At 56.5% G+C, this 69,517-nt stretch overlaps 4 long non-coding RNA genes across 7 annotated transcripts; 1 reads left to right on the top strand and 3 right to left on the bottom strand.

Moving 5' to 3' along the window:
• Positions 1–9,247: 9,247 nt before the first annotated feature.
• On the bottom strand, positions 9,248–12,415 carry LOC144375765 (uncharacterized). The gene is made up of 2 exons (XR_013435653.1): positions 10,754–12,415; positions 9,248–10,154 (listed from the first exon to the last, which is right to left on the bottom strand). It is a non-coding gene; the product is annotated as an uncharacterized LOC144375765 (long non-coding RNA).
• A 21,664-nt stretch (positions 12,416–34,079) lies between these two features.
• LOC120884520 (uncharacterized) lies at positions 34,080–38,872 on the bottom strand. The gene is made up of 4 exons (XR_005726954.2): positions 38,720–38,872; positions 35,732–37,930; positions 35,484–35,592; positions 34,080–35,025 (listed from the first exon to the last, which is right to left on the bottom strand). It is a non-coding gene; the product is annotated as an uncharacterized LOC120884520 (long non-coding RNA).
• Positions 35,582–42,379, top strand: LOC144375950 (uncharacterized). 4 transcript variants are annotated; one of them, XR_013435867.1, is made up of 4 exons: positions 35,582–36,012; positions 36,102–39,248; positions 41,209–41,352; positions 42,112–42,379. It is a non-coding gene; the product is annotated as an uncharacterized LOC144375950 (long non-coding RNA). The 4 variants fall into 4 exon arrangements; XR_013435869.1 differs by lacking the exons at positions 41,209–41,352; positions 42,112–42,379 and having other exon boundaries at positions 36,102–38,890; positions 39,042–40,972; XR_013435868.1 differs by lacking the exons at positions 41,209–41,352; positions 42,112–42,379 and having other exon boundaries at positions 35,582–35,996; positions 36,102–40,972.
• Positions 42,380–42,843: 464 nt separating this feature from the next.
• Positions 42,844–49,810, bottom strand: LOC144375951 (uncharacterized). The gene is made up of 2 exons (XR_013435870.1): positions 49,333–49,810; positions 42,844–43,296 (listed from the first exon to the last, which is right to left on the bottom strand). It is a non-coding gene; the product is annotated as an uncharacterized LOC144375951 (long non-coding RNA).
• Positions 49,811–69,517: the final 19,707 nt, after the last annotated feature.

Genomic DNA, 69,517 nt, shown 5'->3' with positions numbered 1-69,517 from the left:
GACTTCCCCTCCTCGTGGTTGCACGTGATGTGGAGTTTCACACATGAACATAGGAGAGCGAGGTCCCGTTCACCCTGTTCCCTGTCTTTCCTGCTCCCACCCCACGCCCTCCCCTCATTCCCCTTTGTGTAATCCAAAGTACTTCTGTTCTTCCCTCCTCCCCTGGCCCCACACGGTGTGTTAGCATCTCCTATCAGAGAGGACGTTCAACTTTTCGTTTTTTAGGATTGGCTTGTTGCAGTTCCCCACTACATATTCTGTGGTGAGGCATCTGTCCCAAATTCTCACCCGTTTAAAGAAACCCAATGGCTGCATTCTGAGTGGTATATCCTGTACGTGTGCAAATGTTGCCTTTCGATCTGTGGCTATGGACTTTCCTTTCCCTAAGTGTCTTGAGGAGCCAAGCTTTCCATTTGGCAAAACCTAATTTGCCCATTTTTGTAGTTTCTGGGCAGTTTTAAAATTTGTTTTGTTCTGGCTAAGAAATATTTCCCTAATCTTTATCTTCTATGTTTTCTCCTGGATATTTTACTGCCTTCGCATTTATACTTGAGTCTGTGATTGATTCCAATCTAATTTTGTGTATGGAGTCAAAGACTGAGCTTTTCTTTTCCCCCGTGCATATTGGATTATTTCAGCACCACTGGTTGAAAATGCTGCCCTCTCTCCTGCTGAGTTACTGGGAGCTTCATTTAGAACTAACCCACCATATGTACACAGCTCCCTTCCTGGGCTCTGCCTCGAAGTCGATCCACATATTTATCCTGGTTTACATGGGTCGGGGGCAGTGCTGGGGCTGAAGCCCAGGGCCTGGCACAGGCTGGCAAAGTGCTCTCCCACTGGGTCACATCCCCAGTCCTTCTCCATGTCTATCTTGATACCTCTGCAGTTCTTAGCCCACAGGCCTAGAAACACCAAGGAGTTTCCGCCAATGATCCACTGTGTCTAGTAATACTTTCAGGGACAGAGAGGTGTCCTCTGGGGGTCCATGGACCTAAGGGACCTAGTTTGAGCTGGCATTGGCCAGGCCCTCCCTGTTCTCGGTCAACGTGGGCTCCTGTAACACACATGCCCGGGAGAGGTGAACAACCAACCCTGGCAGAGGGCAGAGAGAGAGGAAGCAGCTCTCAGGAGCAGGGTCTTGCAAGGACACTAGTCTCCTTCATGAGTTCCACCCTCATGACCCTGTGTCCTCCCAAAGGTCCCTCCTCCTAACTGTCCCACTGGGGACCAGGCTGCAATATGTGGACTTGGGGTAGGGGACGCCAAGAGTTTGTGGCCCTCCACGGGCCATCCCTCTAACAGGAGCTGTGATAACTTCTGTGGCTGTTTTTATTACTAAAAACAGCAGGCACTATGCCGGGAGTTGACCTGCACCACGTCCTCGACTCCTGGGGGCCCTTTGGAACAGGTATGATGTAGATACAGATAGGAGTCAAGGATCTGAGCCAGGGCTTCTTGCCGACCAGCCCTGTGCATCACAGCGACAATACTTGGACGCGATAGAAAATGCAGTGAGCAGACAGGAACAGGCCATGGATTCCCCCGTAGGGTCGGGCCCAGTCCAGGCCAGTGTCCCAGGCCACAGCAGAGGCGGGGGCTCACTCCATGCAGAATCGAGTCCTGGCCTCAGCATGGCCGTGTCCTGGCCACCTGCCTCAGGCCTTCATACTCTTCTACACACTCTGACCCTCTCATTCGGCCCTGAGAGCCAGCACTCTGAGACCTGCTGAGACCTCCGCTCCTCTCGTAGATAATTTAGACTAAATCCCATTTCCTACAGCCACTCTCTACCTCTCTGACCACAGCAGACATAGCACCCTGGTTCATGGAGCAGCGCCCCCAGCCCTCAAGATCTCTCTCAATAAAGGATTCCAGGAAGTCTCTGGCAATCAGGTGGAGTTGGTGTGAGGGATAAAATCTATTTTCCTTCCTGGTTTTGGTCTGTCCCTCTGGTTTGGCTGCTTGGGACTGCCCTGGGTCAATGTCCGGTCCAGTTCAACGCATCCCTTACAGTGTGTGTCCATCTGTGCCTGGAACATCCCTACTGGACGGAGCCCTGAGCAGAATGGGAGCACACCATCTTTGCTGCTGACCCACCCAGCCCGAGAGCACCTTGCCCTTGATGATACTCCAGATGCCAGGCCCGGCAGGCTTATTGGCCCAGTTAGCACCAACTTAGGGTTCTGAAATTTAGAAGTATGTGAGTAAGTTTCGGTATTTTTAATGCCTATTGAAAATGTTTGCAGGTCTGTCCTGAAACTTGAACTTGCCCCTCCCTTTCCCATTCCCCTGCCTTGGTCCTATGTCCTCAGAGGATTAATCATCATCCAACCCAACCTACAGAATGTGCAAACTTACTGTGTCTGTCACTGTCTCTGTCCCCTCCTGCTGTAACCTCAACTCTGGGTCTTTGACTCACTGGGGTACCCCAGGCACCTCCCACAGTCCCTGGCAAGTAGCAGGGTTCTCAAGATTCTGTGATGATGAACCTACTCAGTCAGAGCTCCCAGGCTTGGCTTCCGCCTGGGGCTGGAGGTTGCTCAAGAGCTGTGCGTGGCAGGTACGTCTGTCTTGATCAATAGGAAGGGAGAAGCACATACACACTTCATCCGTTCACTTTGTTGACAACAGATTTCACAATATGGAACCCAGGCTGGGGCCATGATGGGAAGGAAGAAAGTGATAAAGGGGTCCTCTACAGGAGACACATGCTCAGGGCCAGGAGAAGAGCCAGCCCCTGGCGGGAGGCTGGTGCTGCATTCCACTCGTGAACCACGGGGCCTTCCACAGGGGTCTTCCCCCCCTTGGTTCTAGTCCGTAAAGCAGAGAAGCCAGCCTCCGCCCTGGTATCTCACTGTGGTGTCATAAGCCAATGCCACGTACCACAAAACTATCACTTCACCACACGATTCACTGGGAGAAGAACATCAGGGGGAGATCTGAGACCATTCTGCAGTTGAGGTCAAATGTGAACCCCGATCAGCCATGGGACAACCCCAGGCCAGGGAGACTGATAGATAATATTGCACATGTCACCCATGTCATGCCCTACTGGACACACCATCGGGTGACACGCCTGACTCTTACAATAGGACCATGTCTCCTCCCAGAGTCCCTGGCACAGTACAGATGTCTGTGATTAATACACCCAGCCCACGTTGATTCTCAATCACGAGTGCTTTCTCCCCTCGGCCTGTGTGGGAGGAGTGGTCCTGTGGGCTGGGAAGCACAAGACTTGGGGACTCCAGACTAAGCAAAATACAGTCTACCCTAAATGTTCTCGTACCTGCAGCAAATGACCTCCACTGGGTGTCTGTTTCCTTCTCTGTTGGGCAAAAGGGCAGAGGTGGTTGTTGAGGATGATGATAACTGCAGCCCCTGACCCAGGACCAGGCTCCCAGTGGGTGTTCTGCAACCTAATGACAAACAGAATGTGGGAGAGACCATTGGTCCCCTGAGAGCATGGCCCACTGCCCTGCCCACCCGGCCCAGTGTCCTGGGGCTTGACATCTGTTTGCCATTTGCAAGTATAAGAACTAGCTACCCTCTGTCCCCCGAGGGCACGTCAATGGCTGGCCAGGGCGAGCTAATTGGGAAATAGCCCCTTACCAACTTGTCAAAAGCCTCGGCTGGCTGTTGCTGCCGTGGGCTCAAATAGCCCTGGCCCCAGGTCCCCTGCCGAGGAGGCAGCCCCTGGGCAGAAGGCACCTCTGTGCTCCCTCGGGGCTGAGCAGGCGGTTCTTTCTCCCTTTAGAGACTACACAGCGCCCCCCGGAACTCATGCCCCTTCTTCACCTCCAGGGCCCACCTGTCTCGGGAGCATTATAACCAACCATGAGAGAACTGAGCGGCCCTGGCTCGGGGCTGTTGTGGACGTTCTGCTGCTCTAACGAGCTCCTAAGGTAGTCAACGTGTAAAAAGCAAGGGTTGGTCTTGGCTGAGTTTGGGAGATTTCAGAGCACGGTCCCCGTTGTTTGGGGCAAGGCAGCCCATGGTGGCAGGTGGTGGAGGACATCCTTCATCTCATGGCCCGGAAGCAAGGGAGAGTGAGGAGGGGAAGGGTCCCCCGGCCCCTTCAGGCCCCACTTCTTAGATGTTCCACCACCTCCCAACAGAGCCACCCTGGGCACCAGCCTCTGCCACATGGACTTTTGGGGGACACTGGAGACACAAGCCATATTGAGGCCAGTGCTGGCCTGACGAGCCTGCCTGGGCTCTGGGTGCCTCTGGCAGGGCCAGCTCTGCACCGTCAATGGACTCTTATGCTGAAGGACAGGCCATTCACCCCATGGCCTTTCCCTCCTCCTCAGAGGCCCTGGCCCAACAGCATGGGTCCCCAAGGTCACCCACATCTCTCACTGGCCCAGCATCTCGACCTCTCGTGGCCTCTCCTTCTCACTGGCACCCTGGAGCCTGACGGCCCCCCGGATGCCAGGGTCTGCAGTCGTCCTTCGCGTCTCCAACTGAGTTGGTCGGGAGACTCTGCTGCATTCCCTTCTGCTCACTAGTCTAGGAGACAGAGGGAGCCCCCAGGGCCACGGGAGGGGCACAGGGTCCTGCCAGGGGTCCTTGGAGGTGGGATGGAGACAGGAGCACGCGTGGAGGAAGGGGAGGACCCAGGGGGAGCTCCGTGCTGTGGGGGAGGTGCTCCTGGCAGAGGCAGCGGGCCGGGGGGAGGGAGGCCGGAGGGAGGCCGCTGCACCTTGTTTTCTTAGCCATCAGGGAAGGGGGTGCCCCAGGCCTTCGCTCCCCTGACCCTCACCCCCGGACATCCCCTGCCCTGAGTGCTCGGGCCGCCTGCATCTCTCCCCCGTGAGTGGCTCTGGTGTCGGAGCTCTTTGCTCTTCCCGGGCTGCCTGGATGTGTGTGTGGGAGCAGAGGGACCTGGCCAGCTCCGCTCTGTACCTGCAGATGCGCACAAACACCGCAGAAGAACAGGAGCTGAGACCCAGTGGGACAGGAAGGAAGCCCTGTGAGCTGGGGGGCAGTCCTGGTGGCTGCTGAGGGACATGCAGTAGCAGTGGGTCCTGGGGAAGCACATTCTGTGTGGAGACTCTGAAGAGTGAGGGGCTTCCCTAGCGCCTCACGGCACCAGGCAGATGTCCCCCACCCTCTCCGGTGGAGCTGCCGCAACAACTTGCTGTCTGTCCACAGGCCTGAGCTCTCGCCCGGGAGCAGGTGGGACCAGAAGCCACCTAGACCTCTTCAAAGGCACACTTCCTCCCCCTCCCCCCTCATCCCATGGAATGTTCTGTGCACCTCAGAGGCAATGCCAGGTGCCAGGGCTCCATGTCCGTGAGCCACATGGATAGATGCAGGGGGCTGGTGCGCTGGCTCCCAGGGTGGGAAACTGGTGGGCTAAAGTGAGGACCTGGAAGGGGATGAGCGGCTGGGTCTGAGGGCTCCCGGGTGCAGACCTGGACCACTCCCCAGGTCAATGGGAGCAAGAGGTTTGTTGGAAGGTTTTGGCAGGGTGGGGTGCCCACAAAATTGGGGGGGTGTCTGAAGTCCATTTTCTGGTGCTACACTGAACATCTGAGCCTGGGCGGTTTATGTAGAAAATGTATTTCTTCCAGTTCCAGAGGTCGGGAGGCCCGAGGAGGTAGCATCAGCCAGGGGTTTCCTACTGTGAAGGGGCGGGCAGAGGATGAGGGCAGGAAGCACGTGCCGTTACCTGGACCACTAATGCCACCACGACCTCCTCCAACCCTAATCACCTCCCGCCAACCCATACCAGTAACATGTGACCTTGGGGACCTCCGGGGACGTGTTCAGACACAGCAGGGATGTGGGAAGCAGTCCTGCAGCTCGGGCCTCCCCTCCATGAATGCTCTTGGCCCAGTTCCTGTCCAGGGGCCAAAGACCCAGACCCAGGAGATTCCTGAGCTCAGGACCCATCCACTGCCAGTCCTAGGGTAGGGCAGGGAGAGCTGACTTCTGTGGCAGGGGCCACCTGGCATCACGTCCCTCAGCACCACACCACACAGTGGGGCAGGAGGTGGCCCGGAGGAAGGCACCAAGTGGAAGGCTTGCACTGCGGGTGCGCCGAGAGCCAGTGGGCACAGGATCCTGGGTGGAGAAGGGGGCAGGCCCGCTCCAGCCCAGGGCGCCAGTCGCTTCAGCAACACTGTGTTCTTGAAAACTTGGCAGCCAAGTTGACGCTCAGAGTTCTCCAAGAAAACTAGCACTGGCCCTGGCTCAGGGTGCAAAGCCTCTGGCAGAGCACACCACCGCTCCTTCCCCTGCTCGGAGCTGGCCGTGGGGCTCTGTGTGCAAAGAGCCTATTCACAGGGAGCGACTTGCTCTGGCTTTGATCAGCCTGGATTGGAAACCTCCAGGAAAGGGCAGGGTCCCCCCAAATTCTCCGTTCCACAGTCAGGCCTTATTTCCATCAAGAAGCCTCTTTTCAAGCGTTCATATTCTTGGAAGCTGTGGTTTTTCTTCTTAGAAATTGAGCTGTTTAGTCGCCTCTGTGTAGTCAGACCCCAGAAGGAGGCTGAGGCCCCAGGTCTGGAGTAGAGACTGGCCCAGGGGAGGCTGGGCCATGCCTGGACCTGGGTGCAGAGGGCTAATCAGCCATGTCTGTCCCAAAGGGGCAGTCCCCCAGCCAAGAGGGCCTTGGCCCTGTCTGGGGAGCCTCCCCCAAAGCCTGCTCTCTCCTGTCCCACCCCCCGCACCCCCTGCACCTGCCCATTGCAGAGGCTGAGTCTGGGCTGGAGGGTGAGCAGCCCCCTCACATTGCCTTGGCCACCCCCTGGGGGACCAGTCCCACAGCTGCCACAGGGTCCCGGTGTCTGCGCCTCCCTCTAGATTCTCAACGGGACCCTCCTCGCACCGTTCCTGGCCCCTCTGGTTCCATCCTGCGTTCTGTGGGTGCTGCGGGTGGAGGCACTTCCCGCGCCCCCCAACACCACCCTCCAGGCTGCCCTTCCCTGTCACCTCTCCTGTTGATTTGCATGCCATTTTGCTTGTGGTTGCCATGGCAACACCTACCAAATGGCCTAAGGATAATGGAGGAGCGCTGGGGGTGGGCGGGGGAGCCCAATGAGGGGTTTGACTTTAGAAAACAGGGATTCAGGCAGCGTGCCTGGTACAGGGTGCCCCCCACCCCTGCCCAGCCGTGCCCCTCACCCAAGGCCTCCCTCTTCCTTCTTAGGGAGGGGGGAGGCAGGTCCTGAAAGGAGCCCCATGCCTGGCTTCAGAACGATGGTAAGAGCAGGGGAGGCACAGGAGGCCCGGCAGGGGTGGGACTACCCCAGCCACCAGAACCTTCTGGAAAGGCCTCCATCTTATGGTAAAATCTCCAAATCCTCTTCTTTTCTCTGTCGTCCATCTTTTGTTCCTCGGCTCACCACCTCCCTCCACCCTCCCCAGCTTCGCTTCCACACAAAGAAACAGCGGCTCTACTTCCTGTCTTGGGGCCTGGCCTCTGGGTCCAGAATCCAGAGAGCTGATTGCTCGCAGGTGTCCAGTCCTGGCTGTTTACAGAGCACATTCTCGGCCGGAACTTGAGCCAGGAGAGGCAGGAGGGCCAGGCTGGGATTCTTCCCGGAAGCCTAGGGGTGCTGGGCCCCCCTCTGGGGCCCAGGCTGGGCCTAGCCCTGCGGGGGGTCTCCCCCAAGAACCAGAAAGCCTGTTCCCTATGGTGCACATTTGAGTCTTCCCCTGCTCTTTATTTCCAGAGCATTCCCCAGCTAGCCTCCCACTTCCTGTCCACACAGCTCTGCCCCCCTGTACCACCTGCCCCTGCTCTGAGCGGCCGGCCCTGGTGGAAGGGGAAAGATGGAGGTCCTAAAGGGTCTAGCTGGTGCCTGGGAGTCTGAAGGTGCAGGATTTGGAAAGACACAGGGTGCATTCTGTTCTGGACACTGGGAACATGAGGAGCTGTGGACCACGCGGGTGGAGACGAGCCTTCTGTCAGGCATTTGGTCAGAGGTGGAGAGCGGACACTCACACATGGCAGCTTGGGGTGCAAAGCTTGGGGTGCGAAGTTCTGGAAGGGAGGCCGAGGCACAGGAAGGGCCTGCTTCCATCGTCCTTTACATGTGGGGGAGGGGTGTCCCTGGTTACCCCGCCTTGTCCATGGGGGACCCATTCTAAGACTCCCCCAGTCGATACCCCAAACCGTGGGTAGTTCCAAACCTCCAAACCTTATACTTTTCCCCATTTATGCCTCTGATAAAATTTAACTTACAAATTCAGCACAGTAAGAGATTAACAAAATAACCTACCATAGATTTTAGCCACCTCAGCATACAATTTTTCTCTTTGCTTATTAAATGAAGACTTTATTTTTTCACTCAAAGGGAACCATTTTATGACTTTTTTGCTGGCATATGCTGACCTCACTTTGTACTTTGGGCCATTATTAAGTAAAATAGGGTTACTCAAATACAAGCACTGTTAGCCACACAGTTGATCTGATAACCAAGATAGCCACTGAGTGACCAACAGGTGGGTAGTGTATACAATGTGGATCCTCTAAAAAAGGGGATGATTCATGTCCCAGGCAGGACAGAGCTTGATGGTGCAGGATTTTATCATGCTACTCAGGACAGCGTGCAATTTAAAACTTACAAGTTGTTGATTTCTAGAATTTTCCACGTAATATTTTCAGACTGACCTTAGGTAATTGACATCAAGGAAAAGGAAATAGTAAATAGGAAGACTGCTATATCTCCTTTATGTTCTTTATACATTCATGACACAAATCCTTTATCAGACATGTTTTTGCAAATATCTTCTCCAAGTCTATGTTTAGTCTTTTCTTTTTCTTCTTTTTTTTTTTTTTTTTTTTTTTGTGTGTGTGTGTGTGTGGTGCTGGGGATCGAACTCAGGGCCTTGTGCATGCGTGTCAAGCACTCTACCAACTGAGCTGGATCCCCAGCCCCTGTCTTTTTATTTGCTTATCAGTGAATAGCAAAAGTTTTTAATTTTGATGAAGTCTAGTTTGAGGGCCTCTGTGTAAGCCAAAGTTGCTAAGGCTGAATATTTATGGTTTTATGTCTTATATTTAGACCTAACCCCCATTTGAAGTTGGTTTTCCTGTCTAGTGTAAGATAGGAGTTGATGCTCTCAGTGGTTGTCAGACTGCTCTAGCGCCATGGTTGAAAAGGCACCCTTCTCCGTGGATTGCTCTGACACATATGTAGAAACAAAATGCATCAATGTCACCAGAGTTAGGAGGAACTGGAAGTCACACTATGGTTGGAGAGAAGGAAGATTCACACAAACATGGACAATGTAAACTTTAAAGCAATGATTTTCTTTAAAGAGGTATAGTTAGTAAGCCACAAGAAGATAAAATGGAACCGTAAAAACACACTTCACCTATAAAAACAAGGTAGAAAAGAGGGGGAAAGTCCACACATGCCAGATGGAACAAACATGAGACAAGTAGCGAGATGGCAGATTGATACAGTCACCCTAAACACAGCACCACGTTCTACTGGCAGAGGGTGAAGGGGAGGGAGGGAGAGGCACAGAGAGGTGTGGCAGAGGCTGAGCTGGGGAGAGGGTTCTGCAGCCCCACTTGTGACCTAACTCAAACAGTATTCACAGTGATTTTTCTCAGTTATTATATCAGAAAAGCAACTACAGGGCCCAGCAGAGTAGGATCTTGAAACAAAATAAATAAAGATCTAGTCTTCACGGGTAGGATGGGTGGACGCAGATCTCCCAGGAGCCTGTCTTCGAACCCCAGGTTGGCCAGAGGGCCTTGTCTGAGCTTTCCACGTTCTCAGGGCCCACATCCAAGCGATTCTGACTTCATGGGTGCACATCTGTCCACCCAGCTCCCTGACAGTGGGGAGCAGTCTGCGCAACCCCAGGGCTTGGGACAGGGCCTGCTACATCATAGCAGGGACTGGCAAGTCTCTCTCCATTGACAGTCTCAGTGTAGGCTGTGTTTTTTCTTTTCCTGGGGCTGAATAAGAACAACATCGGTGGATTTAGGCTACAGTCAGCAGTCAGAGGAGAGCCCCAGGGTCATCATCACAGCAACAAGTCTGTTGGGAAGTGCTGGGCCAGTGGCTGAGGACCAGCGCCATCTCTGCCAGCAGGACCTTCCACAATGATGACAATCCTCCCATACCTGTGCAGTTCAGAGTGGTGACCCCTGGACGCCTGGTCTGCTGAGCACTTGAGAAGGTCTAGTGCAGAGGAGGAACTGATTTAAGTGCTAATTAATTCACTTACATTATTCGACATTCAAATAGCAGCCCGTGGCTGCAGGCAAGAGCAGCATGGCTTCCCAGGCTGCCCTCAGCCTTTACCAGCTGGGGGGCTGGGGTCGCCTTCCTCCTGGAGGTGCCTGGTAAATGCCGGTGTGAGGGGGCACCCCCATTTGTTGAATTGACAGGTGCAGGCAGGGCAGGGGTGAGCTGACCTCCCAACAGCGGGCCTGGCCCACCTCCCTCCCCTCCCCCAGGATGCGGCACGTGGCGCGGAGCTTGGCACATCCACCTCTCTGCTTGCCAACTCCCCGCCTGCCTCCCTCCCTCCCTAATTAACTCAGCAGCAGCGACTCTGTGTTCCTCTGCCAAGACCAGGAGCCGGCGTCCCGGCCTGCGCCAGCCCATGGGGTGGGAGTGGATGCCAGCGCAGGCTGGCCCCACCCCCTCCCTGGGCGGCCGGGAGCCTCCCCCGTCCCAGAACCCAGGTCCCTGGGGGGCCCTGCTGGCTGGGTGACAGGACAGGCCTGGGCTCCGGGATTGGCATGTTAGTTAAGATACACTGAGTAATTGCTGACCGGGTTCTGCTCCTCCCAGGAGCTGGCAGAGGCTGAGGGATGTCTCCATCCTGGGAGGGCTTGGCCCCCAGCCCAGGGGCAGGGACGTGTGGAGACAGGGAGGGAGAGGCTCCTAGCCCCTCTCTGCTCCCATTCCAATCTCTGAGGGCCCAGGAGCTCCCTGCAGAGAGAGATGGAAGTTCCTGGAGCAGGGAGGGTGACCGGTGACCGCCCCCGACATCAGGGTCTCTCACCTGCCTGGCTGAACCTGGCGGTGCCCCTCCATGCCAGTGAGGCCTGGTCTTCAGGACCAGCAGGGCTCCTCCGGATATTCCCAGGCACAAGCCCTGCTATTGCAACCCCAGGATCTGGAGTAGAGCCTGGGGATCTGCACACTTATAATCCCAAGGTCGTCCTGGGCTGGCCACCCTGACCCTTCCAGGCTGCAGGGGACCCTGCCTGACCATCTAGGCTCCCGCAGTAGAGGCGGGACCAAGGGCCCATGGCAGCCAGTTAGAAAGTAGCTCAGAGGAAGTGGGGCTTCTAAGTGTCCCTACATCTCACATCCAGATAGAGTCCTGAGGTAGCAGGAGGAGCCCTAGTCCCTCCTCTGCCCCTAAACATGGGAGGTGAGAGGCCTGCTGAGGAGGGGGACCTGCTCCACACCCTCAGTTACCTCACAGCTGGGGTTAGGTAACTCAAGCGGAAGCTCACCTCTCCTTCCAGCTGCAGATTCAGCCTGTTGACCCTTGCTGACCTCGGTCCTGGTCAGTCCTGCAGGTGACCAGGAGGCTCTGCTCCTTCTTGGACCAGGCCCTGCTCTCCTGGGCACAGGGAGTCTCACTCTGAAGAGGCACCCAGCCTGCCAAGCCACCATGGTGGCACGATCAGAGGCCTGTCTCCTCCCTCTCTGCTCCCCCTTGAGTGGCCCCTGGAGCAGGAAAGGCTCTCAGTGTTTGTGAAAAGGGAGAAATGGAGGAGGGAGGGAGGGAGGAAGGGAGAGCAGAGGGGAGAATGCAGAGAGGGAGAGGGGTCGTTCTTGAAGTCAGAAGCAGCAGGAAGAACACTGAAGTTAGGGGCCGGGTCTTACCTCTTGCCCCTGCTGGACGGCAGCGCACCTCTCCTCCAGCCCTCAGGTGCCCCTCTGCATAGGGAAGGGTGGGCACAGATGCCGACATTAGCTTTGACATTCCAGGGTCCCCTCCTCACTGCCACCCCAGAGCTGTGTCTGTGGCTTGTGGCAGGGGCTCTCCCAGGCCCCCCACGGGGGGCAGGGGAAGGCTGCAGGGGGCTCGTGGCCAGCCGCACAGGTGAGGCTCATGGACAATGGGAGGAAAGGGGCAGTGTCTAAAGCCACCAGGGCCCACAACCTGCCGCGTGCCTTGTCATAAACCATGTCGTCACCTGGGGAAGCATCATCACTGGTGAAATGTTTCAGGAGAGAAAAAACAAGGGGCACCTTGATTTTTCACAAGGTCAGACACCTCCTGGGCCACCTGGTGCAGCCGGCTACCACGGCCTCTCTCCCCGACACCCATGGGGCCTGGGATGGCCGCGGCCTCTGCCCCGGCTGAGCTCCCCTCCCCTTCACGGTCGCTCTTCCCGGAGTTCAGCATCCTCAGGGTCACTTCTCAGGCTCTGGCACCGTGGTGACTTGGCTGCAGGAAGACCTCTTCTCCAGACGTACCCCCCCCCGCCCCCCCCCCCCCCCCCCCCGCTCTGGAGAAGGTCTGCACAGGTGGATCCAGGAGGAAGCGCTAGTCACCCAAACACGGCCCTGGCCAGGTCACGAAGACACAGGACCCCCATCCAGACCCCAGAGCGGAGACAGCGCTCCCAGAAAGTGTGAGGCCTAGCGAGGACAAAAACAAAAAGAAAGTGTGTTACTCAGAGTCCCCGAGTTGAAAGGCAGTGCCACCCAACAGGTCCCTAGAGGGTGCAGCAGGGAGAAAGGAGACAAGTGGTCTCTGTGGGGCAGGGCGGGACTAGCAGGCTGAGGCTTGGCTAGTTTGACTAATTTCAGCTCATTGTGGGGGCGGAGGGAGCATCCAGTTGTCTGGTACCTGGCCCTGGGGAGGTGAGGGCCTAACAAAGGAATTCACAGGGGGCCGGCTACGTCTGCTGGTTTGTATTTGAAAAGCACACTCCCAGACAAGTTGTTTACTAGCTCTAGGAATTACCTACCCCTGAGAGGGGCTCTCTCCAGGGTCAGCAAAGCCCCAGAGGTCAAATCAGGACACAGAAAATCAAAGCCCTGGTGGGCAGGCAGCACTGAGTGGCGTCCACTCTATCTGCAGGTGGAGTGGCAGCTGTACAGTAGGACAGGCACTTAAGCAGAGATTCTAATCTTGTGCAGGTTGCCAAGGTCCCTTTTGGGAAAATGACAAAGGCCTTAGCTGTGAGCTGTCCAGTATGTTGGTCCCAATCTAATGTGGCTGGCTCCTAAGCATCTGGCATGCCACGGGAGCTGAGATGCACCTAGATCACCCTGGACCTCCCTGGATTCCAGAGACAGGAGGAGTGAAAGATTAGCTCATTACCCGTTTTTATATTCATTGTATGTTGAAAGGATAATATGTTGGATATGTGGGGTTAAATGAAATGCATAATTAAATTTGAGTCTCCTTGTTTCTTTCTCCCTTATCTGCTAAGAACTTGAAAATGACTTAAGTGGCTCACATTCTGTTCTGCAGCTCCTAGCCTCCCTGGGGGAATAGACCTGGTTTACGCGATAAGTCAACACATACGATTGAGAGCTATGATTCTAGGACCTGAGGGCCCACCAACCCCAAGATAACCTCACTGTCTCTTTCCAGAACTGTAGAGTTAAAAGGACCCTCGAGAAGGAGTTGACCCACCTCCCTGGCCTTGTCCCCAGACACATGAATAACCATCTAGTGAGAACTCATGATCCTGAGATCCAGATCTTTCCCAAAGCATCGTTTTCTGACGCAGCCTACTGCAAAGCTTTAAAAACCCAGGGTCCAATAAGGACAACAGACGTTGTTAGCCTTAACTAGAGGGTCTGGGAGAGGTGGGCTCCAGGGTGGTTTCTGCATGGGCTGATCAGTTCCTGTAATTGGCATGAGGCTTCATACACCTTTTTGTTTGGTTGGTTGGTTTTTTTTTTTTTAATATCACCTCCAAATTTTATTTCAGGATTACAAATAGGTATTATATCCAGATAGTATTTTGGGTCTGACATTTTTTTTTTTAACAATCTTCTATTTTTTTATTGGTTGTTCAAAACATTACAAAGCTCTTGACATATCATATTTCATACATTTGATTCAAGTGGGTTATGAACTCCCATTTTTACCTCGTGTACAGATTGCAGCATCACATCGGTTACACATCCACGTTTTTACATAGTGCCATACTAGTGACTGTTGTATTCTGCTACCTTCCCTATCCTCTAGGAAAAGACATACACAGGCTTCATACACCTTTGAATTGGCCCAGGCAGGACTGGTGTGGGGCAGGTGGAGGAGGTGGATTGAGGATAGTTCTAGCCTGGAACCAACTCGGCAGGGCAGACAATGACTTGTGCACTTCCATGGGCTCTTCATGGAGACAGGCTCCATGTCCTTTCACAAGCCAGGCAGGTACATCACCCCAGCATGAGACTGCCCCTGTAAGCAGGGACAGTCACCTGATGGAACTGAATTGCCCCCAGTGCAGGTGTGAGAGCTAAACACCCTTAGCATCCCGTGGCGGTTGCCCTGCAAGTGTTAGGGACTTGCCCAGAGCCACCTTGCAGAACCTGGGCTGGAGAAGGTCAACCAGACCAGGGTTTGACCAGGTCTGCTGCGCAGCCCTCTGGCTCCCGCCTCAGTCCTTCCTCTGTGTAAGCCTGAAGCTCACATCGACGCCCCAAAGACAGGGCTGAGGTGCTGGATCTCACTCTGCCTTCCCACGGTGGCCTAGTGACAGGTTCGTTTCCTGCTTTTCACATGACCTTTTCGGTTTGGTTATTGGGGCAAGTGGCTGGACTTGATTTGTTAACATCCCCAGAATTGAGTCTCTGGCTTAGGACTCCAGTAGCAGTGTTTAGGGTTGATTCCATGGAATGGGAGCCTGACAGGTCTGAGCTCTGGCTCCTTGTGTGCCACCAGCTGTCTGCAGGACCTGGAGCCACACCTGTTCTCTCCCAGGACACTCTTGATAAATGGCAATGATAACCCCCCTCTGAACATATCTGGTCTTTGCCCTGGTTCCTGGCATAGAGTCTGGGAATCCTTGGAACTTCCTGAATATGGGAGTGTCTTCAAGAGTCATGCTCTTGATGTGACAACCCCCCTCGATGGGGTTTGGTCACCAGAAAGACCTGACCTGTGATGAGAGGGTTGGAACTCGGGGCTCACCCGAGGTCCAGGGAGGGAAGAGGGGCTGGGGTAGAGTACACGGTGTGGCCGATGAGTCCACCAGTCATGCCTGTGCAGTGGAATCTACGTAGGGATTCTGGACACCAGACTCTCGAGTGGACTTCCATCCTTTATCAGATCTGTGGTTTGCAAGAGGTTCTTCCCGTCTGGGGGCTCGCCTTTTTACTCTGTCGATAGTTTCTTTTGATCTAGCCAAAATGTAATCCTCATGAAGTTCAAGTCGACTATGTTTTTGTGGTTGTTGTCAGTGCCTTTGGATAGCCAAGAAATAATCATCAGTCACACACCTGTAATCCCAGCTGCTAGGGAGGCTGAGGCAGGAGGATCTCGAGTTCAAAGCCAGCCTCAGGCGCTAAGCAGCTCAGTGAGACCCTGTCTCTAAATAAAATACAAAATAGGGCTGGGGGCCTGGAGTTGTAGCTCAGTGGTAGAGCACTTTCCTTGTACAAGTGAGGCACTGAATTGGAGTCCCAGCACCACATATAAATAAGCAAAATAAAATAAAGGATCATCAACAACTAAAACATTTTTTAAAAAAATTCTACAAAATAGGGCTGGGGATGTGCCTCAGTGGTCCGGTTCCCCCGAGTTCAATCCCTAGTAAAATCATTTTGTTACTGGAGTCCTGGACCAGAATGGCCAGTGAATTAGATCCAGCCGTCTGCCCCAGGAACCAGAAGGAAACGTCATGGTCAAAGGCAGGAAAGGACTGGATTCCGTGTAGCTGTGTCTGGAGGACAAGGGGACCCAGCATCCCCAGCTCTATCTCTGGGGAGCTGGCTTGGGCTCAGGCTGGACTAGGGGCGGGAATCACACACCCTTAAGCAGCGTTGGCCAGGCAGGGCTGGGGGAGTTTTGACCCTTGCACAATATTGATCCACGTCCCTTGTTCCTGGAATCCAAGGTGACTGCTGGAGAGAATGACTCTCAGCCAAGGAGACCAAGGCAAGGTGGAGGGAGAGACGTGGAGCCGTAGTCCTGCTTTTAGCCTCCACTGGGCATCTGCAGGCCCAAGGGCTTTTGGCAGAAGCAGCCTCTAGGCCCGTTATGATTTGACCGCATCTGTGAGGGTTCCCCCCCCCCCCCCCCCCCCCCCCCCGCTGGGCTCTCTATGCTAATCTTGGTCTGTCTGTCTGTCTGCCTTGAAGCTGGAACCACACTGGATTACCATAGCTTTGAAGTAAGTTTGGAAGCTCAGTTGAGCTTCCTGGTGAAACACTTGGGTGTGATCCTCATCCACATGATTCTGGGTGGTGCATCCTGACTCCACAGGGAGAGGACTTGGAAGTCACAGGTCAGGACCCCAGACCTGCTCTGTGTGTGTCCTTTATCATAAAACCATGATCACACATGTGACACTTTTCCAGGTTCTGTGGGTCCTTCTGCGGGCCTGCAAGGGTCATGAGAACCTCTGAATTTGTACCTGAGTGGTCCGAAGTGGGAGTAGCCTGGGGACCCCTGGCAGGCCCTCGTAAGCACCACCACCTCGGTGACATCAGAGTTCAAAGCACTTGGTCTGCAGTCTGAGTGAGCTCTCACCTGGACAGCAGTCTTGGTGTGGGGTCCCCTGTGGTGAAGTGCAGTCTTGTGAAGCACCTAATCCTAGACTTGAGGGGTCTGCTGCCCAGTGGGTGGTCAATGACAGATGGAACGCAGTCCACAGTTGGGGAAGAAATAGACGCTTTCACAGGATTGCTGTAAACACTGAACGAGGTGCTAAAGGTAAGAAGTCCCTGAATGTCCCTTCACCCCCAGACCCACTGAGGGGAGCGCTCAAGGGGATGGGTTTTGTGTCTCCTGCTTCTGCCAACTGAAGGCTGAACTCTGACGTCTGTCCAGGCCTCTCGCTGGCCACATGGGCTTGAAAGAACCGCCCAGCTCTCATTTCCCTGTCTGTAAAATGAAGAGACCAGACAAGGTGGCTTCAAAGGCAGCCCCTGGCTCTGAACCCCGTGCTTGGGTGAGGCGAATCATACCTACGAGAGTGCTTCCAGATCTTGAAAATAAAACACCCTGTGGTGCCCTGGACTTCCTCATCAGCAGAGCGCTCTAGTTCAAGGGAGAGATCCGTCTTCATGGAAGATCAGCGCCGAATGACAACGGCTCGTCTCCTCTGTACTGAGGGTGATGTCCCCACCACAAGGGACCCCAAAGCATGGCTGTCCTCCAGACAGGAGCTCACCCGAATTGCAGGCAGTGCTTTGAAACTCACACCATGGCCGAGGCCCTCCTGACCAGGGCCAGCGTCTGTTCCCGACACTTGAGATAACGGTCTGCCGAGGAGCAGGCCTAGGGCGGGACTCTGGCTGCCCGTATTCAATGTCCATGGAGCCCAGCCTGATTTCAAAAGGCCACGCAAATTGTCCAAGACCCAGTGGGCTCTGCTGAGTGCGCTAAGTGCATTTCACCGTATTCTGATCCCTTTAAGTCTGTGACCGCGTGCTCTCCAGATGCGGGAGGCCTACCTGCACCTGGGAAGCGCAGCCCCCCAGCTTCCCAGGATCCCCCCTCGCCCTCTCACTCCTGGGCCCCCTTCGCTGCCAGCCCTCCGCATCAGACCTGTTCCTTCCCCGATCTGGCTCCCTGGGCCGATGCCCCCAAATGTCCACTGCATCCAGCCCAGGCTCCTGTCTCCTGCGGGGTCCCTGTGCCGGCACCAGCCCAGCCCTGAGGTGCTTCCCTGGCCAAGTCCCGCCATTGCCCTGGGAGGATGGAGGAATGGACCTCGCTGGTTCTACTGGTGACCAACCTGACCGCTCCGCGGATACCGCCCAGAGTGTTTGTGCTGAAAGGACCTGAGGCTCCCCTTCCTTCACCACTGAGGAGGGGGCCTGAGGCCACGGAGGGCGCAGTCTGGCCCCAGGTAACATCTTCTCCTTCGGCAGTGCAAGTTCAGAGGTCCCCAAGGCCACCCTCATGTCTAATGATGCACTAGAAGGACTCACAGAGCTCACCATGGCCGTCACAGCCACAGCACAGCTGGTCACAGTGAAGGACACAGGTGCAATCTGCCAGGGGCAGAGGCCGGGGCAGGGCCCCAGGACCAGCAGGAGCATCCTTGTCCTCCCAGCAGAGTCGCATGGACAGGCTGACTCTCCCAGCACCCAGGGGTGACCACACCCACAGAGCAGAGCAGAGGGAGCCCCGGAGCCTCGATGTCCAGAGCTTTGCCTGGGGGTGGCCACATGGACAGGACCAGCACCTCCTTGGCCCTCCTTGGCCTGCAGCCCTGCAGAGGGTGAGCTGTTACCTGTAGCCTGAGGCCCCCCATGAGCCACATGGAAGCCCAGTCTACCTGGGGTGGCCCCAGGCCCCGGGGTATCAGGGAGGGTGCTCCAGAGGCTGAGAGCTTCCATGCCTGGAGCCAGGGGCTACAGCCCAACAGGACAGAAGGACCCTGCCGTCCTCCTTGGCAAATGCCTCCCGGGGGTCAATCAGGTTTCTCGGCCTCATCGGGTACCTCGAATCACGTGCTTGGTGAATCAAAGGCGCAGATTGGCAGCCTTTATTTTTCTAAGGACTAACCAAGTGTGACTCTTTTGACTTTCTTCATAGACTCTGCAGATTGGCATCTTTAGCAGCACGTGGCCCAGGAACCAGAAGAAAACTGTCCCTGAGCACCACACTGGTATCAGCGCCATGTCTTTCTGAGCCAGAAATGAGCCAACCACAACCTCCCCACTCTTCGCTGTCACCCAGTTTGAGTGCAAACAGGATTCACGACTCTCAGCACATTTTGTATAGCAAAGACGGGGCGGGGTCTTCACCATGTAGCCACTCGGGCATGACTATCACATGACCCAGGGAAGGAGGTCACCGAGGCATCATGCAGGAGAGGGCAGGTGGGATTCATCATTCAGGAAGGCCTGAAAGCTGGCCCTGCATCCCAGAAGGGTGACGGCCATTTGCAGCTGGTGAAGAATCTGACCCGGAGTAGCCCCTTCCTAGGTGCTGGTAAAGCCCGTCCGTGCCTGGCTCTGCTCTCTTAGAAGCTTCTGCCCCTCTCCCTTCTGCCTTGATGCTTTACTGAGAGTGGACACAGTGTCCCCAGCACTATGCCCACTTGTGCCTGCATCAGCATCAGGGTCTCGCGGGGCACGGGGCTAGTCTGTCTGTGCCCTGGATAATGGCTGTGAAAGGCATCTCTGGATTCTCATGACCTTCAGATGTCAGGGAAGTTGCTGGTGGTACAGTGCAGAGTGATTTAAAGAAGATAAACCAAAAGATTGGGGTTCACAGGGCCACAGAATGGGCAGGAACCCAAAGTGGGTGCTGTTCTCCATCCCCTTGACGGGTCCAATCCCCCCTTCTCACAGCTCCAGCTGGGGAGAGCCAGGCTGCCTTGCTGGGGCACCAGGCAGAAAACCCTCATTTTACTTTGAAACTCCAAGGCTTTGATTCTGTGAAATGGTCTCAGAGTTCTTAACGGTGACCCAGGCCTGAACCCGGACAGGGCCTGGGAGGAGAAAGAGTCCTACCCCCAAGACGGACTGCCATGGCGCTTTGCCTGGGAGGGCAGGAGGCTGTGGTCCTGATTTCTTGTCTCATCTCCAGCAGCACCTGGATCTCTTGCTACCCTCTTTTAAGCAGCCTCCCTTCCTCTCCACAGGCCCTGAATCTGCCCCGTCCCTCTGCTCCCCACCACTGCCCTGGCCTCACCTCTCCTCAGTCCCAGGCACCGGCCTCCCGCCTCCATCCACCTGTGCCCCGACACCCTGCCTGGTATGTGTCTTCCCCAACCTTCTCTTTGACAAACTCCTGCCCACATTCCCCTTCTTTCTCAACCTGGTTTAGATCACAGACCATGGTGGGAACCTGCTGTTCCAGCCACTGCCAGCATTTCACGTGCCTCTGACCTCTCCAGTGCCCGTCCAAACCTGGGGGTGTAGCCCAACTCAAGGCCAAGGCCCCTGAGTCCAGCTCAGTTCCTCTAGGGTGCCTCTCGGCTCACATGCTCACAACCAGCTCTTGTGAGGGCCTGCTGCGTGCAGGGCTGAGGATCCAGGTGAGCCCCTCCCACTCCCTGAGCCCTTTGTCCTGTCACCCATCATCTGTATCGTAGGTCATGTTGTAAAGGTAAAATTTCTAAGCTGATTCTAAGCCGCAAAGCCTGAGTTAAAGTGTAAGAGACCGGGCATTGTAAAGTTTCTAAACTACGGGGTCTGAGTTAAAAAGTAAAAGACTAGGTATTATTAAAATTCCTCTGCTACCCCCAGAACCTGTAATCCCTGTAGCTGTTAGGACAATACCCGAACTGCCCAGTAAATATTTCCACTGTTTCCACTGGTTGTTTAATAGCTAAGGGCTCTGAGTAGCTCGGCACGTAGGCATCCAGGCCCCAAAACCAATCAGTTTGAATGTGTACCCTGCTTAGGAGTGACCAATCACCCCTGCCCAGACTGTTCCCGCCAATGAAGGTACTAATCATGTCTCAGAGTTGTTGTTCAATTTTCCCGCGCCTCATGATGATTTGTTCTGATGTATGCAAAGCCCCCCGCCCTCTCCAGAAAGTGTACTTAAGCTCTGCCTGACCTCTGCTCTGGGCTCTGGGCTGCTCTCCTTTCTTGAGTAGGCACGGAGCCCCAGCATGCTGGTTCAATAAAACTACCCCCTGCTTATTGCATGAAGCTGGTCTCTTGTGGTCTCTTCCTCCGACGCTTCGCCGGACCCTTACAATGTGTTTATGTGACCAAATACACCACCAAGCTTCCTAGCGCATACAGTAGCATGTCCATGTTTTAACACCCACCAGAGTCCCCACAGGGTAAATGCTGAGTGAGTGAAAGAAGACACCCCAGTCACAGGACACGTTAGACCAGGACATCGCGTTCCCACGCAGGTCCACAGGGTCAGGCACTTCCGACTTAGAGCCAGGTGGGTCTGTCTCTGGTGGGCTGGCTTTTTTCTCACTTGTATGCAGAAGTGCTTCTGGACGTCTTGCTTTATCATTTAACAGTGGGTACAAACAACACGCTCTTCATGTGGCAGTGTGGCTGGGGAGGCGGGCAGACTTCTCAGCTGTGACTGTGACCATGCCCTTGCATACAAGGTGCTCCTAGACGCATGACCTCCTCCGAACCTCCCAACACCTTGATCGACAACTGGGCAGTGGCTCTTCTCCCCAAGCGGAGGCAGGGAACAGGGCTCCCTAAACTTGAATGTCTGGCCCCAGCGACTCCCCAGCCCTCCTGCTGCCCCCTTCAGGGTCCTCCCCTCAGCTCCCAGGCAGCTCTCTGTCCCTCACCCACAAAGCCCCTTGTTCCCTCTCTCCCCAAACCCGCCCTGGAGAACTTGCTCATCCCCCAGTCGGCCTCCCACCCCCAGGATCAGACCCCCCAGAGCCCGTTCTGCATGTCTTTCCAGCAATATCCGCTGGTGGTTTAAAGTGGTCCTTGCTGGAAGCATTTACACCATGGACATTGGCCAAGACCCAGGTCCACCCCTGGCTCTTCGTCCAATCCCCTGGGCTCCCTTTCCCCTCCCCCAGCTGGTTCTGATCAGAACCCCAGAGCTTGTCCTCTCTCCAAGAGAATGTCCCCTTCTAGAACACTAGGACTAAGCCCTGGACGCTTAGCAGTGCTGGGCTTTGTGGGGAGGGGAAGGGGGCGTCCTGAGGGGCGGGAGTCTGCAGGCATCGGAGGGGAGCAGTGATGAGCCCTCCGGCTCGTTTTCTCCTGCTAAAGCCCCCTTCAGAGGCTCCTTGTAAACGCCAGTCAAACCTTATGATGTTCGCCGTCATTACTCAGCGAGGAGCCGGCAGATTAAAAATACATGATGGCATTTTCCAGGTTGGGCTGCTGAGCATCGTGAGGCTGTTTACCCAGGGCCCTGGTTCCCCTCCAGAGCTCAGCCCCCTCCCACCTGCCCCAGCCCACAGCCCGCCCTCCCTTGCATTTCCTGGGAAATGCAAGTCATCTCCCACAAAGAGGCCTGGCCTTTGTGCTTTCTTGAAAGAGACAGGATTTATTTTCATTTCCCTTTTGCCTTCCATGCTTTGAGGTTCCCTAAAGCCAAGGGATTCAAGAATAAGCAAAAGAAATCAGATCTCCCCTAAGAGTGGCCTTCTGGAGCGTGGGCTCTGAGAGGATCAGTGTGAACCTCTCCTGCTTTGAAATCTGCCTTCTCATTAGGCCTATTGATGCGCAGGTAGCACAATTCCCAGCTCCCCTTTTGTTTTATGGAAACTTCTAGGAAACTCGCCCTGTCTTGTCTGGGACTCAGGGAAGCAGGAGGGGATGCTTCGGGACAGCCCAGCTATCCTGGCTCTGCTTACATCTTGAGCCTCACCTGTCCCCAGCCCTGGCCTCCCTGGCTAACAGACAAGGCCCTGCTTTTCCCAAAGGCACCAGGAGGAGGGGCAAAGGCCTCTGTGCATAGGCAGGGGGTGCCTGGAGAAGGCGAGGGGTCTTCTGAGCCAGGGGGTCAGGGTGGCTCTCCTGCCCCTACCCAGCACTGTGCTGGGGCTGCTCCTGCCCGTGTGCCAGAGCCAATCCTGCACATCTCTTTCAAACTCCAAGCAGTGACTTTGCTTGGCGACTTGAACCTGGGAACACTTACACAGTGGGAATTGGCAAGCGCCACCGTGAGGCCTTACTTTCCTGAGAGCCCGTTGTTCAGCATTTACCAGCACACCTCTTCACTTTTGTATGTTGCCCCTCCGACTCCCAAGGCCCTTCCTGCAGGGTGAGAAGGAGAAGCGGTGTGCGTGTTTCTCAGCATAGCAGCTGGACTTGGGCGCTTCTGACCAGGTTGCAGGTTCGCTACTTCCCCAAGTCAAGGGGAAGGGGGCCCTGCAGGGGTGAGAGAGGGGGAGGAGAGGAACATGGAGAGCACCCATCTCCTTCTCCAGCCCTGGGCTCTGCCTCAGTCTCTCTCCCAAGCTCAGAGCGTGTCTCTGGGCCCAGGGACTTGGGCAGTGGGGTCGGGATGTCCTCCCACTCTGGCTGGGAGCGGAGTGGGAAGGAGGAGGGAGGGGAGCTGGTGGGCTGGAAGGCCAGGTTCATCTGTCTCCTGTTTCCAATCCAGAAGCAGTCCCTGGACCCTGGTAATCAACCAGGCAATCTCTCAATGCTCTTGACTGCCCAGCTCCAGAGCTGAGCCAGACCGCCTCAGGCCTCTTCCCAGTGTCTCCCCAAAGTCTTGTTCTCGCAGCCTCTCACACTTCCCAGGAAAGAGCAGCCTCAGGGGGCTGCCGCCACCACGTCTGCCTCCTTCTGCTGTTGAAATTGGCTCCAAGAAGACTTTAGCATGGATTCCGGGGTGGGGGGTTCAGGCCAGATGAAGACCCCAGGGGCCTGGGGATACACCAGCCACCGTAAGGGAAAGCCGTTGAGACTGGCTCCATGCAGGGTGGACGGGCTTCCAGCCTCACCTGCCCCTTTTTCCAGGACCTCACGACCCGCGCCCTCTGCTGTGTCTGCTGGTGACGGGGCACCTCTGCCAGGCTCTGGGGACACAGGGAAGGGATAGGGACTTTAGCTCCAGCTTGGCCTTGCCCACCCCATGCACCTGTGAATGCTCAAGCAGGGAGCAGGCACTTCCAGAAATTGGACAGAGTGACCGACAGCTGCAGAACCACGGCCCAAGAAGGAGCAGGTACGCCTGGTGTTTTCTTCTCTCTGGCCACAGTGACCCCGCTAACAGCTGAGAAGTAAATCACCTGCCCCCTTCTGGGTACTGCTCCAATGCTGGCCCAGTTGAGGGACTGTCCCTGGTTCATTCTCCAGAGAGGAAGAGCCCAGCGAAGTGAAGAGGTCTCCAACCACCCTCGCCTGTCCTCCTTTCAAATCAAAGGGGCTCTAAAGTTCAATTATGGTAGGGGACACACGGCCTCTTTAAACCAGAGAACCTGGCTCTGCTCAAAGGATAGTTGCGATTGCCTCCAGCCGCCCCAAAGCGAAAAAATCATCCGCTTTTCTCTCTTTGCTAAATTACAACATCCTCAGACTGGTGCTGGGGCTAGAGGGAGTCCCCGCTGGAAAACACAAGTGTCACCTTCTTTGCAAACTCCAAGCCAATAATTGGTTTGGAAATACTGAGTGAACAGTTGAAAAGGCTTCAGGGGATTAATGTCAAGGAACATGTCCCCTTGATGGCACCGGAGCTGTGCCTGGGCAGAGGTGGCAGAAGGCAGGGTTTGCTTCAGCCCGTGGCACAGAAACAGCATTAGGAACCAGCCACACCTTCGTCCCTCCCCCCACGGGGCTGGGACAGACAAGGCTCAGGCCACACTGGCACCTGCCTCTGTGAGTTCCTGGGCCCTTGGGCAGGTCCGTGCATGCTGGGAAGAGGGATGTCCAGGTCAGAGGTGGAGCTGGTCCTGCCTCTGCTCTTCAGGAGCCCTGTGGCTCCAGGCAAGTCACGCTCTGTCCCAAGCCTCAGTCGCTCCCTGGTAGAGTAGGGAGAGGATCCAGAGGGTCATCATGGAGACGAGATACAGGGAAAATGCACTGGAGTCCAGGGCTGACTGGTGGGGGCCCGAGTACAGGTGACCTGTCACTGTTCAGATAAGGCCCACACTGTGCCAGGCACATAGCAGGTGGTCAGTGACTGGCTGCCTGAGGTACTGGCTGCCTGAGGCAGTGGTAGGGCCAGAGTGAGGCTGGGACACACAGCCTTCACCAGTGGGACTGTCATGCGGAAGCCACCTCATACAATGTCCTTGAGGGCAAGTGGTGGGAAGCCCTGCCCTGGGGCTCCAACAGCCAGCTCCTCCTGCATCCCGAGGCAACTCTGAGCCCCAGGACAGAGCAATTGAGCAAAAGGAGCCAGGTCTGTGGCTCAGCCATGGTCCCAGAAGGTCACTGCAGATGCCAGGGACAGAGAAGGAATCAGCGTTTCTCCCACATCCGAGCCCTGCAAGTAAGTCACAAGCCCCAGGAACCAAAGTCAGGCATAACCTGGAAACCTCCCCACTGTCTCTTCCAAGTATGGGATCTCTCTTTCATTACTTGCTTCATGATTAAAATTTTGGGGATGTAGCTCAGGGGTAGAGGCTTGTCTAGCAGACACAAGGCCCTGGATTCAATCCCCAGCACCACCAAGAGGGAAAAAAATAAAATAAAATTATATATATATACACATAGAAATTTTAAAATCATGAAAAATAATAAGAAAAAATCCCTTATGCTAAAACCAGAAAATTGCACTTCCTCCTAGCCTCCTTTTTATACACAGTTTTTTAAATCAATAGAGCTATCCAGTGACTAGCAGCAGCCCCCAAACCTGAAGTTACCAAAGAGTCCTCAGAGACCTTTGAAAATGTAAACATTCTTGTCCCCAAGAGTCTGCCTCTCTGTGTCTGAGGCGCAGGCTGGAAAACCATCCCTTTAAACGACCTTTTCAAAGTTCCCCAAATGACTCTTGTGTGCAGCCAAACTTAGGAAACAATGTACCACATTGTTTCTTGCTCTTAGAACTTGATATTAAAAGATGGCTTTCAGAGCACTACTTCCCCCCTTCCTTTTCAACCCTACCGTGTAATTTGTCAGAATGTAAAAGTTGACTCTTTTTTTCCTACAGAATTGCTGAAGATGATCACCCAGTATCTTCCCAGCCCCGTGCGTTCATAAAAACTGGAACCCTTAAAAAAAAAAAAAAAAAAAGAGCAAATGCAGTCCGTCCGCCATTGTGCTGCTGCCCACAGAATGCATGTGACACAGGGAGGTTTCCTTAATGGTGACAGTCGTGCAGCTCTGTCATGCTGTGCCTTTGAAGAGCCAGCTCCTCTGCTGGGCTCTGGGCACTAAGATGGTAGTGGCACTGGAAGCCCAGGGCCCCAACCCCTGCTCCCACACCACACCTGGGCTCCCACGCGGCACCCGCTCCCTCCTGCCCTTGTGCGGAAGCAGCTGCCCTGTGATTAGCACTAAGTGGCTCCATCAGGGTGTGCTGCAGAATTATGGCTCTATCGTGGAGAACACTCCTTGATGATAAAGTTGTCACCGCCTTTTGAAAATCTGCATTCATCACATCTATAGGGCTGGCAGCAGACAATAGCAGGAAAACTGCCGTTTGCCGGTTTCTTCCCAGATTGCCATTTTTATGAATGTGCGGGGCCAGGGGTGGACGATAATCTAAAGCAATTCCACGACAGATCATTTTATGCCATCTTTGGCTTGAACGGTCTCAGCTTGGAAGAAGAGCCGGGTAACTCTGGGACCCCCGACATGGGAACGTCCTGTTTCCTTGACTTGGCATAGCAGGGACAGTCTGTAGCCCTCCCCCCAGGCTGACTGGGGCAGAGGCCAAGGGCCACACCTCTTGGAGCTGTTTTCTCATTCCCGCGGAAGCAATCCCAATACTTACCATGGTTACTCAGAGCGATACTGGATAGGGGTCTACAAGATGGGACCAATGAGACTTGTCTTGAGGATTGACTGCGAAGTCACACAGGGTGTGCACCTGTCACCTCATCTAGTTTAATCTCCCTCTTCTTGAATGTGGGTTGAACTGAATGATTCATTTCTAATGAATGTGGCAGACATGATGACGTCACTTTCATTCTTTTTTCTTTTAATATTTGCTTTAGTTGTAGGTGTACACAATGACCTTTATTTTTATGTGGTGCTGAGAATCGAACCCAGAGCCTCCCGTGTGATAGGTGAGCGCTTTACCGCTGAGCCACCATGGTAGCCCGATGATGTCACTTTCAAAAAGGCACAACCTGGTATTCTCTTTTTGAATCCCATGAGCTGGAGGAAATCAGCAGCCATGTTGTGAGGATGCTCAAGCAGCTGAGTGGGGAGGTCTGCCTGCTGAGGCCTCCCACCACCAGCCACGGAAAGCCGTAAACCATGACCTCAGCCCACAGCTTGCCTGCAATCTCACATAAGATCTTGAGCCCAAAGCCAAAGGATGAACACATCCTGGGTGATATTTCTCTGAGTTTCTTTGGAGAATTATTCTGTAGAATTAATACCCCTAATATTATTTCAAACCAGAATCTCATGATCCTATAATTTAAGAGTTGGCCTTAACTTCCTTGAGGACCTATACATGGGACCTCTTGCCTGGGGTTACTGACCAGCCCTAATGTTGAAGAAGATTCAACAGGGTCTTGATGCTTTGTGATATGCATGTGAGATGATAGATGTTCATTAGACAATAAATATTTATCATCTCTCTGTGAGATACTACATGTCTGTTCTTTTAAGCCACTAAGTTTTGGGGTGATTTGTCACCCAGCAGTAGGTGACTAATACATACGTGTAGCTAGTGCTAGCTCCTCTGCCTGTGTCCATGGCCTTGGGCCCCAGGGAAAGAGTCTGCAGCTATGCAGTAGGGTCCATCTGATATCCTGCTTCTCACTGAGAAAGAAGAGATTGGCTTCTAATCTTGGATGTCCATCTGCAGGGGCCCAGCTGGGGAGTCTCTTGCCAGTCACAGAGGGCCCTTCCAACAGGACCATATGTCACCCTGTGTCCACACTTCAGCCTTGAGCCTGCCCAGAGGCCCCTGGGTAAATTGCAAAAAGCAGAGCCCAGAGGATGGAACGGGAGAGGGAAGACCTTTGTTCCCCGCTTTGGCCCAGCCCTTCCCTAGGCCTGTCCTCCCAGGATACCTGCCCCAGCCAGGCCTCAGGCTTTACTACCTAGGGGGCTCGTCCTACTTCCTGGGAGCAACACAATGCCCTGGGCAGAAGAGAACTGAGATCACCCCATCGCCACCACCTCCAACCCTCAGAACAAAAGTTCCCCGATGGCCACCCCTGCACGCTCTGGGCCAGAGCCTGAGAGAAGGAAAGGACACCCCACAGGCAAGAAGACAAGCACAGGGTCGGGGTGACTCAAGAGACCTGGTGTATACATTCCAGGATCAAAGATCATGTCCCTGGTTCCCCTCCAAGTCCCCAGACCAAGGGAGAGAGGGCGGGCGGGCCTGCCAGTAGGCCCTCCACAAATTAGCCTCAGGAGCCCAGCCCCGCTCTGGAACTCTGCTCAGATGCAGAGTCCAGAGCTCTCCCTGGGCCCCTCCTGCCGGTACCTCATGGCTGGGCAGAGCAGGGGACTCCCACTTCTGCGAGTCAGTGGGGTGAACCATGTGTATTTATGAGCTGTCTCCAGCTGCGTGGTATTGGCACACGTGTTTGCTAATGAAAGCTAACCTGGGGGTCAGGCTACTATGTAAATAACGCCGCTGGGGGTGCAGGTGAAGCCCCCGTAAGCAGTGGTCTCTCTGCAGCTTTCAGGAGGCGCTAATGAATATTGGCCCTGCTCGTTTGCTGGGTTCACTCTTGCTTTTCCAGGCTAGGGACGGAAAGGAGACGGCCATCTTCCACTTGAGCTCCAGCAGGCCTCCTGTTCCTTCATTTTCTCATGACCCGAGTGAATTTGAGTTCAGATTCCCCCACCTCCTCCCTCCCTAAGCACCTCTGTCAGGCATCCTGCAAGGCCCAGGGGAGACGGGACACTGGCTGTGGAATCCTGGCTGCCTGCAGCTCCCAGGGTGGAGATCACCACAGTCTCCACCTCCCAGGCTCTGCCTCGCCCCCTCCGTCTGGCCCAGCGTGAGCCTCCCGGAAAAACAAGAAAGAAAAAGGCTAGCCAGGGAGCCTCCCAGACGCCCCTGCAGGAAGTGTGACCACACGTGGGCGACAGAGGGGCAGGGAGCACTGCAGAAGCCCAGCCCTGGCCAGAAGCAGACCCCGGGGGTGTGGGGAGCTCCGGAGGCCCTCAGCACCTGAAGCCTTCCCCAGGAAGGGGCAGCCAGCCTCTTAGCAGGTGACACCTGCAACAGGGAGCAGCAGAGTGGGACCAGATAGTCGGATGTGGGCCACCTGTGCCAGTCAGGAAGGCGGGCCAGCGGACGTCCGCGAGATGCCCAGTACCTCCCTGCAGGCTGCAGGGTCCGGTTTGTGCTTTTCCAGTGTCCAAGCGGGAGGCTCCAGCCGCCTCCTTGCACGGGAGGCAGGAGCAGCTGGCTCCGCGGGCTGTTCCCCCTGACGGTGGAGGGAGCCTCCCTGCCCTCCTCTCCCCTCTCATTGACTGCGCAAAGTTCATTTAGGCTCCGAGTAATGGAGTGCCGCCACTGGGGATCTCCGAGGCTTCCCTGGGTAAATAAGAGCTAAATGTAAATAATGTGTCTGCCTCGAGCCCAGCTCGGCTTTTGACTAGAGGGAGCATGCTGGAATAGTCGACCACAGACAAGTGAAACTGGGCTCTTCCAGTGCCTGCAGATGTAAAGGCAGCCTCCTCCCCGTCCTGGCTAAGATAAGGCAGCCCAGCCTGGCCAGGGACCCTGGGGAGCAGTGGGTTCTGTGGTGGCCGTGTGATTTACACCCACTCCAAGGCAGGTAGCAGGCACATCTTAAGCCAGGAGCTGTCATGTACAAAGGGTCCCAAGTGTCTGGGACCAGAGGAGACTAGTGTAACAGGGTTTTCCAACAGGGGCAGGTTGTGGGAAGTAGATAATTGGGATTGGCTTACTGGGGCTACCCTAGGGGACCAGAGGCAGGGACAGAGATGAGCCCAGCCTGACCATCCCCTGCCCATCCTTGGAAATGGTGACCCTCACACAGTTCTTTCTCCCAGGGTTGGGCAGCACGAGGCAGGAGGGGTGGAGCTCACTGTGGCACGACAGCCTCAGGCCTGGGGGTTCCAGACTCACTGACAGGACAGAGATGTCCCAAGGAAGCAGCTGGGTTCCTACGTAACATAATGACAATGCCCCCACAAGGCGCTGCAGCACTGAGGACACCAGCCCCACCGGTCAGCCCTGCAGGTGCAGCCGCGTGAACCCCAGGGAGACCTGTGCTGGGGAGGTGGTCCCGCTGCCAGAGCGCGGGGAAGGGGTGGGTACTCACCCCACGGCTGTCTTAAACCCAGATCTGTGTCTAGAGCCAGCCAGGCAGGAAGCTCCAGGAAAAGAGGAATGGCACAGATGTGCCTTGTATTCAGCAAATGCTCCATAATTGCATGTTAAATGAGAAGTATTTAGCCTGCTTTCCATTTTCAGGAGACTCTGGGGCTGTCCTCTGATTTCACCTCCTCTGTTCCTGGGAAGGTCTGGCTGCTTCCCCACCACGAGCTGAGCTGGGACAAGTGGCTTCACACCACTGGGTCTCGGTGAGCCAAGCAAAGGGGTCGCGATGCTGAGTGACAGTGGCTGGTCTCGAAGACCCAGGATCATGGTGTGGCACTATCTATGGGAAGGGTCCAGAAGAGGGAAGTGCACTCAGACAGCAGCCAGAGGAGTGGGAGGGGTGGGGAGGGACCACTAATGGGGACAGGGCTTCCCTAGGAGGTGGCCGTCACACAGCATGGCAGGTGCTCTAGTGCCCCTGAAGTGCACACTGTCAAATGACGCACCTGGCGGGAATTTTACTTCCAGACCCTTCCAGGCCTCCTTTGCTGCCTCCCTCAGCCAGACAACCCCAGACAGCCCAAGGCCCCCCCTGGAATGCCTCTTCCTCATGCCCCGCTACTGGGGAGGAGAGGCCCCGACAGTGTAGGGGTCAGGAAGTTAAAGCCACACGGGAGGAGGGGGGTCAAGGAGGAGGGCGGATGGTGACATGCGTTGCCCTTAGGTGGCAGGGGGAGGAAGCCTAGGTCAGGCCGGGAGCCCAGGGGCGTGTGCCCAGTGGGGCAGGCAGTGGATCAAGGCTCTGAGGCAGGGTCAGGGATCAGGGAGGAGGCCACTGGAGAGGGCAGAGCCAGCAGGCGCAGCCATGGTGACTGAAACCCCGTTGACTCCCCCACACCCCAGCAGCCTGTTCCTTCCTTCACTCCGCGGTGCTCTGCGGGAGAGCACGACATTTCCCTGAAAAGAGGAGGGCTCTCTCCCGTGGCATCCCTGATTCCTCTCAAAGGCCCTTGGTGAACTAGGACATGCTTCTTGGGTCGACATCATGCGTTGCCGTGTGTCCAGAGACGTTCCTCGGGGACTCCTGGTCGTTTTCTGCTGTGATCAGGCCCTTCAGAGGCGGGGAACATGTCCCTCTCCACCCGATTTCTCCAGAAAACCATCCACTCAAGGTGGGGGCGAGGGGCCCCTGCTTCCCTCAGCCTCCACCCAGCACCTCCACAGCAGGGTGGTCAGCAAGCCCCCCGCAGGGAGGGGGCCCAGGGCGTCCTGGGAGGGCAGTGTCCAGGGTCCATTTGGGGGGACTCCTGGGCCCCCTTTGAGCCAAGAGGACTGGGGCACAGCGCCCTGCCGTGGGTCCGAACCCATTGGGGTCCTTGTGTTTCTCCCCTCCGTTCCCTCCGGGCCCCTCTGCAGATGCCTGCTGGCTTCTACTCACCAAGAGGAGCGAAGGCCGGAGTCTGAAAATAGAGTCTCCGTGGGCGAACCCACAGGGCAGGCAGTCCCTGCCAGGCCCTCCTGCCCCCCGGCCACAGGGGCTGCCCTGGGGTCCCCACTTGTGTTAAAACATGGCCTGTTCTTCTCTGACGGCGGCAAGGCGTACGATGGCAGAAAACGTACCTGCAGAAAGGCGAAGGAGAGAACTCAAGTCCCCTCATATGGCACCTGGAGGTGTCCTCCTTAGCGCTCTAGGGGACGTCTCCATGTAGATGTGGGCCACTGTGGGGGTGGGGATGTGGCTCAGGGCGGGCCCTAGCAGGGTCCTGCCCGAGGGTCGGATGCCCTGCTCTCTTGAAATGCTCAGTTCTGTTTGAACAAAGGACCCTGTGTTTTCGCTCCGTGCTCAGCAGATTATGCAGCCAATTCTGGATGGAAGTTTTTTCATTTTCTGATTAGAGCATTATAGCTACACGTGGTAGTTGGGTTCATTTTGACAAAATCAGGCATGCATGGGATTTGATTTACTCCTGAATAGAAGTTTCTAAAAGCAACGTTGAGATTGTGTGGCATTTATACTATTTTAATGAGTTATCTGTGTGTATTCAAAACAAAACTTCTTAGCATCACACTAAAAAAAAAGAAAAGAAAAGAAATTGTATAAAAAGTCCACTAGACCTGGTGCCCAAGGGCTGTGGCCCCCGAGGGTTCCCAGCTCTGCCTCTGACCCCATGCAGGTGAAACAGGTAAATGAAGAATCACTGACCGCCGCTGGACCGGGGAGACCAGGCACGCCTTCTCAACCTCTGTTCCAGGCATCCGTGCTGGGGCTGGGGTGGGGGTGGTGAAGGCTGCAGGAGCCACGGGGTCATGGTCAGGGAGGGTGTCAGGCTCCCCTGCTGCAGTGTGAGAAGCCTGGTCTTATCCAGTCTACGTGGTGGAATTTCAGGCAACATGCCATTGGATATGAGTGTTTTACTGCAAATAGGCACCTACGGCAATCTGGCCCACCATCTGCTTTTGTAAATAAAGATTTATTGGAACACCACGATACCCATTCATGTACAGATTGCCTCTGCCGCTTTCCTTGTGCAACAGCAGAGGTGGAAAGATGCCACAGAGACTTCCTGTCTGGCAAAGCCTGGGATGTTTTCCTGCTTTACAGATGAGCAAACTGAGGCCCAGAGATATAGTCAAGTCACAGGATAATGGGGTGAGGTGGGGGGGACTGGGAATAAATCCCCAGCCCAGGGAAATCGTGTGCACAGAGAATTCCAAAAGCCACCGCTCCACCCCATAGCTCAGCCCCAGGGAGCGGCCAGCCAGAAGAGCTGGTTTCTGCCCTTTTCCAAGAAAGTCTACAAAGGAATAGCGACAGAATGACACCTCAGGACGGCTTTCCCCTCTGTTCTTCAGCTCTGGCACCTCTCAGGATAGCCACCCTCCTCGGCTTTGAGGAAGGGGCAAAGGGAGTTGGTACACATCAGCCTGCCCTCGAGTGCTTCCCCTTCCCCCTTCCCTCCGGCCCTCCCCCTCCTCCTTTATTTGCCCTGAAAACAGCCCCAGTCCCTTGGGCTTGGAAACTGGATCGCTGGGCTCCTGCAGTAGGTAAGCCAGGTGCCAAGGCTCAGGCCCCAGAACTAAGGAGCAGAGAGGATTTGCTGACGGTGGAGAGAACTTTGGAGAAGCACCGTGGCCAAGGAGGTAGCCTGAGGATACTGACGAGCAGCCTAAGTGGAGTGGACACATCTCAACAGCAGCTGGGCACAGTAATGCCAGAGGGAGCTGGCGGCAGGGAGGTGCAGGGAGCACAGTGGGGACAAACAGCCCTGCCTTGGGCACAGAGACTGTTCACGGGCATTCCAAGGGGCCGTTAGAGCCTGCAACCAGAGGACGACATTGTCAGACCGTGGACTAGAGGGCCGACGGAGACCCTCCGCCGTACGTCATTTACAGCAGGCTCTGAAGACTGGAAGCTGCCAGGGGCATTTGGCTGGAAGGAAGGGAAGACCAGCCCCAGTTAAGAGGTGTCCGTCTCCAGGAAGTCCTTATGCAACTCTGTAGCCTGCTCTGAGGGGGCTCATCCTCCTGACGTCCACCCTCACTGGGTCCTCCCATTGCCAACTCGGCTTGCCACCTGCAGGGGACATTTTCTATGCCAAAGACAAAACACCCCAGGCCATCTCCTTGCCAGGCCACGGGGGAGGCAAGGGTGCCCCTCTGTGTGTTCACTTCTTTCTCTGCCCAGAGTCTGCAGGGCTGGGGAGGATCCTGTGTCTCTCATGCTACCCACCACCGGCCCCTGGAGATATCTTTCTTTCCCTCTGTCTAGCTCCAAACTGCACAAAACCAGGCTGATCGGGCATGACAGCACACGCCTGTAATCCCAGGGATTCAGGAGGCTGAGGCAGGAGGATCACAAGCCCAAAGCCAGCCTCTGCAACTTAATAAGGCCCTGTCTCAAAATGAAAAATTAAAAAAAAAAAAAGGGTTGGGAATGTGTCTCAGTGGCAGAGTGCCCCTGGGTTAAATCCCTAGTAACCCCCTTCCCCAACAAGAAAACAGCCTGTATGTCACCTGCCCTGTGAGGCCTTCATCACCTACCACCATGTCACCAGAACGGGGTCTGAGAAGGTGCCCCGGCAGGAAGACCCAGGCCCGCGCAGGGTCTTGACTTACACCACCAAAAGGAATTTTCAGATGCTCAAAAGAGGCACAAAGACTCATGAAAGCAAAGAGATTCATTCAGGAAAGCAAGGAACAGAGGGGGCTGCCTGCTTGGGGTGGGTGGGTGCTCTAGAGCGAGATGCCCTCTGGGGGTCTCAGGCTCTTCTTCTAAAGGAAAGTTCATAACCAGTAAAGGGGGGGGGGACCTGGCCTGAGGAACTCCATTCTCTTAACCACAGTGAGACGCACAGGGGCCACGGGGGTCTGGTCCTTTCAGGGTGTGTAGGCTGATGTCATGGAACCCACCCAATCATAGCTGTCTGACAATCTTTCCTCTCAGCCTTAGTTACTCTAAAGAAAAATATGTTGTGTAAACTAGCAATATGTGCAGGCCTTGGTCACCTGGACTCGGGGTACTCAAGATTCAAAGGCTCTTTAGGAATTGGGAGCTGGAGGAAATCAGGCCTGGGGTGCTCAGGAGCTTCGTGGGTATAAGATCACAGTCCCTTCTCCCTCCCCGAGAGTCTCCTCCCTGCCCACCCTTGGCTTCTATCCTATGTCACCCCCAGGCATGGGCTGGGCTCCGGAGCCTCATGCCCTCCCTCCAGCTGCAGAAGAGAGTGCCATCAGGGAGAAAGAGAGCCATCTCTGTGCAGGCAGGCAGGGGACACTGCCACCATGATCACTAGGCCCCAGCGTGGCCCTGACACTCCCGAGGGAAGCGTGGGCACCCACGCCTGCGCACGCGGGAGGCTGCGCGGGTGGAGGAGCCCTGCGAGAGCTCACTCCTGGCTTCCCGTCTAGCACTGGCAAACGTGAGCGGATCACTGCAGCCCCAGGAGGCCCTGGGAGCACCGGGGCCCTCTCCCTCCGCGGTCTCTGTCCGGTGCAGTGTTTTCCACGTCAGCCCTGGAGACCGTGGAAATTGACTTGACAACAGCCCAGAGGGAGCTCCCCTCTTCAGACTGCAGCTTTCAAAAATAATTCTCCCGTCATCAGAGGCTGCAAATAAAACAGTAACTGTGCCTGGCAACCGCGGAGGATCAAAGGCAACACAAGAAAAGCAAAATCAAATCACCCTGGATGGCGGCAGCCCTGGAAGAAACCCAGCTCAAGATACAGAAAGGAGAGAGCTGGATCTTTCCCTGGCCCGCCTGGCCCTCACCCGGTTAGAGCAGAGGCGGCTGAGCAGGACAGGAAGCCAGTCCACCACGAGATTTCGTGCAGAAGCCCACACCTGGCCCCTCCAGAAAAGCCAGCTGCTCCGCAGGCTCTGGTGCCCATGTGATAGCAGTCCCTGGGGCTGCTGGCCACTGTCCCTCTGGACTGAGGCACACTCTGGGCACACCCAGGCCCACCCACCTGTGCCCACCGACTCTGGAAGGAGGGTGAATGTGCCACATTCATGGGGACCTCATCCCACCCCAAATGCTCTGAAGTGTCCCTGGGGGAGGACTCACTCTGGCCTTCCACAGGTCAGGGCCAAGCCAACCCTGTCTTCCTTCCATCTTCCACACACGAGACTCCAGACCAGGATCAAATGCAAACCCCATGATCCCTTTGCTTCATCTAAAGAGAGGGGCGGGCACTGGCGGTCATCCCGGCCAGCCCTTACATTCAAACCCGGGACGGTGAGCCCAGGGTTACAGGGGCCAAGCTGGGCCGCCCTCTGGCTTAGAGAACTTAGGGAGCTCTGACCCGGCCTCACCTGGCCACCTCCTCCTCCAAAGGGTGGGCCCAAGTCCCCCTGTGCCCCATCTCCTGGGCTGTGTATTAGTCAGCATTCGCCATAGAAACGGGACACGTGGAGTGGCTAGATGGGGAGAGAGAGAGGCCAACGGACAGGCAGGTTTCCTGCGGGAGTTATTCATATGACTACGGAGTCCAGAGTCCGAGCCGGAGGACCTGGATGCTGGGGTAATCTGTGAAGGCCGGAGAACCAGGACTGCCCAGGTACAAGAGCGGATTGCAAGGTGCGCACCCACGTTGGTGAGGACGATCTTATTTGCTCAGTTTCCCTATCCCAAAGCTCATCTCCTCTGGAAACATGGATACACCTGGAAATCATGTCTTTCCAGGTATCTGGGCAGCCTGAGCCCCGTCAAGTGAACCTACAGGATTAACCCCCACGGGCCGCCTTGTCCAAGTTCACCATCCACCAGCTCTGGGCTCTGCTGTCTCAGAAGACTGGCTTCCAGGAGGGCAGGTGGAGAGCAGGCGGCAGCGGTGGTGGGGGGGGACTGTTTGCTCTGGCTGGCGCAGTGGGCTCTGGGGGGCGGGGGGCCCCTGCAAGGCTGTTTGCTCTGGGAATGGCTAACCCTTGTTCAAATTTATATCCTGAATTTTTAATGCAACTGTGTCAACGAAGAGTGGTGGCTGGGCCTGCTGCAGAGTCCCCCACTCTGGCTGGCAGAGTTCCCTCTCCACAGGGATCCCTGAGGCCCCCGCCTGCCAGGAGGGTTGGCTGGAGGAGAGGGCCAACCTTGGCACACGGTCACGCTGCCCAGGTCTCTCTCCCGTTTACCGTGCAAGGAAGCCACCTTTACCTCTGTGTGGGACCCTTGTTTCCCTCGCTTTACAAGTATTTATTTTTTGAAGTAAGGCCTGTGTTGGCGGGAGGCGAGTCCTCTTGAGCCAGCTTAAAGCCTGGCAGGCCCTGTCCCTGGTCACGGTCACGCACCAACAGACCAGGAGGGGGGAGCCCTGAGCAGAGGCGCAGACCAGGAGGCGCAGGCAACCTCGGGCGCCCTGTCAACACAGCCAGAGGCTCTTCTCTAAGCTGGGCAGGGACTCCAGAGGCCCAGGTTGCACTGGTCAATGGTTTAGCCACCACTGGGCTGCAGAGCCCGCTGGGCCCCATGGTGTCCGCATTCCCGCCATGTCTGATTTTGGCTGTGGATGTCACGTCCGGAATCCACAGGAGACCCCTGGAAAACTACTGGCTCCACCAGCGTGGCTGCTGCTCCGAGTCTTCTCTTTTCTGCTACAAGCACAGCAAGCAGGACACTGGGAAGGAAAAGCAGGGTCTTTCGCTAGAGAAATGACACACATAGCAATGACCTTTGCTGGCGGATGGCGAGAGGACCGACCTTCCACAGACTGGGCTCTCCGAGAGCCCCATTCACCCCCGCCCCAGGTGACAGGGCTGAGGGAGCCCAGCAGAGCCCAGCCACGGCCACCCCAGAGCCCTGGGCCAGGCCGTGGTGTGGCTGGCGTAGGAATTCACTCATTAGGGGGGACCTAAAGCAGTGGCCTGCCAGAAGAACGGCAGAAGCTTGTTTTCCTCATCTGCAAACTGGGGTGATGATCCCCGACTTCAGAAGGCCGTTGTGAGAACGAAGCAGCCAACGTCTTTAAGAGCCGAGCAGGCAATGTGGGTGCCAGGGGCACAGCCTGGGGGTGACAAGAGAGTGAGACCTGTCTGCAATACACACACCACCTGCCAGGCAGGGGGGACAGGCCACGGCCACCTGTGGACGGAGATGACCCCCAGCAAGGAGCGGGGAGGGAGTGCCCGGGTCTCCTTGGAGGGGGGAGTGTGCAGGGCTGGGTGTGAGGACTCACAGCAGGGACAGGAAGGGACATCGAGATCTAGGAGCCACAGAGTGAGGGCCAAGGCGGGGAGCAATGGGTCCCCACAGAGAGAGGCCCGGGGCAAAGCCAATGTCCCAGGAGTCCCCCGGGTCACACATCCTTCAGAAAGGCCTCCTGGCAAGCCTGCCCCGCCAGGGCCCGGCCCCTCGGAGTCTCAGCCAGGCCTCGGGGCTGCCTCCGTCTCTCCTTGTCACTGTGCTGAGGGTGCTGGGCCGGTGACCTCCTCAGTCCCCACTCCCACAGTTGAAACTGGGCCTCAGTGGCCTTGCCCAAAGGAATGGAGGCGGAGGGAGGGCGGAGCTCCGTGACAGACCTGTTTGGGGCAGAGTCTTCTCAGTCTCTGCAGATTGTAACACCCACGTGAGGAGGTGCCCATCAGGAGGCTGGCTGGCTGGCCTTTGTTTCTCCCCCCACCCCTCCCTCCCTCCCTCCCTCCCTCCCTCTTCTCTCCCACCCCTCCCTCCCTCCCTCCCTCCCTCTTCTCTCCCTCCCTCTTCTCTCCCCCCTCTCCTCCCCTTTCTGCAGCTCAGGCTTCCCTGGGGACAAGAGTCTGTGCAGAGGGTTGGATTCACCCAGTGGCTAAACAAGAGCGATGGAGCCGGGGCTGGAGGAGTCAAGGAGACTGCCAGGTCACTAGGTGGGAGATGACGGGCTGGTCACAAATGCTAGCACGGTGGGTCCCCAGATGCCCACTTCTTGCAGGGTGGGGGATGGGGCTGGGTCTCCTGTAGGCTGACCCTGGTTCTCCCAGGCTCCCGCGTTCTCAGTCCCCTGTGGCCTCTCCTGGCCTGGCTCTCTACTCACCAGCTTACTGGGGGCTCCAAGCAGAGGCCCAGGGCACCTTCCCTCTGACCTCGAATGTGGACCCTGAAGCACTGAGCCCAGCACCCTGCATGTCTTCAGGGGATCCAAAGAGATGGGGGCTGCCACCGGATCCCATGGCCCTGGCCTCCAGGTTGCCACCAGCCTGGAGATTTGTGCCCAGAGACTGGCCTGCAGAAGTGCAGATCAGCCTGCTCCTCACCTTAACTTCGTCCACTGCGAAATGAAGCCTGTCCCTGCTCAGCTGGAGGAGGGAGCCCCAGCAAGGAATTTGTTTTACCTCAAACTGGGTGTTTAACCCCCGGAAAAAAGATCCTCCCTCCTCCGATTCATTTCTCTTGCTGCATGTGAACGGGCTGAGTTGATGGGCCGTTTGCAGGGACAGATGGACGACGCAGCAGGGTTCTGTGACTGAAGAGAAATGATGTCCCTCATGGCCACTTAGGAGCAAGTGAGCCAGGAGCAAGGCGGGGTGGGGCCTCCCTGTGCTGAAGCTTCTCTGTGACCAGAAGCACCAGGTCATGGAGGGACCAGCCTGCCACGCCTGGGCCCCGTGGAGGCTGAGGGAAGGCGGAGCTCTGTGCAGACCTGTCTCTTCTCAGTCTCTGCAGATTGTAACACCAGCGTGAGGAGGTGCCCGCGCTTGTCAGGGAACACCTAAGTCGGTTGTGGTCCAAAAGCCGGCCTCCACAGACAGCCTCCACAGGACAGTGGAAGGAATCAGAATAACTTCCCGTGTTCACACAGGAATACTCGACAGTGTGACTCCACATCGTGTTCAGCCACGAGAACGGGAAGGTACACTCCAGGTGTGTATGTCAAAATTCATTCCACTGTCGCAGTAACTGAAAAGAACAGACCAACAAAAGTCAGCCTCTACGGATCCAGAGATGTGCACCAGGACACAGTGTTTGCTGGGAGTGGAAAGAGGGTACACTTAAGAGCAAGGAATTGGTCCTATGCTGTTGGGGGTTGGACTCTGTCTCTACTTTGTGTTGGTACTAGGGATCGAACCCAGGGGCACTCTGACACTGAGTTACATCCCCAGACCCTTTTTTTGTTTGTTTGTTTTATCTTTTTTTGAGGCAAGTTCTCACTAAGTCACCCAGTCTGTCCCTGAACTTTCGATCCTCCAGCCTCAGCCTCCTGAGTCACTGGGATTACAGACATCTGCCACTATTCCTGGCTCTGCCCTAATTTTTTAGCTGTGTAACCTTGGGCAAGTGACTTAATCTCTCTGAGGCTTCAAATCCTAGTCAGTAAAATGGGGCAAACAATACGTACCTCCTTACAGTATGATTTTGAGAATGGAATGACATACAAGCCTATCATAGAACCTAGCAGCCTGTGGGGACTCAGGGGACAAGAGAAGTCCTGGTGAAGGAGGTGGAGGAGAATTATCCTGTCTGTTCTCACTGTGACCCAGCCACTCAGACATGCCACATCAAGGGGACAGCTGCCTGCCCATGTAGAGCCAGGGGCATCGAGCAGAGCGTCTATAGCTGCATGGGTGCATGGTACCCCCCTTGTTCAGGAATGTGCTTTTCACAGTTTCAGTTACACAAATCAAATGTGGTCCAAAAATATTAAGTGGAAAATTCCAGAACAAACAATTCTTACATTTTAACTAACTTTTTATTACAGCATATTGTTATAATTACTCTATTTTATTGTTATTGTTAATCACTTTCTGAGCCTAAAGTGTGAATTAAACTCCATCAGGGATGTATTTGTGTAGGAAAAAAAAACACAAGGATCTGGGCTTGTAAGTCAGCACAGGCAAGGTCCTGGGTCCTACCGCAGCACCACAAAACAATCTGCTGAAGTGTGGAAAATGTGGAACACAGAGGGCTTGACATTGCCGTGGTCTAAGGCATGGGGCGGTGGGGGGAGCATCTTGGACGGTGTCCCCAGGGATAAGGAGAGACCACTGTCATTGCAAAGCACGAGTGGGGGGGGATTCAACTCTCCGTCAGTAACAGGGTGGGTGGATTGCCCCAGTCTAACCAGTGGGCAGATGGCTGGACAACTTGAACAACCTGGGGACTCTTGCTGTACGGTAGCCTGGATGATTCCTTTGACAGAAAATGTTAAATCGGAAAAAAAAAAAAGTTGTGCAGTTAAATTACTTAAAAAGTTTGAAATACCAGGCACAGCGGCACCTCCCGTAATCCCAGCAGCCCAGGAGGCTGAGGCAGGAGGACCACAAGTCAAAGCCAGCCTCAGCAAAGTGAGTCCCTGCCTCTAAATAAAATACAAAATCGGGTTGGGGCTGTGGCTCTGTGTTAAAATGCCCCTGAGTTCAATCCCTGGTCCCCCCAAAAAAAAGCTTTTACAAATGAACACCATCATGTAGGCCAGGGTACGTCTGGATGGTAAGTGCAGAAGCCAGCCTGGGAGGGCGGGAAGAGGACAGCCGTCCTTGCTCTGCAGGTGCCCACCTGAAGGCTACCTTTGCCCCTTTCATGCGTGTTACACAGTTTATGTTCTGCATAGCAAAAGTGTCTTTATAGAATAAAAAAATTTTAATGCACTAGTTTGGAAATAACTTCTTCCTTAGAAGAGTGGGGTGGGGGCAAGTCTGGAAAACAGCCCAGTGGTTTCTGACAAGGTAGACCCCCACTCACCACATGACCCAGCAGCCCCACTCCTCGCCATTTACCCCAGAGAAAAGACAACTTGTTCATGCAAAGACCCATGGGCACATGTTCTCAGCAGCTTAAGTCATCACAGGCAGAAAATGGAACCTACTCAACTGTCCATCAACAGAGAATTGAGGTCCATCCACACAATTGGATACCACAGAGCAATACAAAGACACAACTCCTGACCGTGACAGAGCAGACGGAAAGAAGCCAGACTCCACGGCTGCACTGCCCACCTAGGAGCCATCTATGGGAAACCGTAGAAAAGGTAAAGCTATCAGCTGCCAGGGCTAGGGATGGGCAGACTTCCCCAGGACAGGAAAGGAAGCTCAGTCCATCTCATCTGGCTCCTGGGTCCCAGGATGATGCCAGCTGAGATCTGTGCCCACCCTGCCCTGTCCAAGGTCTCCAGGGCTTGTTCCACCAGGAGGCGGAGGGGCCTTCGGGCTGGAGGGTTCTGCCTACCTGCCCCACACGCCGTTCCCAGGCCTTCCAGCAGAGGCCGCTGTGTGTCCCCGCGGATCCAGCCGCTGGCCTCTCCTGGCAGGCATTGGCAGTGCTGGGTCAGTAGGACCCCAAGCCTGTTGGGATCTCAGACGGTGCTCCCCAAGTCCCCAGGCCCCCTGGCCCTTCCCTGAGGCTGCCCTTGCCCCACCTTGTGTCTTGGACTCTCGGGCACAGCAAACTCATCCTGGAGGGGCAGCCTTCTGGCTGGCCCTGCCCCCAGGGACCACCCCAATCCCACCTCCTGGCCAGAGGCCAGCCTTCCCTGTCACCTCCTGCCAGGACGTCCTGATCACCCCACCCAGCCCAGCACCTAGCCCACCCTGACCCACCCCAGCTTCAGCTCTCCACCCCTCGCCCCTCCTCCAGCAAGGCTGTCCTCTCTTGCCTGGCCCTCCCAGCCCTCCTGAGGCCTGTTTGCCCAGCTCTGGCCGTCCCCTTGGTGACGGGCCCTGGAGAACCCAGGGACCTCGGGGAGAGGCACCCTCCCTCTTGCAGACCGATTTCCAAACCTGTGGAACAGGTGACTGCCCACCTCCGGGACTGCTCTGAGACCTCAGGCTGCGGTACAGCCACGCCCTCCTGGTCACCTCGTCCACTACGCGGGGTCAACAAGCAAAAGGGGCGAGCAGAAGGCCTGATATTTTTCAAGAGAGATATCACATTCACATAATCTGTTGCGCTGTTATAATTGGCCTATTAACAGTTATTATTGTTAATCTCCTACCATGCCTAATTCATAAATTAAACTTTATCTTAGGCTTGCTCCCTGTAGGAAAAAGCACACTGTATGTGGGGTCTGGCACTACCTGTGGTTCTAGGCCTTCTCTGGGGACCTTGGGACCTACGCTTCTCCAGGGCAGGGTGCTGCTGGGCACCAAGGGCCTGTGGGTAGACTCACGACTCCCTGGGGCAGAGGCAGCCCCCGCCCCAGCTCACAAGTGCACCTTCCCCATGGCTTTCCCCGAGACTCGCAGCTGCCTCAGTGCCCAGTCCCCCTCTCTTCCTCAGATCAGTCTGACCAGCTCTCCCTGGTACCTGGGGCAACGCATTTGTGCCTCTGGGCAGAGGAGGGTGTCCGGAGGAGCGTGGATGACTTGAGGGGTGCAGGAGGAGATGGGGTGTTGGTGGGTGGTTGAGGGAGCTGCCAGCCTCCCCAGGAGCAGGCTCAGGGGTGACCATATACACCGCCTCTCGCTCTGGATGCTGCTGCGTCCCCCTGCCCACCCGCCGCCTTGCTTCAGGGAGCAGCCCGTCAGTGATGGATGAGACTTTAATTAAAGTAATGAGACGTTCATGACGGCGGTTATCTCCAAAATTAGGCCTTTTAGCCATTATTCCTGGGGAGTGTTCCCGGACAGATAGTTCCCTCTTTAGAACAACAGTGGGGAGGGGGAGGGACTTGTGCACCTGAGGGGCGTTCTCCCAGCGTCTCCCAGGCCGTCATGGACCACCATGGAGCACAGTCTTCCTGGAAGACAGGACCTAGATTCTGCCTGAGGTTTCTCCTCAGCGGAGCAAAAAAGTTCCATGACCCTGGGTCCAGTCTGGTGACGGGATGTTCAAAGGCCCCCAAGAGGATGCCTCTGGGCTCAGACCGAAGAGCCTGTGGAAGTCCTGCCTTTATGCACTTGCTGGCTCCGGGAGTTTGGTCACGGTCATCACATCCGGTCCTCAGAGCACCTTCAAGGGGACAGGTCACTGGCTCCTGTCAACAGGAGAGAAGCAGAGGGTGAGGATTCCCAAGCTCACACCACCAGCTGGGCCCAGGCTGTGTCCTTGCAAACCTGTGCTCTAGCCATTACACTACCCGACCCCAACCCTACCTATTCCCATAGACTCTCTGATGTCCTGGGCCTGGCCTCTGATGGAGGGCCATCTGGGTCTCTGTTGAACTGCCTTTCCAGACTGCTGCCCTCACCCCTGTCCCCACCCCACCCCACTCCACCAGGCCTCACAGCTGTTTCCCACTAGCACCTGCTCTGCTTTTTTGCCCAACACAAACAAACCAGTTCACCCCAGTGTCTGCCCTTTCCTCTTCCAGGGTCCAGGGGTCGGGCTTCTGTCCTCACGGGAAGTGCACAAACAGGCATTTCTGGCTGTGGAGAGGCGGGATCCTCATCCCCCATCAGCCCCTCTCTGTGGGCCAGGCCCTGTACTGGTGCTGGGTGTGCAGCCGGGGACAGTCCAGGCAGGTCCCGCCCCCGGGAGCTCACTTTCCTGAAGGATGCCCAGGTCCCTGCAGCCACCACGTCCCACCCACCAGGAGACAGGATAGCGGGAAAGCCGGGGCAGCAGGCCGGCCTGCTCCACCAGCAAGAGCCAGGGGAGGGCGAGTCCTGGGCAGAGAGAGCGCGTCCACCAAGCGGACAGTGGGCGGGAAGGGACTCCTCGGCTGCCACACCACCACGGCGCAGCAGCTGCAGCTGCTCCCTGCCCAGTCCTGCCAGGGCTGGCCCCGAGGGGCTGTCTCCACTGGGCAGCCTGGGTGATGGGGTGGGTCAGCCCTCCCCACTGCCGGCATCACCCCGGCTCTGCCAGGAAGAGGGAGAAGGACCAATGGCCGAGGTGACAGTCGATGCTTACCCAGCAACAACAGCCCAGAAGCTGCTCCTCCCACCTCCTCCCAGGGCCCTGGCTTTGCAGACAGGAATCCTCCAGCCCTACTCGATCCCCTCCGGGGCAAGTCCTGCAAGAAGCTGTGGCCTGCCTTGGATAGGCAGTTAGGCCAGCTTGGGGCACGCTGTCCTTAGTGAAGCTCCACATAAATGCAGCCAGGAGATGCCCCTGACCAGTGCCCACAGGGGAAAGTCCAGAAACTGGGCATAACCCCTGGGAGTCAGGCTTCAGGGTGCAATGGAGCCACCGCCCAGTGCCCAGGAAGGTGGGCAGCAGCTCCATTGTCCCCACGTGACAGGACGCCATCCCTAGGTCTCTGCTGCAGAGTCAGACCCCTCCTCTGCAGGCAGAGCAGGGGCCAGGAGCCAATGGGAGGGGACCTGCCCTAATCGCCCTCCTCCAGGCCCAGAGCCTGGTTTTCCAGCAATCCCCACAGGAGCTGAGTCCCCTTGGAGGGCCAGCGGAACACAGAGCTTCCCTCCTGTCCCTCCTTTTTCTCCCAGAAAAATTGCTCAAAGACATGCATTCCAGCCAGATGCCAGAGAGACTGGAAGAGACACAGCAAGGGCCAGACATGCAGCCCTCCAAGATACGGGTCCGGGCAGCAGAGCTGGAGGGTGCGCGTGAGCCTGGGCACACTTGCTCCCCACGTGGGGATGCTGAGGCCTTGGGCCTTGCCTCTGGGGTGGTGGTGGTCTAGATCCAGGGCTGCAGACCCTCAAATTCATACCCTCCAGAGCCCGAGTTGATGAATGACCAGCCATGGTCAGATTCTGGGGGACTGCTTTGCCCCCATAATTTGGAGGTTTAAAGACAAACCAGAAAGCCAGCCCATCCCTTCAATCTGGCCTCCCACAGAAGAGTTCAGAAGACGATCCCTCTTTAGGAACACCCAGCCAGAGGACCCCCTGGGAGCTCGGGATTGGTCGCAGGGAACAAGATGCTGTCACCTCCAGGTGCTGGCACACCTGTTTTCCAAACCCCAAAGTGGGCTCGTTGGTGGTCATAGGTTTGCTGGGATGCGAAAGCACTTTGGGGGCACTCCAACTGGACCGCCATGGTGGCATGCAGTGACACCAGCCATCCAGTGACACAGGAGCCGCATGCACCGCAGCTGCTGCCTCCTAGGCACCCAGGGAGGGGACCGCCACATGGCTTGATGAGTGACAAGGAACAGGACACAGGGCCACTGGGGCTGCAGGAGACACACCCAGCAAGGCTGCCCTTCCCTCCCTCTGCACCTGCCTTTGTCCCCAAGCCTCTGCATCCCCCGTGCCCCGCTTCTGTGGCTCCGCATTGTGGGGGCATGCACCTTGTCCTGGTGAGATGACTGTCACCCCCCAGGAGGGTTTTAGTGGCCTTGATTTCAGACAGGACTGAGGCCCTGGCTGGGTGGTTCCTTTAGCTCTTGTGAACCTGGACAGTGCTAGGGCACTGAGATGTCCCTCAAGCCATCCAGTGGAGGTCCACAGTGCCCAGCTAGGACGGCTCACCTTGGAAACAGAAAGGGCTGGCCTGTCTGTAATCCAGGAGGTTCTTAGCCTGGTGGCAGGTGGGCCAGAGAGAGCCATGGGGGAGGGGGCAGGTGGGCCAGAGTGAGCTGTGGGGGAGGGGGCAAGAGCAGCTACCCCACTGCCCGGCATCTCCTCCACCTCCTCTCCTCCGCTGCCCTCTCTTTCCTCCTTCCCCCCCTACCCTGGGCTTTCTCCCTCTCTTCCCTCCCCCCTTCTCTGTCCTTCCTGCCCCTCCTCAGGATGAGAAGGACTGACTGATCCCGGTGGGGGGTCCTGTAGGAGGAACAGATGCTCCCCCTTTGGGGAAGGAGGCTCCACACGCTGACCCTCTGTGTGTCCAGGATCCCCACAGACCTCGCATACCCAGCCAGGTGGGTGTGGCCCAGGCCTTGGGCACAAGGGAGGTGACACTGCCCCTCTTTCATCATTAGCATCCTGGGGAGGTCTCCCCACAGCTGGCCCACCTCCCCCAGTGCCCACGGAAGCTCTGAATCCTAGTGGACAGGAGGAAGGGACCTGCAGAGTCCCTGGGGGTCTTACCACGCCCTTACCCCCCCACCCCTACCCCCCACTCTTCTCACCCTGCAGAGGGTCTTCAAGGCCATCTTGCTGTAGACCTCTGTCCCCACCCCCTCACTCCGGGCCCCTCGCCCCCTCCCCCAGCCCTCTGCCTCTCTCACTTAGAATGGTAATAGCAGAAGCAGGGTTTTTTCTCTTTTTGTCAAAATCAATGACAATGACGGAGTTGTAAGGCAAGCTGTGGTGGGGAGGAAGAACTGGTGTCAGAACTGAGGCCCGGGCGGGGAGAGGAACCCATTAGGATTTCAGTTGCCTTAGGCTGTGCCTCTGAGTGGGCGCCATGTCAGCGGAGCGCCTGGCAGGCGGGCAGCCTGCGTCCGCACACGCCCGTCATTAAGGTGGGAGGCAGAACATCGCAGCTATTAGGCCGGGGCAGGGTGCGTGGCAGAGATGTCTCAGTCACACGAGGGACAGAGAGCACCACTGGGAAAGACGGGAGCCTGAGGAGCGGGCGAGGTGCTGGGAGCTCCAAGCTGGTGGTTCGGGGGCTTTGGTTTGGGGGATTGGACTGGGGTGGGCAAGTGGCCTACAGGCAGAGGAGCTTGAGCCAGTGCAGGTGGAGCTCAGCCCAGGTGAGAGACTGTCCTCCTGCTGTCCTCAAGGCTGAGTCCAGAATGGCTCCTCCAGGCAGCCCAGGGCCACCTGCTCCTCCCCAGGCTACGCCGCCGGCTCCTGGGCACCCTGGGGCAGAAACCAGTCAGGCACAGTGAGGCTGCTGAGCCCGGGCCGTCCATTGCCACGCTTCCAGAGGTCCCTGTCGATTTCCAGTCTGAAGACAGGCTGGGGTGTGGCAGCACTCTGCCCCACACCCATCCCTGGAGAGAGGGAACAGGGAGTAGGTCTCCCATGGGATCAATCAGCTGATGATGGGGGCGGGGCTCAGACGTCTGGGGTCTTCCCAGCTCTGGGCCTCTGTCGTCCTTACCTGTAAAGCCGGGTGCTAGTGACCATTTCCTGGGGCTGCTGGAGGCTGAGTGCCGGGCTGCCCACCTCACCTGCGGGCCTGCAAACTGGCACAGGCCTCTCGTTAACCCAGAGCTCGGGGCTGTGATCTCCAGAGCCTGCAGCAGGGGCCTGGGGGCTGATCACCACTGGTGCCGGAGAACGGCCCTCATAAGGGCTTTGCTGGGACCCAGGACAGATGCCAGTACATGACGGCGGGGTGGCTGGTGGTGGCACCATGGCAGTGAAGTGTTTGGAGGTAAGAATGCAGTTTCTCCCTCCTGCCTCCACACCCTCTTGAGGCCAGTCCTGGGCTGTGGATGAGCTGACCCCAGGGCCCTACTTTGTCTGAATTGCCCTCCTGCTTGAGAAGCTGGCTCCTTTCGGCTGACCCCGAGCCCCTCACTGAGCCACGGGAAGGGAGAACCCTTGGGGTCCGTGGCTGTCCCCACCTCCCGGGTAAGAGCCAGGAGGCCTGCGTGGTTGGGCCCTTGGGCAGGGCGTGCAGCCTCCGAGGAAGAAGGCACAAAAGCCAGAGGAGAGGTGACACCATGACTTGGAGGCTCCGAGGAGGAGCTGGGACCACGGTCCACTGGGGTCCTGGGGATTGCTCAGCCTCTCTCTCCTCCCCCTGGAACACCCGGCCGATCCCACGTGCCCCTCCCATTGGAGCTGGAACCCCACGTCTGGCCCGCGCTCTTCCTCACCCCCAAACACAGGCCACCACCCAGTGATCTCTCAAAGCTTCCCATGGTCATGAAGTCCTTTCCCAAGGGACACACACCCCCCACCCGGCACGGGGGGCTGGGACAGGACTTGGTGCAGTGGCATGTGGCTAATATTCCCATTAAATAGATACATTTTGCTAATTGGATTACTCAGACAGTGTAATATACTACTGGATTTCCAACACGATGCTAATAGATTGTGTGAAGGACTTAATCATGTTAGCATCCTGAGAGCTGGTAGGAGACGAGATGAGAAAATCAGGCCGTTGACAGCCAGGGCTTCCGGAAGGTTGGGAGGGGGGGTTGGCCAGGGAGGGGAGGCAAGGACAGAATGGGGGTGCTCAGCCCACAGTCACTGTGTCCCGCAGTCCACCTCCATCAGCCCAAGGTTCACCTGGTGCAGGTCGGCCTGTGGCTCCCTGCAGGGTCCCTTCAATAGCGCTGGATCCCACACACTGGCTCCTCCCCTCAGCGAGCCCCTCCCTCCTGCTGGCACCTGCTGAGACGGGCATTTCCACCTCCACACCTCCCTCACAGAGCAGAGCCGTGCCTGGGTGCCTGGGCCGAGCAGGTTCAAGGCAGCCCAGAGGGCAAGGGCTGGGCAGGTGGTGAGACCCAAGGCCCTCTCCTCGCCACCCGTGCACTTCCCGGGAGCTCAGAGAGCGACGGCTTTCCCTTCCTTCCTTCCCAGCATGGAAACCAGGACACCAGGTGGTCAGGGTTTAACGTTGGTGAAGACCCTAGTGTAAGGGCGAGCTCTTCTGCCTTCTCGTCCAGGCACCCAGGAGGGGATGAAGGATGGGGAGGACTTACGCTGGAGAGGCCATGAACCCGCCTTCTCACCAAGCACAGAGCTTCACGGGAGGCCCCTCCCCTCCACAAGCCAGCTCGCACACCTGAAGTCAGCCCCCCAGCGGCAGCGGCCCTTCCCACCAGAGCCTCATTAAAATAATGACTGCTTCTGGGGCAGCTTCCCAGGTATCAACACAAACGTTTTTCTAACTCTGCAGGTTCAAGAGCAGCCGCTTACAAATTCTAATTAGTGTAACAAAATCCAGCAAGAAGGAGAAGAAGGCTCTTGTTTGCTGCTTCCCGGTAATTAGTCAGAACAATTATTGCAGCATCAGAAACTGCCAGACTCTGAGAAGCTGGGCCACACTCAAGCACACTGGGAGTCAATTTAGAGAAGCCAAAATAAAGCCATGACAAGAGATGCCTGCCCCTGTTTGCAAGCAAAAGCCACACACCTGGCCGTCTCCCGTGGCCACACTGCAGCCCCCACACCAGTGCAGCCCGCCCACCCTCTAAGGCACACCCGCACGGGCACATGTCCACCCTCTCCCTGCCCAGGGACTCACTCACCAGCGGAGCCCGCCATGACCCAGGCCCTCTGCTTTGTTCAGGAGCAAGGCTCCCGCCCCAGAAGGTCTTGTTCCATCTGTTCAACGTGCGAGCCTGTGCCGAGTGACAAAGACGGGAAGATGAGGACAAGAGGGAACGTTCCAGGCACCAAGGGGGCCTTGGCTCAGAGGATGCAGGCAGGAGGGGTTCTTATCAGAGGCAGGCGAGGGGGAGCCGCTGGCAGCAGCCAGGCTGGGTCTGTGGCTGAAAAGGAACTGGCATCACAGGTGGACCTAGGTCAGGACAGTAGAGCACTTGTGGAGGCCCCGTGAGGACCGTGAGGCCCCGTGAGGCCAGCTCCCACCCATTCCCAAGATCTGAGTGGGAGATGTTCTGAAAATTTATGATCTGGGGCTAGGGTGTAGCTCCGTGGTAGAGCGCTTGCCTAGCATGCACAAGGCCCTGGTTTGACGCCCAGTGCTAAGAAAAGAAAAAGATGTTTTCAGAACTGGCGGTTAAACACACTTAAAGAAATTCATCTCTACCGCCAGGTACTCAGGAGGCCGAGGCAGGAAGATGGCAAATTCAAGGCCACTCTCAGCAACTTAACGTGACCCTGTCTCAAAATAAAAAATAAAAAAGATTGAGGATGTAGCTCAGGAGTAGAGCACCCCTGGGTTCAATCCCCAGTACCAAAATTAATTTTTTTTAAAATTTATATTAACTTAAAATGAAATATATCTTGCTCAAAACAATGGTAATTTAAAAACTCAAAACTTCACTTTTTAAGAATTTTTGCCGCATTTTGTTACTGGCCATGCCCTCGGGGTCCCTTCTGTTTCTGGAGTCAGTGAGATGAGAGTGTTTGTAACATGGCTCCTGCTGTTTTCTTCCCGACTCCTCGACTCCTCGTTCAGAGACGTCCATCTGAAGTCGGCTGAGATCTCTGTATTTGCACCCCGGAAACAGGCGAGCTATGAATCAGGCTGGATGTATACAGTTGTGTCGAACGTGTGGACTTAAGAGAATGAGGATGAAAACGTGAACAATTCCGAGTCACCTTAAAACAGGTCATTGCCACAGGGAGAAAGTCCACCGATTGTCAGATGATGGCTGGAAGCTGCGGAGGTAGGGAGAAGAAACAAGTAGTAGGTGGAAAGGAGATGTCAAGGAAGGAACAGGGAATACGGTTTTAACCTGAGTTTCCACACGTTTCTCTAGGTCCGTTGCTTCCCAAACCAGCCTCTCTCCCAGACTTGCCGCTCACCTTCCTGGGAAACCTGTGAATCTTAAAGGTCACCATGAATTCACTCACGAAAATCACCTTGAACATTTTTTAATCAGCCACCCCCATAAGTGGATTAAGCCAAGAGACGTAGGATATTTTGCAAAACTTATACTTTAGGGGACTTTCCTATGCCTCCTACAAATCAGACAGTGGAGCTCACCTCCACCTAAGGCTCCTGAGATGAGCCACCTCTATAAACCCTCACCAGACGATGGCACCCTGTGTCCCTCTCATACCCACCCTCTCATCGAGTTCCCTTTGAAAGAGGAGCCAGAGTTCAAGGCCAGCCCGGGCAAGTTAGTAAGACCCTGTCTCAAATGGAAAATAAAAATGGCCGGGGAGGTGGCTCAGTGTAGCGCGCCCATGGGTCCAATCCCCAGTACCAAAAAAAACAAAGAGGAGCCAGAAACCCCGGAACGTGGCTCCCCGTCTCCAGAGGCCCACGTTCTCCTTGAGTGGTATCCCTGACTGTCCTACAGGTCACTCTGTGCCTCTACTGACACAGGCTGAAATTCGTTTCCAGCACGTATGTCAAGGACCCTGCTGTCCTGAGTCCTGGAAAACGCCGCAGAACCCTCTTCAGAGCCGTCTCTTCTCCCCTGACACTACCATGGGTTGGCCACAGACACAGGTGCTGAGCAAAAATCCATGGAAGCATTCTGAGAGTAACAGCTGGTGGCGTGGACTTTGCAATAAGAAATATTGGGTGTCTTATGATCACTTGTAAAGTTGTGCCATACATCTTTATTTTTTTTTTTCTTTCTTTCTTTTTCGAAAGAAAGGGATTGAGGGCTGGGGATGTGGCTCAAGCGGTAGCGCGCTCGCCTGGCATGCGTGTGGCCCCGGTTCCATCCTCAGCACCACATACAGACAAAGATGTTGTGTCCGCCAAGAACTAAAAAAAAAAAAAAAAAAAAAAAATTTAAAAAAAAGAAAGAAAGGGATTGAACTCAGGGCACTCAGGGAGACCAGCGAGAGGCCTGGGAAGATGCCCAGTGCGGCTTGTGTGTGGTGTGATGGGAGAAGGGAGGGCACTGGAGCGAGCGGAGGGCAGAACACTGCTCAGAAGCCAGGAGGCAAGTCGGCTGCCAGGCTCACTGCCCGGGTGCGTGGCCTGCGGTGTAAAGGCCAGGAGCTCCCTCGCTCAGGTGAGTGTGGGGCCAGTCTCCCTGTGCCAGACTGATCAGATTCGTGCCATGAATCCTCGGGGGTGACCTCGAGTGGACCTTATTTTGCAGGAACCCTCCCAGCCTCCACTCTGGGCATGGACACAAGCTGTCCAGTCATCTGCCTTGGGCATCCTCAAAGTCACACTTTCACACCCACCTTTCCCAGGCAAACCGAAGCCGCTTTGAAGGCCGCAGGTCGGAGGGCCATGCACTAGAGCAGGCGGCCAAGGCTAGAGACAAACGCGCTCCTCCCTTCCAGGCCCCAGCCTGACCCGGGAGGCCCTCCAGACTTCCAGAGGACTTGGAGCTGGCCAGGGCCCAGCGACGCTCAGCAGTCTCTCCCAGCAGCTTCTCACAGGCTGTAGGGCCTGTGCCCTCTGCCCTCACGCAGCGGGGGGCCAGCAGCCCATGCACACATTGTCTAAAGCGCAGCTTGGGGCCAATGCCATGGCCTTTCATCCTTATTGGCAAAGAATCCTCACCCTCGGGCCCTCGGAGGTGCAGGAGGTGGAGGGCTGATCTGCGGGGAACGAACGTGCTGTACGAGGTTAAGTGTGTTTGCCCGAGAAATGTGGATGGCACTCTTATCATGTATGACCTTTAGGATATGGGGGACACTGTCGGTGACACAAATGCCGTGTTTGACATGGTTTTCACACCAGGGTACCCAGTCATGAATCTGATGCACGCAGGTGCCTGTGGGCGCTGTCTGTGGACTCCTGGAGCCCCTCCTTAGATCCCAGCCGACTGCTGGCTGCGGGTCTGGGCTGTGCAGCGATGGGCGGGCCGACAGCTTCCCACAGGACCCGGGGACCAGCCTGCCTTCTCAGCAGCCTCGACAGGAATGTCAATAGGCTCCTTGTTCTAAGGTGCCTCTGTGTCCCCAGAGCTGATAAATAACTCGTTGGCAATGCCTCTGCTGAGTCTGCATAAGTTAGTGTCCACCAACCACCTCTGGGATGTGGGAGCGGCACCGCCCTCTCCTCCAGCCCCCGAGGCTGCCCTGGGTATTGTCTGGTGGGGGCTGGCTGGAGCTGCCCGGTCCACCTCCTGCTGCAAGCCCAATTAGAGGAATGGCCAGCGACAGAACTCAGGATAGGTGCTCTACGGGGGCATTTCCCAATGTCACCCAGCCAACACCTACACTGTCCCAATTAGGAGCCACCAGCCACACACAGCTCCAGAGCCCTTGAAGTGAGGCTCATCAAATTGATACATTGCTTGTGCAAAATACCTGCCAGGTTTTAAAAGCTTGGCACGAAAAATACGAAATATCTCAATGATTTTTATATTGATTGCATATTGAAATGATATTCTGGATACATCGGGTTAAGACATCTATCTTTTTTCCCATTTGACAACTAGAGTCTTCCTATTTCAGCTGCGGCCTGCATCCCACTCCCATGAGAGTGCAGCTAGAGGCCGGACACACACCTTGCCTCCTCGAACACATGGCCTGGGTGCAGGGGACAAAGGGGAAGCCTGGTCGGTGCCCTGGGGGTGGGTGCCCAACCTCTGGGGGGTGGGGGCAGTGCTTACATGAGCACCTGTGCAGCCAGCGTCTCGGGACCATTCACATTTCCCAGGCCTGTCACCAGGACAAGGAGAGGCTGTGACACACGCATACGCCATTGTATCAATAGATTCTTAGTCCCCGAGTCCCTCTGTGCAAAGTTGGGGGCCTCCGCAGGGAGCAGGTGGTGGGCATTCACCCGTACACAACCTGCAGGGAGACTCACCCCTCCCTCCCTTGCACACCTGGGAAGTGCTGTCCCTGCCCTGGGCCTGTGGGAACAGTTCTTCATCAGAGCCATCCTGCACCTGTCTCACAAAAGGGGAGGGAGGGCAGGAGAGTGCACGTGCACAGGGAGGCCAGAGGGAGGCACGGAGGGCTGCTGCAGGCGGACTCCCTGGCAGGCCACTCTGAGCATCCGTCCCTGCACAGTGCTGTGCTAGGTGCTGAGGGTCCCCGGGAGTATGACTCAGTCCCCCCCAGGCACCCCTACGGACCACTCCAAATACATTGCAAAGGGCCCGAGGAAGCTCTGGCCTGGCTGAGAGCAGTTAGCCTGTTGTAAAGGACATGTTCATGGCACAGGAGGACAGAGGTGGGAAGGACGCCCCAGACAGGAAGCTCGGAGAATGTGGAGGAGTCGCTGTTGGAGGGTCATGGCCAGAATGGTAGACTGCAAAGAGGAAACCATGGCCGGCTGGGACGGACATCGACCAGCGAGGAGACGCTTCCCTGGGCAGAGCAGCCTCCCTGGCCCACCGGCTCCCTGCTGACCGCACGCTGGTCCTCGGGACAGCCCAGGGCAAAGGGCTGACTCGGGGCTGGCTGAGACAGCAGGTCAATCCCAGCTAACTGGCTAAATGAAGACGCGATTGCCGTGATGAGGAGAGAGAAGCACCTCATTAATTTCATGTGAGAGGTGGGGAAACAAGATGGCACTTCCCCGAAACTCATTGTTTGCTGGCCCCAAGACTTCCTGCGCCTGCCACGTCTGGTTGGGTCTAATTTAAGTATGTAAATTTAACGGTTCGGTAAGTAAAATTGCCTTTATTGTTTGGAATGGTTTGTGCAATAATTTATGGGCTCGGCTGGTTCTTGTGATGGGTCCCGATGATGGAGTAGGTATTGGCCGGGAAGCGGGTATTTATATAAAGAACTCAGGGAAAGTGTGGAGAAAAATTCAGCCCAGAACATCACATTCCCGGCCAGCAAGAGCAGACAGGTTGACGCCAAGTCGCCAGGACGCCGTCCTGACCCAGGGCAGGCCAGTTGCAGACACGAGGGGGATCTGCAGTCTCTGACACTCTGGAAGGCCGGGAGCCCAGGTCCTTCCGCGGGGGTTTTAAAGTGCATGACAATGGAACCTGGAGGCAGAAATTGGGAAGAATGAGGAAAAATACCGGGGCATTTTCCACCCACCTGCCCTGGCAGCCGGGAACCACTCCTCCTACCTACTTTCTGACCCAGCCCTGCATCTTCCCTCCCCGCAGGACCAACCCCTCCAACGCACACCCATGCCTTTGCCAGTTGGTGGCAGCCAGTGACGGACACACTCTTACCCATGGAGGACGAGGGGAAATGACCAACAAATGGGCTGGACCCAGGGTGGGTCCTGGTCAAGTCTGAGCAGGGACCAGGGCTGGACGGAGCCTGTCTGGAGGGCCAGGACGAGGGTCCACTTGGGACCTCTGCTTTATTCATCTCACTCTAGATGATGCAAAGCTCCGGGAGGCGGGTGCTCCATGCTCTCCCACCCTCCACGGGTTTAGGAAGTGGGTGGGCAGAGTAAGAAGCCGAGGAAGTTGATCCTCAAGCTCAGATACTGCAGAACCTCTTAGCCACTGATCAGTTCTCGACCATTCAGACCCCTCTTTCCTTTGCCTACCACCCTGGTCCTCTTTGAGCCCCTCCTGAAAATGTCCATATAAAAATTGGGTAAAAAGAGCACAATTGATCTTCTTTTATTTAGTTAGTTATCTTGGTACTGGGATCTGAACCCAGGGGTGCTTTGCCATTGAGCTACATCCCCAGCCTTTTTTTTTTTCTTTTCTTTTCTAATTTTGAGACAGGGTGCCACTAAGTTGCAGAGGCTGGCCTTGAATTTGGGGTCCTCCTGCCTCAGCCTCCTGAGTCCCTGGGTTTATAGAGGTGGCCACCACACCTGGCCCACTGTTCATCTCCTTGGATGACCTCACTTCTGTCTTGGACCAAGGTGAACTGAGCCCCCATAAGTGGAATCTGCTGAGAAGCACCAGGTCTGGAAGCCCGATTGAAACCACCCAACTATAAAGAGCAGGGCCTCTCAATTCAGATCCCAAGGACACTGTGATTGACACCCCACAGTGGGTCCCAGGCCTCGGGGGAAGGAGGGTCGTGGCCCCCCCCCCCGCCAGCCCTCAGCATCCTGGGAGGGGCCACTGAGGACCCCACTGTCCTACTCTGTCCAGGTTTCACCCCACCCTGCCCTCACCCCTCCACCACGTCCTCCAGTGATGGTCCCTTCCAGGGTGACTCTAAATAGGCAGAGTGCCCTCAGTGTCCGCAGTGGGGCAGGCATTTTGTGGATGACCTAGCCAGTGTTTGCTTCCAGACCAGCACGACTGCAGCTGGACTCCACAGCCCCGTGCTCCACCTAAATGAGGGGGCTCCGAGGGGCGGCCTGCTTGTCTGCAGCTCAGCCCTGGAAAATGCATTTCCACTAGCGATGCCCGGGAAGTAGATGGCCAAGGCCACGCAGCTGCGGACAGGGACTCCCGGCCCTGAGCCCCAAACCCACCATCACCCTGTTAAAAAGCCTCCAGCCCAGTGGTTCTCCAGGGAGCCTGCCCTGTGGGATGCCTGGGTGGAGGGAGCTGCAGACCCTCCCCTCACCCTGCCCCAGTGGGGAGGGGCCACGGAGTGGACATCCTCGACAGAACCACTGCAAAGGCCGGTGTGTGAGTCGGCTCTCGGGGGCTGTGACCAAATAGCCGAGATCATCAACTTAAAAGGGACACAGCTCAGCTGGCAGAGGGCTTGCCTCACATGCACAAGGCCCTGGGTTCAATCCCCAGCACCACACACACACACAAAAAAAAAAAAAAAAAAAAAAAGGAGAAAAGCGTATTTTGGCTCGTGGTTTCAGATGCCTTGGTTCACAGTCCCCTGGCTCCGTGGCTTCTTGCTGGTGAGGGAGCAAGTAAATCATGGCGGTGAGTGGCCAGGCAGCAGAAAGAGAAAGAGAGAGGAAGGAGCAGGGGCCAGATATCCCCTCCCAGGGCACCCCCACGACACACCCTCCAGCCTGGCCCCCATCCCTATAGGTTCCTGTGAGTCCATTAATGCCTTAACCCACTGGTGAGATCAGGGCCTCGAGATCCAATCACCCACCCATGCCCACAGCTGACCACTGCTGCACTGAGGACCAAGCCTTCCACGCTGAGCCTCTGGGGACAGGCCAGACCCGAAGCACAACCTCTGGTAAGGGCCAAGGGGCTGACCTTGAAAGTCCTGTGCTCCTACAAAAGTTCAAAGAAGTGAGACTCCCAGCCAGCTGGCGCTGGGCAGGAAGTGGAGAAGCTGGAATCACGCGCATGCTGGGGGCGCTGTGAATGGCGCGGCCCACCACCCTGGGAAAGGAAAATCGTTTGGTGGTCCCTCAATGGATAGCAAGCAATCGGTGAATGACCCCACAGCCCCGCTCCTGGGAACACACCCCTCCCCCAAAATCGAAATAGGTCTTCAAATGAAAACTCAGAAACGGATGTGGGTAGCAACTTGATCGACAACAGCAACCCGAGGCCCATCGACAGATGACTGATAGATGAACTGCAGTGAGCCAGTGAGCGTATGGTGAAATGTTATTGATCCATAAAAAGTAAGTACGACACACGCCACAGTGCGGAGGAACCTGGGACACTACAGTTAACAAAAGAAGACGGACGCTCAAGGGGGCGGATCCTACGATTCTGTTCAAATAAAATATCCAGAATAGGCAAATTCAAAGACAGAGAGCAGATGGGTGTAGCTTGGGGCTTGCGGGCCCAGGGAGGGCTCAGGTGCAGTTGTACAGGTTTCCTTTGGGGGCGATGAAAGTGTTGGGGAACTGGATGGGGTGGGAGTTGCAGGATACCGTGAATGCACTAGAAGCCGCTGAAGTACTGCTTCAAATGGTTAGATTTTATGTGGTGTGTGTTTTTTCACAATACAGAACAGAGCCCCTGCCCCTGCCTCAGCAGAAGCGAGAGGCAACACTGAGATGATAAATAAACATTTACTGCTCAGGCTTCAACAGGGGCAGTGAAGACGCAGGCCAGCAGCCGGGACACTTTCTTCTGGCCGGAAAGGAGCCTGGGGGGGGAAACCAAACTAATCATAATAAAACAATAAGACCTAACAGCTGTGGGAATGGAATCATCTCGGGCCCACAGGTGGATAACCGAGAGTTGACTCTTAATAAAATAATAAAGCGCAGGAGCAGCGGGAACACAGATCGCCTCCCCCACCGACTGCCGGGGACCATATTCACAGAATAATGACTCCTTTATTCCCCTCGCTTTATTGTACAAGATGTAATCGTAACCAGGCTGTCACCCAACTTCCAGGGGAAGGCGACTGTCAATCAAGATGAAAAATGTCGTCATTTCTGCGTGTCCCAGCCTGACAGGAAGGTCCATCAGTCTCTAAGTGAGCATGGGAGCCGCCGTTTTCCACGGTCACCCGCCGGGCGGCCTTCTCTGGGATATTCCAGGACCATGTGGGCCGCAGGGTCACTCTCAGCGGCCAGAGCCCCTGGTGACCCTCCACAGCTGCAGAGCTCCTGGCCACATGATGCCCAGGCTGTGGGGTCCTGCCTGGCAAGTCCCCTTAGCCCAGGGGAAAAGACAGGGGAAGAGACCATGGCAGTGGGAGGGCCCCAGCTACACGGGGACTGGCTTGGGGTCTTCCTGCCTCCTGACCCTCAACCCTTCGTACTGACCACGGGGTCGGGGTCCCTCACGTCTGGCTCGCTGCTGCACGGAGGTGTCCTTGCCTTCTCTCTGGGCTTTTGTTGGTCTCCTTTGTAAGGATGCTTGGGTGAAAATGGGTGTGGAGGTTGCCCTGGAAACCCAGGAACAAGAAGATGCCCTGGAACCGGGTCCAGCCCAAGCTCCAGGAAGCTCTTTACTCCTTTAGCGAGGGGCCGGGGGCACTGCAGGCCTCCTGGCCTCCAAGGAAGGCTGCTTCGGGGAGCCCCTTCGCCCCACGTGCACCACTTCCAAACCAGGAAGCCAAGCTCACATTTTCAGACCCTTCAAAGGCAAGAGTCAGAAGAGTGTGGAATTGTAAGGACCCTGGAGGCAGGACGCCCACGCCCTCCTGGCGTCTGATGGCTGACTGGGCAGAGGCCCCTCCAGCGTCTCACTCAGGAGCGCCCAGCGCGTGTCTGCCTCCTGCCTCCCTGTGGAGCAGACAGAAGGCGGCTCCCACTGCCTCTCCCTCAGAGCCCTGCACACGCGCGCGCACCCGTCTGCGGTTTTTATTTTAAATAAACTCCGCCTGACTCCAACCCCAAGCACCCAGGGGTCTCAGCCGACTCGGACAGCAGCCCATCTTCCCCCCACTTGCGGGGGTCCATGGGCCCAGAGGGGCTGGAGCTTCTTCAGGAAGACTGGGAGGGGGGCTTGAGGAATTCCTCAGGACAGCAGAGGAGACTCCAGGGGGCCCGAGCCCCATTCCCACACACTCACATTCTTGCACACTCACGTGCATGCACACTCACCCTGAGTCCAGGTGCCTGAGCTCCCCCGTCAGCCTCCTCCTTTTGTTTCCTCTCCCCCTGTCCCTCTGAGAGGGGCCGCTTTGATTCACCTGCTCCCCCCCGCCCCATTTTAAAGGGCAATTCTCCTTTTCTGCTGGGGGACTGAGCAATGGATGGAAAGCAGGGGAGGGGATCGCTATGGAGTGTGGCGGGGGCAGGCGGGTTCCAGAGTCTTTAGGCAGCTAGGATTTGCTCTTTATTTTTTCCCCGCTGGAACCTCGGGCTCTGCTGCCCAGACCCTGAAGCATAAAACCCTTAGCTGGGCTCCTAGAGTGCATTCCCTAGGCCCCATGCTGCCCAAATCACCTCTAAAACAACATCATCCTCAGCCAGTGGGGAGGGCTGCCGGCCGCCATTCTGCTAATTCAGCTTGGCATCCCCTCCCCTCCCCTGCCCACCGCCCCTTCTCAGGGGCAGCCCCTCTCATTCAAGGAGCCAGTCTCCGTGGGGCAAGGACACCAGCCCAGGGAGGGCAGGAGCACTGGAGCCCCAGGCCGCCCTCCTCCCCTCCCCACCCTCTTCCTGCCTGCAGATCTGCTGGAACTGACATTTTCCATCTGACAGATTCTGTTTTCCCTGCCTCCGGTTGCCAGGGCAACAAGCCGAGAGGACCGCAGCCAGGGAGCCGTTAGCTGCCTTTTTAAGGCGCCCTGGACGTAAACAGCACTTTCTGTAACGGGAGCCCAGCACAGAGGTTTGAAAAAAGCAAGACAATGCAGAAGAGGAGGGTGGAGGGGAAGAGCTGGCCAGGTAATGGACAGGGAGGCACAAGGAAAGGCCCCAGGGAGCCTCGCCCTGCTGGACCAACCCCTCGCCTTCCTGACAGCTCTGACTTTCTCCCCAAGGTGCAAAACCAGCAGCCGCCTGGCCCCGGGCCCCACGGGCCTCCCTGTGTCTCTTGTGAGGCCAGAGATCTCTGCAGCCAGGCCTCAGCCAGGTGGCCCCACTGAGGCGCAGGGGTGCTGGGGGGACCGAAATCGCCTCGAGAGCAAAACTCTCCAGGAGGGGTGGGAGCAGCCAGAGGCATGGGGCCACACGGGCCAGCCTTGGGCAAAGTGATGGAGGCTCTTGTTTCTGGGGGACACTTGCCTCCCAGGCAGAGGGGAGCAGAGAAGCTGGAGTTGAACACAGCTGGGCCTTGAGGCAGACAGGGCAGGTGACCCCTGCTCTCAGGAAACCTGGTGGCGTTGAGTGGACAGAGCTACTGACCCCTCATCCATGGACCTTCCTGAAGCTGTTCCACACACAGGCGGTGCCGACACATGTGTGTGCACTGAGAAGTGTGTGCAGGGAGGAGGGCGCCTAAGCACTGAGGTAGGGGGCAGCCGGGTGGGCCTCAGAGAGTGGCCACAGAAGCAGCCAGTGAGGGGTGGCTTGACTCTCCACTGCCCGCACGTCCCTCTCCACCAGGCCTGGCTCCTGTCACACCCAAAGCCTCCATCTACCAGGCTCCTGATCCTGCAGGCGTCACTCCTCAGCCCCAGGGAAGCACCCTGCACCCCCACATCTGCACTGGGATGAGTAGCGGTTGCCGTGGATACTGGGCTCTTAGCCACTTGTTTGCCAGCTTTGAACATCTGCATCACTAACTGTCCCTGTCCTATTTCAGGGACTGGTGACGCCCCCACTTCTCCCCTGAGTTTCAGGCCTAAAGCCTCCCTCTGTACCTTCGCCCTCCGATGCCCCCTGGTCCATGCCGCTCAGTAGACTCAGAACTGGACTGTCCTCTCCCCAGACTGCTCCACCCCACAGCCCTGACTCCCTCGGCCTGGCGCAGGGGTCTGTCCATTTGCACTTTGGATTCTACCTCCTGCAGCTCTGACCCCTCCTCCCAACCCCTTCCCTGACCAGCCCGGCTTCCTGGATTAATGCAGTTCCTTCCTCATCAGTCCCCGTCCCCAGGTGTGTCCCCATCTGCTGGGCTGCTGTCCTCAGAGGGAACTTTTCTGCCATAGAACTGCCCCTGCCCTGTGCCCTCCGGGAGCCTGGCTGCCCTTGCCTCCATCTGCACTCTGCTCTCCCACCATGCAGTCCCGAAGCACCTTGACCTCACACTCACCTCACCCTGGAGGTTCTGCCTCATCCCTGCTGGGCCAAGCACATGCCCCCCTCGCCCGTGCACCCTCGCCTGGCTGAACTGCTCTGCATTTCACATTCCGCCCTCCCGTCTCCCGTCCACCTTGAGTTTGGGTAAGTCTCATTGCCCCCACAGTCTGAGGACTCCTGGGCCACTGGGACTTTGCCTCGAACCCTCGGCACCTGGCACGGTCCTTTGAGTATAGTGGGTGCTCAGGAAAGGTTTCCCTGTCCTGGTGGTGGGCCCTCCTGGGAGCACACAGCACGGCCACCCTGATCCACACCTGCCCAGCAGGTGCAGCCACATGCAGGACAGCCCCCTGCATGAGGACAAACCGCTCGGCTAGGAGGAAGACCCCATTACAAATGGTTTCCCTTCAAGCTGCTTAAAGGATCTTAAAGAATTAAAAATAAGTTCGACTCTGGTTAACAATAACAAGTAGAGGGAAGACACGAGATGCTGTCCCTGTCCCCACCGTGCGGACAGCATCTCCCACACTTTTTACAAAGCAGCACCGCGCAGGACGCACCTTCGATGGCTCATCCACGGCACCAGGCAGCGCTTGCTGAGAGTGGGCATTTGAGGGAATGAATGGGACTGTTGGGGCCACGCCACAGAGGAGGGGGCCAAGCAGCGGAGACTAGGACCCCCAGAGGGGGAGGCTGGGGCATGGGGCAGCCATGATGCTGGCAGAGGGGGGTCTGTGCCCAGTGGAGCAGCTCCCTGGGTGAGCCACACCTGAGTTCAGGTGGAGAAGAGGCGCATGAAGAGGGAGAGGGAAGTGGCCTTTAGGACAGGCCGGGAGGCCCGGGTGCCACCCTGGTGGCTCGCAGCCCGGGGGTGATAGTTGAGAAAATCTAGTTTGTTCGCGTTGGAGAAGAAAGCAGGGGCTGGGGGAAGATGGGGGTACAGATGGAAGGGGGGAAAGAGGCCCAGATGACCATGGTGTAAGGTCGAGGGCTCGAGGGTGACTTGGTCTTTTTCAAGGACTTTTACTATGCAATTTTCACAAAAGCCAGCAAAACAAAACCTCAGTGCAGTTGTAACAGGACTGTCCTGAGATGCTAAGGGGCTGAACACGGGAGGGGAGCGGGCTGGGTGCACATGCAAGCTGGGCAGAGGACAAGGATGGACGGCCACCACAGGCCCTGAGGGGAGGCCAGGGACCGTGGAGCCAGGGCAGCTCCGGTCTCCACCCACCCCACCTGGGCCTCCAGTGCCCACCCAGATCTTCCCTCTTGACCATGGTGTCAAGACGTGTGCACCGCTGCCACCCAGCTTGTGCCAGGACAGTGGGGCAGGTTGCCAGGAGACCAGGGAGGACACCAGAGATGGACGTGAGACACAGCATCCATTGAGAAATGCTTGCGAGGAGTCTAGTGGCCACTGGACAGGCGCACCCCAGAGCAGCACCTCCTCTCCCGCGGCACGCTTTGTCCAGGGCAGCCGGTGGACACGGGCTTCCCTCTCCGTGGCACTCAGGTCCGCTCCAGTTTCCAGAGGAAGAGGGCTCTTCTAGGTTAGGTCACAAAAGCAGGTCAGCTTAGCTTGCTTTGTCCCACGGCATGGCCAGCACCCGAGCAGCAGCTGTCCTGGCTGGCATGCAAGAAAGCTGCTTTCTACAAGTTTCCCTGAATTCCAAGATACAGGAGAGAAAGCCAGGGTTCTTCAGGATAAATGTATCTGGCCAGGCACAGAGGCACACACCTGCAATCCCAGCAACTCGGAGGGTAAGACATGAATCCTGAAAGTTCAAGGTCAGCCTCAGCCATTTAGTGAGGCCCCAAGCAACTCAGCAAGACCCTGCCTCAAAATAAAAATAAAGAGTCAGGCTGGGGGGACTGGGCTGTGGCTCAGTGGTAGAGCGCTTGCCCAGCATGTGTGAGGCACTGGGTTCAATTCTCAGCACCACATATAAATAAGTAAAATACAGGTCCACTGACAACTAAAAAGTATTTTGAAAAAAATAATGCTGGGCATGTAGCTCAGTGATAAAGCACCCCTGGGTTCAATCCCCAGTACGAGAGAGAGAGAGAGAGAGTATACCTGGACATTCTAGCCCAGACTCAGTTTCATTCTTCCCTTAATCGCTCCCTTAAGTTGACTGGGGTTTTGGAGCAGAAGGGGGTCTCGGGGACATAGACTTTTACCATCCATACCCCTATTCTTTAAGGACCACACGACGTGGCCCTCCATGGCAAGATCCACAGCGCTTGCGCCCTCCTTTCTCTAGAGACTCAGGCTGGTCTCCTCTCCTCTGGGGATTTCCGTCAAGCCTAGCCGAGTCATGGGCCACTGGCAAGCTCTCCTGGAGTCCCTGATACCACTGAACAACAAGTAAGGGGATCTTGAACTGGTGCTTGGGGGTACTCGGGAGGGTCTCCAATTGCCCTCTCCATCGGCCTGTCCCAGAGCCAAGAGGGTCTGTCTCAGATCTTGAGCCTCTCCTAGCTCAGCACCGTCTGATGGGACGCCCCATGACAGGGTTGCTCCCTTGAGTGTGGCCAAGCCCCAGTGTTGCCTGTCCTCGTTTGCCTCGTGCTTTTTGGTTTGCAGTGTGCTCTCTTGCCCTTCATCTCATTTGTCCTCACTGCAGCCCTGGAAGTTCAGTGAGGGACACACATCCCCCCTCCTTTATGCGCACCACACTCAGCCATTTCACTGCTAAACGATTATAGAGGGAAATTGAGGCCCAGAGCCAGTAGGTCAAGGGTCCAAGAGACTAGGGGCAGGCAGACTCTCCTTGGACAATGCCGTCTTCCAGAAGACCATGGCTTGTAGCAGGTTCAAGTTTACAAGATGAAGTTGCAGTGGGACCAGGAACCAGACTGAAGAGGCTCTTGGATGCCAAGGTCAGAAGTTTCGACTTTTCCCAGGACCAGTGTTACCAGTGGGGAGTGTAGGGTGGGTTGAGGGTGACCCCCCCAAACTACTTCCTTATCTCAATTTCCCAGAACCTGTGAGTGTGACCTTATTGGAGTAAAGGGTCTTTGCCAAGGTGATCACATTGTGGATCTTGAGATGAGATCATCCTGGGTTATCCCGATGGGCCCTAAATCCATTCACAGGTATCCTTATAGGAGAGAAGCAGAGGGAGATTGAACAGACGGAGAGGAGACCATGTGGCCACCGAGGCAGAGACTGGAGTGAGGTAGCCATAAGCCAAGCAGTGCAGCAGCCGCTAGAAGCAGGAAGGATTCTCTTCTGGAGCCCCGAGAGGGCACATAGCCCTTCCAGATTCCAGAATTTACTTCTAGAATTGTGAGCGAATAGGCCTCTGTTGTCTTCAGCCACCAAAGTTGTGCTAACTTGTTATAGAAGCCACAAGACACTAATACAGGGTAAACTAAGATGCTGGGGATGGGCTTCCATTGATGAGCTCCCCCATTCCCACATACGCAGGGTAGGCCTCCCTCACCTTCCAGGAGTGGTAAGGAGCCAGCCTTTGGGCTTCCCAAGTTCACACAGTTGGTGAGCCCAGGTGACCTGACCCAGGCCTGCCCTTCCCCTCCACGAGCTCCAGGAGGCTTGAAGGGCCCCAGACACCTGGGAACTATGTCCCCCCACCCGACCCCACCGTGTATTCCCTACAGAGACTCCACTCCACAGGATTTCTTTCTCCTGACTTTCATCATTCAAGCAAAGACTCAAAAGAAACCTCTTTCTTTCAAAAAGAACCTACTGAAAAAGAAAATAGGGGCGGGGAGGGTTGGGAGGCAGGTCCCGAGGTCTAGGAACATTGTCCTCCTGTTCCCTGGCCCCTCTGCTGTGGTCACCCCTGCAGAGCTCCACCAAGGCCCGGAACTCTCAGGAATTCCTAGGAGGAGGGTGAAGAAACACCCGTGGAGGATCCAGGGCACGGGTGAGGATTCCAGGGGAGGAGTCCACACTCCGACCATCCCTGTGGAGCAGACTGGCCGTGATCATGCCAGGGCAGCACCCTCAGCACCCAGGGTCCAGGACCAGGCCAACTGGCCCCCAGAGAGGCAGCCCTCTCTGCTGTCCAGAGCACACCTTGCACCACGCCCCCAACCCTGCACCACCAACACCCCCTCTCCTTTTCCCTTCCTGGATCAGAAAGCACCGCCTGGCCAGGCCTGGCCAGCTCCATCCCCGTGGGTTAGATCAAATTAATTGCCTTTGTTATGGTAATTGTGCAAGTGTCCCCTCTGATTCTTTGTCAAGAAGCAGATTCCTGCATGTTGCTAAAAATACAATCACATGATTCCTGAGTCTTCTGACATCCGTAAAGCTAAAGCGCACCACATGGCCTTTCTGCTTCTTGGAGCCAAGCCAGCGTGCCAGGGCCTGCCAAGGAGCTCGCTCCAGAGATGGAAGAGAGAGAAGAACCCGGCCCAGGCTCCAGCTTCAGGGCCGCGCGCCGCAGCTGCTCGGAGGCCGTTCCTATCACCTCTTCAGCGGCTTCGACGGGGCTGCTGTTTGGGGCATGATCTTGTGAAAGGCTGAGGGGTGGGTTCTTGTGTGGAGTCTTGGTATCCCGGCTCCTGCCTGCTCACAGCAGCCTTAGTGCCCACTGACGCCGAGTCTCCACACCAGAGAGGGCAAGCTGCTAGGTCGATCCACTGGTGAGGGCACCAGCCTCACCCAACACGAGCCGTGTGGGCTCATCCCACCCCTGCCAGCCTGATGTCCCGTGGTTCTTAACTGGGAAGGCCCCGTGTGGCCCTCCAGGCTCTGAAGTTGGATTCCACTGGCTTCAGGGACAGAGCCCAGGTGAGATGCAGCATGCCCTGCCGGTAAGAAGGCGGACTCTGCACAGCCCTGGCTCAGGCAAGCTCTGCTTCCTGTGGTCCACCAGGAACATCAGCAGATGCCCCTCCCAGCATGATGGGAGGGTGAAGGAAGACCCCTGGGGCCAAACTGTCAGCCCCGTGCCTGGCCCAGGAGCAGGCTCAATCAGTGCTTTATTGATCGGCACATATTGGTAAGATGGCTGTGTTTGTGTTCCTTGGTTCAGAGATGGTCCAGCCAGGCAGGACCATGCTCTGCTCTCCCAGATGTGAGGACCACAGCTGCCCGCCCTCCGTCTCTAACTGGGTCTCCAGCTCCTCTCCCTCCTGAGTGGTGGTGGGGGTGGGGTGGGGGACGGGGAGGGGCACGTGCAGGAGGGAAGGCCGCTGGAGCCATGCCAGGAACCAGTCCTTCTCAGGTTCCCAGGAAAACCCGCCTCCCCCGGCTGGAGCCCAGGAACTGGCCGTCACTCCACAGCACGAAGAGCCTCCGCCGCCAGCCACCTCCTCCTTCTTCCTGAGGTGTCCCCTCCCCAAATGCTCAAGCTTCCCTCAGAACACACCCAGCTGCATCCAGTGTGGAGTGGGGGGTCTGGAGAGGGGTCCGGGGCCGAATGGGACTGGAGTCCATGAGCACGACATCATCCCACGCGGTGGGGTCTCTGGGGGCGCTTTTCATCCACTCTGCAAAAACGCCTCAAGTTCTTCCTGCACTCATGGCGCAGCACTCAGACCACCTTGGATGATGAGACCCAAGACAGTGCACCAGCAACCCGACTCCTGACCCGAGCAAGAGCAGAAAGTAGCAGGGACAGTGACATCAAGGAAGGAAGACACCAGGTCCCTGGTGGCATGGCAGCAGGGCATGCTGCATCCTCAGTGTGAGCAAGCAAAAGCAAAGACTCCCTGCTGGTCATCCACAGGATGGCCCTGGAGCCAGAGGACCAGCTCCCCGCTGACTGGTGACCATGCTCAGCTGCTGGAGACTGTCACTGACGACTTGGATCTTGCAGGTCATGGAATCCCAGTTGGGTGGTCAGGGCCAGCGGAGTCTGGGGTACCAGCAACGACACAGGAGCAGAGAGCAGGACCCTACCAAGGAGCTGAGCCTTGGGGCAGGAGGTGTCTAAGGGCTGGGCCTGGAGATGCCCCCCGAGCTTTCTTTATCCCAGCGGTCAGTGACTTCTGCGGCGGGGTGATAAAGGCAGTGCGGCCTCCACCTGCTTTTGCATCCTTCAGGGGGAGGTTGGCCATACTGTGAGGCCCTGGAGAGCCTGTGGAGACATCCATGTGGGAGGGACTGAGGCCCCTAGCCCACAGCCAGCACTACCAGGCTGCAGGAGTGAGCCTTCTCGGGAGCAGACCCCCCAAACCCAGCCAAGCTTTTGGATGTGTCTATCCCTGCTGGACAGCAGCCTGGTGGGGGCCCGTCTAGAACCTCCCAGTCAAGGGGCTCCAGGATTTCCCAGGTCCCAGAAACTGTTGTTGTCGGATCCCGCAGGCATCGGGACCTCTCACAGGGCCCGCAGGTCTGGTTCAGGAGGACGCGTCCCGAGTCTCCTCGTTCCCTGACACTGGGAGGCCGGGCTGGCCTGGCTGGGCTCGCTCCTCTGCAGACCTCCCTGCACACCTGCCTTGACCTTCCCGTCCCGCCTCGGTCCCTGCCTCTGCACCTCTTCACGTTTCATTCCCTCTGTTTGGGGACACGTAGGGACGTTTCTTAAGGGCTGCTGTCATTTTTTTAAGGTCATCATCACCTTTTAATTATACGAAAGGAGGGGCGAGAAGAGGTGAGGGAGGGGAGCAGCAGAGATTCTCAGAAGGGAACAAGGCAAAACCTATTCTGTCTGCTCCTAAAAGCCTAGAATGGGGGAGGCACAGACCCGCGTCCAGGCTCCTCGCTGTCAACGCTGAGCCCCATCCCCTGGGCGCGGCCCTCTCAGGCAGGAGGGCTCCCAGGAGCTTGGGTGCAGGAGCAGTGACACCATGCACGCTCCTGCCCATGTGGGACCTGCAACCTGCCTCCTGCCCCGTCTTTGTTCTCTGTGTTCAGTGTCCACAGCTGGGAAGGGCCCCTCTGCACGAGATGCACACCCGGCTCTGAAGCTTGAGGTCCTGGCAGTTGGACCAACAGCTCCCTGACCCTCCATGTATACCAAGATGTGCTCAAAAGGAGCATTAAGCCACGTTGGGGGGCAAAATCATCAGGCAGAGGCCCGCGAATGTGCTGTGTACCCGCAGTGCCACCGCAGAGGCACCCCTTCATGAGCGCTGGGCTCAGCCCATACCCCCACCTCTGCCCAGGCAGCTAATTATCCCCGAGCTCTGGTGATAGGAGATGAGGAGGGGCGGGGCGAAGAGCCTATAATTAAGCCTGTGAGTCACCGAGGGCAGCATCCAGTTCCCAAAGTGGCCACTCCTAACTTGGGTGTTAAGTGCAACTTTTTTCATTAAAGTTATAGACTCTTAGAATTCTATTTTTATCTTATTATCTGCTCAAATAGGCTCCACCTCCTTGCCTCTAGGGTAGATCACTGGAATAATGGTGCCCCCGTTAGTGGGTGCCCACCTGTACCCATGCCCTGAGGACACCCCTCCTGCACTGATTCTGGGCCTGGCATGTCCGAGGCTTTGACAATGAGATGGCAACTGGGACACAGTCAGAGGCTTCTCAGGTTCCTGTGCACTTTTCAGCCCCAAGGCCACCATATGAGGCGCTCGCTGGCCTCCTGGAGGACTAGAGCCATAGGGAGCAGAGACCCCCCCACACCAACCCCCCTGCCGCCCGCCAGAGCCCAGGTGAGGCTTCCCAGGCCCAGCTCCACCCAGCCACCCATAGCACCTATGGATCAGGCAGAAGGGCCCAGAAAAGAACTGCCTGGCCGATCCATGGAAAAGAGAAGTACTAAATGCTACTTTAAGCCATGACATTTTGAGTAGTTTATTATTAATACACCTTCCAGCCTCCACCACGCCGTGGATTGCTAGAGGGCTAAGACTGTTTTATTGAAAATTGTATTTTCATGCCTGGAATAGCACAATGTGTTGCATGAAACATGCACACGTGTCCACACGTGTGTGCCTATGCCCTGTGTGCACGTGTGGACATGAGTGTGCCTGCCTCCATGTGTGTGCACATTGGTAGGCACACCCACAGATGTGCACATGTGCCATGAGTGGGCATGAATACTTGGGCCGCCCCCCATGAACTCTCATGCGTGCACACATGCATGTATGAGCACATGCCTTCTGAATGAGTCATGGGTGTGTGAATGTCAAGTCACCCCCCTCAGCTTCCTGCCAGGCAATCCCATCACACCGTCAGCACCTGGCAGGTGCAGGTGAAGAACTCGACATTTTCTCAGTTAGTTGAGCGTGAGACCACAGAAGCTCCCTGGGATGGCAGTGCAGGTCTCGGGTGCCAGACCAGGCCCCACGGTACAGCACAGGTGTTATGGTGGTCAAGTGCAGAGACCACCTCTTTCCACCCAGCGGACGCCCCCTGGCTGGGCCCCAGCATGCTGGCGGGCTAGTTCCTCACTGCACATGGGTGGCGCCATCTGCCCTGTGGTCAGAGCCTGGGGAACAGCAGCACCTGCCCCCACCCCTGCCTGGCCCCACACCACCAG

This window comes from Ictidomys tridecemlineatus, chromosome 3 (genome assembly GCF_052094955.1).
Source record: "Ictidomys tridecemlineatus isolate mIctTri1 chromosome 3, mIctTri1.hap1, whole genome shotgun sequence".
NCBI lineage: Eukaryota > Metazoa > Chordata > Mammalia > Rodentia > Sciuridae > Ictidomys > Ictidomys tridecemlineatus.
This window is presented reverse-complemented; position numbering and strand designations above follow the sequence as displayed.